This window comes from Rana temporaria, chromosome 7 (assembly GCF_905171775.1).
Source record: "Rana temporaria chromosome 7, aRanTem1.1, whole genome shotgun sequence".
Classification (NCBI taxonomy): Eukaryota; Metazoa; Chordata; class Amphibia; order Anura; family Ranidae; genus Rana; species Rana temporaria.
The window spans coordinates 9,458,050-9,529,859 of NC_053495.1; the positions used below are offsets into that span (position 1 = coordinate 9,458,050).

The 71,810-nt window shown below is 49.6% G+C and overlaps 2 protein-coding genes across 2 annotated transcripts; one reads left to right on the top strand and one right to left on the bottom strand.

Moving 5' to 3' along the window:
• Positions 1-1,637: 1,637 nt before the first annotated feature.
• MRPS25 (mitochondrial ribosomal protein S25) lies at positions 1,638-8,778 on the top strand. Its single transcript, XM_040358852.1, has 4 exons — positions 1,638-1,849; positions 4,585-4,691; positions 7,264-7,351; positions 8,404-8,778. Exons 1-4 carry the CDS (start codon positions 1,716-1,718, stop codon positions 8,594-8,596), a joined length of 522 nt encoding a protein of 173 aa, XP_040214786.1. The 5' UTR covers positions 1,638-1,715; the 3' UTR covers positions 8,597-8,778.
• Positions 8,779-25,880: 17,102 nt separating this feature from the next.
• On the bottom strand, positions 25,881-56,335 carry RBSN (rabenosyn, RAB effector). Its single transcript, XM_040358853.1, has 12 exons — positions 56,222-56,335; positions 52,240-52,468; positions 46,987-47,130; positions 44,267-44,367; positions 42,615-42,660; positions 42,373-42,534; positions 39,949-40,193; positions 37,884-37,954; positions 33,990-34,076; positions 31,396-31,498; positions 29,636-29,740; positions 25,881-28,187 (listed from the first exon to the last, which is right to left on the bottom strand). The coding sequence occupies exons 2-12, from the start codon at positions 52,400-52,402 to the stop codon at positions 27,117-27,119; spliced, it is 2,298 nt and encodes a 765-aa protein (XP_040214787.1). The 5' UTR covers positions 52,403-52,468; positions 56,222-56,335; the 3' UTR covers positions 25,881-27,116.
• Positions 56,336-71,810: the final 15,475 nt, after the last annotated feature.

The following is a 71,810-nucleotide window of genomic DNA, read 5'->3' on the forward strand; positions in this document are numbered from 1 at the left end:
CACCTAGGCGTATATACGCCTGTAGTGCGACGCCGCAGCCGCCCCTGAGACGCCAGAGGGATCATTTAGCATGCACCTCTATGGAGATGGTTCACATCTCCACGCCGAACGCCGTACGCCTGCCGCCTGAAAAAAATTCCCGGACCTTTTTTTCAGGTGGCTTTCGGCGTTCAGCATAGGAGATGTGAACCATCTCCATAGAGGGGGAGAAGGCTGCATTCACAATCGCGGCGTTTTGTCACCGCAAATCGTGGTACAAAATGCCGCTATTTGTCGCCGCAATTCGCGGGACAAAACGCCGCGATTTTGTACGCCGAGGTGTGAATGCAGCCTTAACGGACATAATGTGTGACAAAAAAAGCTGCAACGCTATTTTATTCTCTAGAGCAGTGATGGTGAACCTTGGCACCCCAGATGTTTTGGAACTACATTTCCCATGATGCTCAACTACTCTGAAGAGTGCATGAGCATCATGGGAAATGTAGTTCCAAAACATCTGGGGTGCCAAGGTTCGCCATCACTACTATAGGGCCTCTGCTAAAAAATATATATATATAGGGCTAGATTCAGATAGCCCTGCGTAATTGAGTGCGGGCGTAACGGATCTCCGATCCGTTACGCCGCCGTAAATTAGGGCGCAAGTTCCGTATTCATAAAGAACTTGCGCCCTAAGTTACGGCGGCGTAACGTATGTGGGCCGGCATAAGCCCGCCTAATTCAAATGGGGATGATGTGGGCGTGTTTTATTTAAATTATTGTTGACCACGCGTATTTTACGTTTTTTTTACGAACGGCGCATGCTCGAAATTCCGCCGCAAATCGTCATTTGCTTTTGACGTGAACGTAAATTACGTCCAGCCCTATTCGCGAAGGACTGACGCAAACGACGTAAAAAAAATCAAAATTTGACGCGGGAACGACGTCCATACTTAACATTGCGTACGCCTCATAGAATCAGGAGCAACGTTACGCCGGGAAAAGCCTTACGCAAACGACGTAAAAAAAATTGCGCCGGGCGCACGTACGTTTGTGAATCGGCGTATCCAGGTCATTTGCATATTCTACGCTGAAAATGCCACCTAGCGGGCAGCGTAAATATGCACCCTAAGATGCGACGGCGTAAGAGACTTACGCCAGTCGGATCTTAGCCTAATTTCGGCGTATCTTGCTTTCTGAATACAGAAAAAAGATACGCCGCATAAATTCAAAGCTGCACCGGCGTATCTATAGATACGCCGGCGTAAATTCTTGCTGAATCTAGCCCATATTGTTTAGTAATTTTCTAGCTGGTCTTCAAGTGGATTCAGAGTGTCTGTATAGAGTTCCGCCTTAAATTACTTTTAGAGCATTCTTATTGGGTAGCTTTCAGGCAAGCTGGTAAGTGATTGGTGGGATTGGAGCAGACTCCTCCTCCTGATCGCCTCGCTCCATTGTACAGAGCAGGGACATAAATATAAGGGAGGTGCTGGAACCCCGAGCAACCAATCACAAATCCGCCTCTTCCCTCTCTGATCATTGGAAGAGGAAATGTCACTGTCAGCGCTCTCGTCTCATTGGCCGCTCGGGGTCCCGTTCCAGACACGTGATACATTGTATCCAATGAGCGCTCCGGGGATACAATGTGACTACACATCCCGGCATGCCCCGCGCTCAGCTGTCAGTGGTTGGAGGGCAGTTCCCGGCGTGCAGTGCGGCTCCATGCTGATGTCCTGAAGATGCCGATGAAGGGGAGATTCCCGATCCGCCGGACCCTCCAATATCTGCAGAGCGGCGAGATCGTCTTCCGGGATCCGGTCCGGATCATGACTGTCAACTACAACTCCCTGGGGGAGCCCGGCCTGGGGGCCAGGTGAGAGAGAGATAGGGGCCAGGTGGGAGAGGAGGGGCCACAAGGTGTCAGGTGAGAGAGGAGGGGCCACAGGGGGCCAGGTGAGAGAGAGAGGGGCCAGAAGAAAGGGGGGGCAAGTGAGAGAGAGAGGGGCCAGAAGAAAGGGGGGGGGGCAGGTGAGAGAGAGGAGGGTTAGATGAGACAGAGAGACAGGAGAGGGTCAGGTGTGAGAGAGTATGTCAGATGAGAGAGAAGAGGGGGCCACAGGGGGGTCAGGTAAAAGAAGGGGGGCAGGTGAGAGAGAGGGGGGCCACAGGGGGTCAGGTTAGAGAGAGGGGGGGTCAGATGACCGAGGGGGGCCACAGGGGGTCAGGTGTGAGGGTTCCGGGAGAGAGGAGCCAGGTGTGAGGGCGAGAGGAGGGGTCACAGGGGGCAAGGAGAGAGAGAGAGGAGGGGCCACAGGGGGGTCAGGTAAGAGAGAGGGGTGCCCCAGGGGGTCAGGTAAAGGAGAGGGGCCACAGGGGGTCAGGTAAAGGGGGGTGTGTGAGATGACAAAGGGGGGCCACAGGGGGTCAGGTGACAGAGAGGGGGCCATGGGGGGGGGGGGGGGGTTCAGGTGAGAGGAGGGGGCCACAGGGGGTCAGGTGTGAGGGTGCCAGGAGAGAGGAGCCAGGTGTGAGGGCGAGAGGAGGGGTCACAGGGGGCCAGGAGAGAGAGGAGGGGCCACAGGGGGGTCAGGTGAGAGAGAAGGGTCACAGGGGGTCGGGTAAAGGGGGGGGGTGTTAGATGACAAAGGGGGGCCATGGGGGGGGGGGTTCAGGTGAGAGAGAGGAGGGGGCCACAGGGGGTCAGGTGTGAGGGTGCCAGGAGAGAGGAGCCAGGTGTGAGGGCGAGAGGAGGGGTCACAGGGGGCCAGGAGAGAGAGGAGGGGCCACAGGGGGGTCAGGTGAGAGAGAAGGGTCACAGGGGGTCGGGTAAAGGGGGGGGGTGTTAGATGACAAAGGGGGGCCACAGGGGGTCAGGTGACAGAGAGGGGGCCATGGGGGGGGTCAGGAGAGAGAGAGAGAGAGAGAGAGAGAGAGAGAGAGAGAGAGAGAGAGAGGAGGGGTTAGGTGAAAGAGGGGGTCAGGTGTGAGGGTGCCAGGAGAGAGGGGCCAGGTGTGAGGGCGAGAGGAGGGGGTCACGGGGCCAGGAGAGAGAGAAGGGACAGGCGTGAGAGAGAGGGGCCAGGCAGAGGGGGGGGGGGGTGTCAGGTAGGAGAAGCGGGGGCCAGGTGAGAGGGGGGCCACAGGGGGTCAGGTGAGAGAGAAAGAGAGAGGGGGCCACAGGAGTGCCAGGCGAGAGAGATAGGGGGCCACGGGGGTCAGGTGAGAGAGGGGGCCACAGGGGGGGGTCAGGTGAGAGAGAGTCAGGTGAAGGAGAGGCAGGTGTGAGGGCGAGAGGGGCCACAGGGGGCCAGGTGTGAGGGCGAGAGGGGGAGACATTGGGTGGGTGAAGGTTCAAGGTGAGCCTATCACAGGCCATGTGAGACAGATTGCTCCCAAGGGATCCGTCATGGGGTGACCGGCGGGGTGAACTCGTAAAGCGCGGACAGGTAGGCACAAAGAAAAGAGTGAGGGCAAACATGAGGTCATTATGGGCTTCTGGGACAAATGTGAGGTCATAAGGGGCCAGAGACATCAATGGAGGTCATAAGGTGTAGGGCTGTGGGACGAGCGTGCATTTATATGGGGCCGCTGAATAAACGTGACATCGTATGGGGCTAGCTGCAGAACTAGTGTGATGTCATACAGGTTGTCTGTGATGTCATGTGGGGGCTGTAGGAGGAGTGTGAGATCACATAGGGGGCCAGGGGACAAGAGTCGGGTCAAATAGCGGTGATGGCGAACCTTGGCACCCCAGATGTTTTGGAACTACATTTCCCATGATGCTCAACTACACTGCAGAGTGCATGAGCATCATGGGAAATGTAGTTCCAAAACATCTGGGGTCGCCATCACTGTCATAGGGACACTGAGCGTGAGGTTATATGGGACCTTGGGATGAGTGTGAAGGTCGCGTGGGGTCACCGGGCGAGTGTGAAGGTCGCGTGGGGGTCGCCGGGCGAGTGTGAAGGTGGCGTGGGGGTCGCCGGGCGAGTGTGAAGTGGGCTCCCCGGGCGAGTGGGCTCCCCGGGCGAGTGTGAAGGTGGCATGTGGGCTCCCCGGGCGAGTGTATAGGTGGCGTGTGGGCTCCCCGGGCGAGTGTGAAGGTGGCATGTGGGCTCCCCGGGCGAGTGTATAGGTGGCGTGTGGGCTCCCCGGGCGAGTGTGAAGGTGGCATGTGGGCTCCCCGGGCGAGTGTATAGGTGGCGTGTGGGCTCCCCGGGCGAGTGTATAGGTGGCGTGTGGGCTCCCCGGGCGAGTGTGAAGGTGGCATGTGGGCTCCCCGGGCGAGTGTATAGGTGGCGTGTGGGCTCCCCGGGCGAGTGTGAAGGTCGCGTGGGGTCACCGGGCGAGTGTGAAGGTCATATTGGGATGAAGAGGGGGTGTAAGCTGCATTACTTCAGAGCGAGGACAGCTGTGATCTCTGAGGCCATGTTTGAGTTCCTATGGAAGGCATGGGTGAGTGTAGGTGAGTGTGAACTTGCAGAGGGCGCCCCCTGTAGGTCGTTCTTTGATGTTGCAGCTCCGAAGGCCGTACCAGCTGAGACATTGTAGTCTCATACTGATCACAATTGCAAAGACTCTGATTTTTCTCTTGTCTTTTATTTGCAGAAATTTTGTGTTCTTTAATATTCCTCAAATCCAGTATAAGAATCCCTGGGTTCAGATCGTGACCTTCAAGAACATGACCCCGTCTCCGTTCCTGCGCTTTTATTTAGGTGAGTATAAAATCCACAGTGATGGCTTCTTCATTTTAGGTAATGGTTCTCATCCCGACTGTTGTCTCTGTACACCGAATGCCAACCGGCTTCTTCTCTAAATAGTTAAACAAGTGATCCACAGGTGTGTGAGAGAGCAGGGGTTACAGGGGGACAGAAAGTGAGAGAGCGGGGGCTACAGGGGGACAGAAAGTGAGAGAGGGAAGGGGGACAGGTGAGCAAAGGGGTGGGCTGCAGGAGACAGTTGAGAGGGGGGTGACGCGTGGGTGCAGGGGGGCAAGTGAGAGAGGGGTGGGGCTGCAGGGGGGGGCGGGTGAGAGAGGGGTGGGGCTGCAGGGGGGAGGTGAGCGAGGGGTGGGCTGCAGGGGACAGTTGAGAGGGGGTGACTCTTGGGTGTAGGGGGCAGGTGAGAGAGGGGTGGGGCTGCAGGGGGGTGGGTGAGAGGGGTGGGGTTGCAGGGGGGCAGGTGAGCAAGGAGTGGGCTGCAGGAGACAGTTAAGAGGGGGGATGATGCGTGGGTGTAGGGGGCGGGTGAGAGAGGGGTGGGGCTGCAGAGGGGCAGGTGAGAGGGGTGGAGCTGCAGGGGGCGGACGAGTGAGGGGTGGGCTGCATGAGACAGTTGAGAGGGGGGTGACGCGTGGGTGTAGGGGGGCAAGTGAGAGAGGGGTGGGGCTGCAGGGGGGGGGCGGGTGAGAGAGGGGTGGGGCTGCAGGGGGGAGGTGAGCGAGGGGTGGGCTGCAGGGGACAGTTGAGAGGGGGTGACTCTTGGGTGTAGGGGGCAGGTGAGAGAGGGGTGGGGCTGCAGGGGGGTGGGTGAGAGGGGTGGGGTTGCAGGGGGGCAGGTGAGCAAGGAGTGGGCTGCAGGAGACAGTTAAGAGGGGGGATGATGCGTGGGTGTAGGGGGCGGGTGAGAGAGGGGTGGGGCTGCAGAGGGGCAGGTGAGAGGGGTGGAGCTGCAGGGGGCGGACGAGTGAGGGGTGGGCTGCATGAGACAGTTGAGAGGGGGGTGACGCGTGGGTGTAGGGGGTAGGTGAGAGGGGGGTGGGGCTGCAGGGGGACGGGTGAGCGGGGGGTGGGGCTGCAGGGGGACGGGTGAGCGGGGGGTGGGGCTGCAGGGGGACGGGTGAGCGGGGGGTGGGGCTGCAGGGGGACGGGTGAGCGAGGGGTGGGGCTGCAGGGGGACGGGTGGGTGAGTGAGGGGTGGGCTGTAGGGGGCGGGGGGTGGGGCTACAGGGGGACGGGTGAGGGAGGGGTGGGCTGCAGGGGGGCGGGTGAGGGGAGGGGTGGGCTGTAGGGGGGCAAGTGAGCGGGGGGGGGGGGGCTGCAGGGGGACGGGTGAGGGAGGGGTGGGGCTGCAGGGGGGTGGGTGAGGGAGGGGTGGGGCTGCAGGGGGTGATAGTGGACAGGTGAAAGAGGAAACTACAGGGAGGCAGGTGAGAGAGAGGGGGTTCTACATGGGAAAGGTGAGAGAGAGGGGGCCAATTGAGAGGGGGGGGGGGGCCTCAGATGGCCAGGTAAGAGAGACCGGCCTGGGGCAGGGGCTGACCAAGAATGACAAAGGGGAAAGGTGAGAGAGAATATTGGGTCCAGGTGGGAGAAGATGACCCATGGTGACACGAGGGGGGTGTTGGAGAGAAACTGACCACATGGGTCAGGTGAGAAGGTGATCACTGGGGGGGGGGGGGGGAGAGACTGATCTGGGATGACGGGGGAACGCAGGGCGAGATCAGATTCATAGTGATGCTTCTTCTCCAAAGAGCGATGTTGAGGGCTGTAACCCAAACAACCAATCGGATCGCCTCTTTCTCTGAGTTGGCTTGAAATGGTAACTACTTAAAATTTGATTGGCAGGTTACTGTCCTTTGGAGATTATCATTGCTTTAAAGCAGGGATCCTCAAACTACGGCCCTCCAGCTGTTGCGCAACTACACATCCCATGAGGCACTGTAAAACTCTGACAGTCACAGACAAGACTAGGCATGATGGGAATTGTAGTTCCTGAACAACTGGAGGGCCGTAGTTGGAAAACCCAATGCTTTAAAGGCTCGCTTACACCCCCATGTGCTGCAGTGCATGCGATTTTGTGTGTTAATGTATGTAAAATAAACAGCATGCAATGCACCTTAACACAAAAAAAATAAAATAAATGTGTGCTTTTTTATTTTTTGTGGCAGTGCAGAGGGCGCCATGCGTTGGGCTGGTGAGTTTTTGTGCTGCACTGGGGTGTTATTCACAATAAATGGTGAATCAAAGTATGTTGTGTGCGAGTTATCATAATGGCGTGGCGTGGCGTGGTCGGGCGCTAAACCTATTGAGTTTCCTTTTTTTTTTTTTTAGGCTGCAATTCAGAACAATATAATGAAAACTGCTGCATATCTCCCTGGCCCCTCCCCTCCCCCGTTCCCACTTCCTTCTTCCTATCCCATTTAGTACTGTGAAGGGATGTGCGTGTTTACCGATATTTAGCGTTTGAACGCCCCAGCCTTTGTTTGCTGTTTAAATTTCGGGTCTTGTTGCTTATTTCTTCTTTTTTTTTTTTTTTTTTTTTTTTTTATCTTTTAATCGTGGGCAGACAACGGCGAGCAGATTCTCGTTGACATGGAGGAAAAGAGCCACACGGAAATTGTGCAGCACGTGAAGAAGATCCTGGGGAAGAGCGAGTAAGACTCATAGGAGACAATTTACTTTCTCACCACTAGAGGGCTCCTCACACCGCTCAGCAGCCTGCAGAGACTGGGATTGTATCCTAAACCATTTTTTTTTTTATTGTATATTGCAGTGAAGGATTGGAACTATAATCGATATATTTATTATAGTTCTAATCCTTCACTGCAGTATATATAAAAAAGATTATATATATATATATATAATATATATGAATAACATCCCTTCTAATAGCATGGGCCATGACAGGTCCTCTTTATGGAGAGATCTGGGGTCTATTAGACCCCCAGATCGCTCCTCAGGAAGTGACAAAATCCTAATTTCTTGCTGTTTGTGACGTCACACAATTGGAGGAACAAAATCCGTTCCTCTCACTGTGTCCCAAAAACTGGATGCCACCGAGATCGGTTCGATCAGATGATTTCCCAAGCCGGTAATGGTTTGTAAACCACGAACCGGAGGTGGCAAAATGCTTGTCGCTTCAGGTTTCATAGACCATAGAGATGAACGAGGGAAACTTCCGCTTCTCCCTCATCTCTATGGTCAGCCGGCAGAACCACCAGCTTCAGTCCCGGGCTCCCGATGGAACAGGGAAGGTGGAGAGAGGGGGGGGGGGGGCACCTTCCTCCACATGTAAAAGCGATTCAGCAGCTATTTTGCTGCTCAGATCGCTTTTACATTATTTGAACACTGAGGATTTATATATATATATAAAAAAATTACCGAGGTCATGACTGCAGTTGTAGATGGTAGCGGACATACGGGTACGCCCCTATGGGGCAAGTGGTTTAAAGTAGAGCTATACTCGGCCCTGCTCCAGAGATGTCCCTTGTGTGTGCCAACATCTTCCCACCGGCCTCTTTAAGGTTCAGAATCTGACGACTCTTTTTTCACCCCCCCCCCCCCCCCCCCCCCCCCCCCCCAAAGTGACAGCTGGCTGAACAACCAATCACCAGACACCAGCGCCGTCACATGGTTGGAAGAAGAGTAAGTCGCATTCATTCCTCTTTGGATACACTTTCAATTCTTCTTCTCTTTCCATCTTCAGGGAAGTGCTTAAAGCCGAAGAGAAAGCCAAGATGGTGCTGTCCCACCCGGCCAACTTCGGCCCGAAGAAGTACTACTTGAGGGAGTGCATGTGCGAGGTGGAGGGCCAGGTGCCCTGCCCGGGGCTGGTGCCGCTGCCCAAGGAAATGACGGGAAAATATAAAAGTAAAATGAAAGCGGAGAGCGCGGTGTGAGCCCCTCCCCCAAGCTGCTATGGATGAGTATGTGGAAGCCGGACTATTATTTAATGATCACCCAGCTCCAGAGTGCTCCTTACCCACCAGGACACATTCTTGTATAGTTACATTTTTATTGTCTGCCTGGATTGGTCGAATATTTTTCTATACTCCTGTTAAATTAAAAGTCATCAGTTCTAGTGGTGGTCAATTTTTGGAGTTTTCATTTCAATGGACGTCTTGGAGAGAATAATGATTCGGGTAGATGGGAATTCAGGATCCGAGACCTCTCCTCCAGATTCTGCTCCTCGCCCTTAAAGGGGTTGTAAAGGTTTTGTTTTTTTCCCCCTAAATAGCTTCCTTTTACCTTAGTGCAGTCCTCCTTCACTTACCTCATCCTTTCATTTTGCTTTTAAATGTCCTTATTTCTTCTGAGAAATCCTCACTTCCTGTTCTTCTGTCTGTAACTCCACACAGTAATGCAAGGCTTTCTCCCTGGTGTGGAGTGTCGTGCTCACCCCCTCCCTTGGACTACAGGAGAGTCGGGACTCCCACTAACACACAGCTCCTTTCTCTATCTGCAACGTAGAGAGCGTCCTGACTCTCCTGTAGTCCAAGGGAGGGGGCGAGCACAACACTCCACACCAGGGAGAAAGCCTTGCATTACTGTGTGGAGTTACAGACAGAAGAACAGGAAGTGAGGATTTCTCAGAAGAAATAAGGACATTTAAAAGCAAAATGGAAGGATGAGGTAAGTGAAGGAGGACTGCACTAAGGTAAAGGAAGCTATTTAGGAAAACATATTGTACCTTTACAACCCCTTTTAAGCCTACAGCATCTGGTATTCCCGGGCGGTTTCCCATCCAGGTACTAACCAGGCCCAACCCTGCTTAAAGCCTAAATTTTTTTTTTCTAACATGCCATCCAGCATACTAGCGCGAGCTACAGTATGCCTTTTATTTTATTTTTTTGCGCCGTACTCACTGTTTAATCCCGTAGTTAAGTTTCAGACTAGTAGGCGTTCCTATGCAGAGGGGAACATGATTGACGGCCGGCTATGGCGCGTCACGCTTCCCGGAAATAGCCGAAATAGGACTTGGCTCTTCACGGCGCCTGCACAGTCAGCTCCTAGTCTGTGCGCAAGCGACGTGAAGAGCCGAGTCCTACTCGGGAAGCGTGGTGCGCCATAGCTGGCCGTCAATCATTGTCCCCTCTGCATAGGAACGCCCATTCCCCGCGGGGAGTCTGAAGCGTAACTACGGGACTAAACAGTGAGTACGGCGCATATAAAAATAAAGGCATACTGTAGCTCACGCTAGTATGCTGGATTTCATGGTAGAAACTTGCTTTTTAGGGTGAACCACCGCTTTAACTTCCGAGATCGGGGCGCTTTTAGGGTGATGTGGCTGTAGGTTTACGGCCACATCACCCTAAAACCCCCCCGATCTCGGAGACTAAGCAGGGTAGGGCCTAGTTAGTACCTTTTATTGAAGGGATATGCAATTAGCGGACCTCCAGCTGTTGCAGGACTACATGTCCCATGAGGCATAGCAAGACTCTGACAGCCACAAGCATGACACCCAGAGGCATGATGGGACTTGTAGTTTTGCAACAGCTGGAGGTCTGCTAATTGCATATACCTGATTTATTGTAACCTAAACATATTCACAAGCCCAGATGTGGCGTAGATCGGAAGTGGGAGCAAATACCCGTATTAGACAGGTATCCTGTGGGGGAGGGGAGGGTCCAAATCAGCGAAAGTTCAATTTCTGGGTGGAACTCCGCTTTAAGTGAGTCGGCCGCAGCGTTCCGTGTATCTTCTTCAAGCATCACAAAATGTACTTGAAGGAGACAGATAAGGAAGGCGGGATAAACATTTCCTCCGTGTCGGGCTTCACCTTCCTTCCGGATCCTTCTCTTCGGTTCTTGTCAGTTTCGATGGCAATTAAGGAAGTTTTCAGACGTTACGTTTTTGCGCAGGTGTCGCCCTAATCCTCGATGATTTCCCTCTCCCCGATGTATTTCTCCTTCTTCTTTTGATCAGCAGAGTTTTCCGCTCTCCGTCGGAGCGTTTGATGTGCGAACGAGCGGTAATTACCAGCTCATTTCCATTCGTCTCTCTCTGGCGCGGGGTGATTAGGACGGAGTAGAAAGGGACTCTGGAAAACGGAAGTAGATCAGAGAGAGAGAGATTCTCCGACTCCCACTCTCCTTCTAACTAGGGCAGATATTTTATTCTAACGCACGCCGGGTGGCTTAACCCGTTAACCTGCTCTCTACGCCGCGCAAGAAACCTTTTCAACTGTGTGATGGCGCCGTCAATGCTAGACTTCGAAAGACAAAGCGCGATGTTGTGCGTCGCACCTCCCGGTCCTATAGGGCCGGGGTAATTACTGGACCTCCGACTGAGAAGGAACAAGTCCCAGCAGGTGATGCCGTCCCTTTAAAGACAAACTGTAATAGCTTTCAGTATTTTTTTTATCTTATCTTTTTTTGTACTACGTGTAAAATATTATTTTAAATACCGTATATACTCGAGTATAAGCCGACCCGAATATAAGCCAAGGCAACTAATTTTACCACAAAAAAAATGGGAAATGTATTGACTCAAGTATAATCCTAGGGTGTCCATCTGCATGCCTCACTGTGCCCATGCCTCACTGTGCCCATGTGCATGCCTCACTGTGCCCATGACTAGACTTGCGTTTAACATGTGAGTCTATGGAAGGGGTGCCCGGCTTTGAAAAAATTGGTGCTCCCTGGCCGTAGGTCCCCCAGACAGCAAACTTTGCACACTTGTAGAGGAGAACTACATGTGAGCCAAGTTTCGGGTCCAGGGGACCTAAGGCCGGATGGTACCGGGTCCCCAAAGTTACCTGAGACATTACCGTTTAACATGGGAGTCTATAGAAGGGGTGCCCACTATTCCTTCCACTGACGCCAACCATGGGCCGCTATTCCTTCTACGGACGCCAGTGGTGGGGCACTATTCCTCCCACTGACACCAATGATGGGGTGCTATTCCTCCCACCGACACCAACAATGGCCCACTATTCCTTCCACTCACGCCAACCATGGGCCACTATTCCTTCCACTCACGCCAACCATGGGCCACTATTCCTTCCACTCACGCCAACAATGGCCCACTATTCCTTCCACTCACTCCAACAATGGCCCACTATTCCTTCCACTCACGCCAACCATGGGCCACTATTCCTTCCACTCACGCCAACCATGGGCCACTATTCCTTCCACTGATGCCAGTGGTGAGGCACTATTCCTCCCACTGACGCCAACAATGGCCCACTTTTCCTTCCACTGACGCCAACCATGGGTCACTTTTCCTTCCACGAACGCCAGTGGTGGGGCACTATTATTCCTACTGACACCAATGATGGAAAATTGTTAACTCTCACGGATGCTGGGAAAATTCCTAATGCCATTGTCCACAGTCCGGCCCCCCTAAAGTCTGAAGCACAGCAAACTGCCCCTTTGTTTAGGATGTTTTTGAGACCCCTGGAATAGGTTTAGCGGGGAGGGGGGTGGAGCCGCCAAGGTAGAAGCAAACACCTATTTGCATCCAGTACCATCTCTATGGAGACAATACTGGGTTGCACACTGGGAAATGTAGGCGCCCGGCGCATGCGCAGTAACAGTTAAAAAGCGTCAAAAACGTGAGGTCAAGCCTCATTACCATAAAACACGCCCCCTCCAACACATTTGAATTAGGCGCTAGGCTAGGCTACGCCGCCTTAGATTTGCGCGCCCCTACCTGAATCTACCTATAGGCTTATACTCGAGTCAATAAGTTTTCCCAGTTTTTTGTGGTAAAATGAGGTGCCTCGGCTTGTATACGGGTCGGCTTATACTCGAGTATATACGCTAAATATCCAAGAAGAAAAGTCCGCCTGCAATCAGAAGAAAATTCAAACACTGGTATAGAACCTCCACCAATAAGCCCAGCTTTGTGGGCGAAACGCGTCGTGAGAAGGTCACAAGCTGGGGAACTCTTTGTTCATGATATCTATATGAATAAAGTTGCCAACGTTTGAATTTTCTATAGGGTGCAGCCAGTCTTGTCCTTTGGATTTGCTTAGTCTGTGGGGGGAAAAAATACAATTCTGGTCCAGTTTTTCATTGGAAATAAAAGGATAGACCCAGTTTAGGGTGTAAGAAACTGTTAATAAAAAAAAACAAAAAACGAATGGAAAGTGGAGAAACTAATAAAAATTAAGCTAAAGAATTGATTAACCTGCCGACTGCTCTACAGAACATGGTGAAAACAAGCAGATCGAGGTGCAGATTTATAAAAACATCTAAAATATTTGTTAGAATCAATAATTAAAAAGAAACAAAGTAGCCATTTTGACCTTCATAAAGAGGCCCTGTCTAGTGTTTCCAGAAGATTTATTAGCATTATTTTTCCTGGTAAAATAAAATAGGACGGTTATCAGACTCATTAACATTAGTAGTAGACGTTGGTTTAGTAACATTCCCTTCAGTAATGAAGTTCTGTAGAATATTAGATCTGATCAAACAGGTGAAAAAATAATCCGCAACAAAAGGACATTTCCAACGATACATCTGCAAGCAGTAGATAAAATTCGGCATAAAACAACAATAAACATTTGAGTGTCTTTATACGAAATCTCCATCAAAGTGCTAAATACACAGTTGAAATTGACAAGCGATTCTGTTCAGCCAGGCATGTCATCCATACACTATGACATCACTATTCATAGACTGCAACTTCCTGCCCCGCCCGTTCCCATCTCCAATCTGTTCATTGGACTAGGACAGGGATCCTCAAACTACGGCCCTCCAGCTGTTGTAGAACTACACATCCCATGAGGCATTGTAACACACTGACATTCACAGACATGACTAGGCATGATGGGAATTGTACTTCCTGAACAACTGGAGGGCCGTAGTTTGAAGACCCATGGACTAGGAGGAAGTATAATCCGATTCATCACTGCCTCTTGCTCCAATCACTTCTCTCTTCAGCACCCGGTGCCTGAAATACACCAATCAGCCATAACATTAGGACTACTGACAGGTCAAGTGAATAATGGCGCGTACACACGATCGGAATTTCCGACAACAAAACCCATGTTTTTTTTTTTTTCCCCCCGACGGATGTTGGCTCAAACTTGTCTTGGATACACAGGGTCGCACAAATGTTGCTCGGAAATTCCGATGGTGAAGAACGCGGAGACGTACAACACTACGACGAGCCGAGAAAAATGAAGTACAATGATTGCGAGCATGCGAATTGGTTCCGAGCATGCGCAGCACTTTTGTGCGTTGGAAATGGCTACGGAAATTTCCGACATGAACTTTTGTTGTCGTAAAATTGAGAACCAGCTCTCAAACATTTGTTGTCGGAAATTCCGACAGCAAATGTCCGATGGGGCCTACACACGGTCGGAATATGCGACCAAAAGCTCCCATCGAACATTTATTGTCGGAAATTCCGATCGTGTGTACACGGCCTTACACTGGATTATCTTGTTACAATGGCATCTGAAAGCGGGTGGGGTGGATTAGGCTGCTGCAAGTGAACATGTCGTCCCGGAAGTAGACGCGTTAAAAGAAGGAAAAAGGCTCAATCACAGTTTGTTGTGTATGGGGCCGCGTCGCCGCAGACCGGCCAGGGTGTCCATGCTGGCACGTGAGCATCAGAACTGGACCACGGAGCAATGGAAGAAGGTGGCCTGGTCTGGTGAATCACGTTTGCTTTTACATCATGTGGATGGCCGGGTGTGTGTGTCTACGTGCCTTACCTAGGAAAGCACCAGGATGCACTATGGGAAAGCAGGAAAATGGGCAAGCGTAAAGATTTGAGCGACTTTGACAAGGGCCAAAGTGTAATGTGTAGACAACTAGGTCAGAGCAACTCTAAAAACTGCAGCTCTTGTGGGATGTTCCCGGTCTGCAGTGGTCAGGACTGACCAAAGGTGGTCCAAGGAAAGGAAAACCGGCCAACAGGTAATGCACGTGGGAAGCGAAGGCTGGCACGTTTCGTCAGATCCAACAGAAGAGCTACTGTAGCTTAAAGCGGAGTTCCACCCAAAAATGGAACTTCCGCTTTTCGGATTCCCCCCCCCCCCCCCCCTCCTCCTCTAAGGTGTCACATTTGGCACCTTTCAGGGGGGAAGGGGAGCAGATACCTGTCTAATACAGGTATTTGCTCCCACTTCCAGGCATAGATCGCCGCAGTATCCACTGCTATCTACGCCATGTCTGGCCCCTCCCCCCGTCTTCTGTGAGACACACAGGTCCCACAAGACAGCAGGGACCAGTGAGATTGCGCATGCACAGTAGGGAACCAGGAAGTGAAGCTGCAAGGCTTCACTTCCTGATTCCCTTACCAAAGATGGCGGCGCAATTTGACTTCGGGTGAGGACATCGCGGACGCTCTGGACTGTCCCAACATTAAAAGTCAGCAGCTACAGTATTTGTAGCGGCTGTCTTTTCATTCTTTCAGTGGAACTCCGCTTTAAATAGCTAAAAAAAAGTTGATACTGGTTCTGATGGAAAGGTTTCAGAACACAGTGTATTCGCATTTTGGGGTGTAGGGGGCTGTGTAGCCGCAGACCGGTCTGGATGCCCATGCTGACCCGTGGCCACAGCCAAAAGCATCTACAATGGGCATGTGAGCATCAGAACTGGACCACAGAGCAATTGAAGAAGGTGGCCTGGTCTGATAAATTTAAGAATGTCTTGAAGAACACGAGTTTGAGGTGTTGACTTGCCCTCGAAATTTTGCAAATCTCAATCCAATCGAGCATCTGTGGGATGTGCTTGATGAACAAGTCCAAGCCATGGAGGCCCCACCTCAACCTACAGGACTTATAGGATCTACTACTGACGGCTTGGTGCCAGATACCACAACATACCTTCAGAGGTCTAGTAGAGTCTATGCCTAGACTGGTTGTGGTGGGGGGTAATGTTATCGCTGATCGATGTGATGAGGCCCATACACACTATCAGACTTTTTGACAACAAACCTCCGACGGACCTGTTTGATCGGACAATCCGACCGTGTGTATGCTCCATCGGACAAACTTTTTCGCTTTTTCATCAGACAAATATTCGCTGTGAGAACAGACAAACTTTCCGGCAACAAAATGTCTGATGGAGCAAGTCCACCGGACTAAAGTACAAAAGTACAAACACGCATGCTCAAAACCAATGCTAAAGTGGTGGCGGTAAAAAGCTGAAAAAACACGTAGGGCCAGATTCAGATACATTGGCGCATCTTTAGTGCGGCGTAACGCATCTGATATGCGCTACGCCGACGTAACATAGAGAGGGAAGATCACTATTCACAAAGCACTCGTCGACAACGTTGCGCCGGCGCAACGTAAATAGGCCGGCGTAAGCCCGCCTAATTCAAAGTAGGTGGAAGGTGGGCGTGATGTATTTAAATGAATCGTGACCTCATGTAAATGAAGCGCCGAACGAACGGCGCATGCTCAGTATCACATCAAATTTACTCTCTAACATACGACGGCTCAATGCCTGTGACGTGAACGTAACCTACGCCCAGCCCCATTCACGTGCGACTTACGTAAACAACGTAAAAATCAACCGCTGTTCCGACGTCCATACCTTAATATGACTTACCCCTGCTTTATGAGGGGTAAACCTACGCCGGACGTAAGCCTTACATAAACAGCGTAGCTTAATACGACGGGCGCAAGTACGTTCGTGAATCGGCGTATCTAGGTCATTTGCATATTCGACGGAAGCGCCCCTTGCGGCCAGCGTAAATATGCACCCAAGATACGACGACGTAGGAGACTTACGTCGGTCGGAAGAAGCCATATTTCAGGCATATCTAGTATTGTGAATAAGGCACATCGATACGACAGCGCATCTCTACACTTACGCTGCGTATCTGCAGATACGCCAGCGTAGTAAGTGTTTTCTGAATCTGGCCCGTAGTACGTAAATTACATCACTACGTTCGTGTTTTTTGGCTGAAAACGTTCTGCCGTGTGTATGCATACCAATGTCACGGCCAACGCCCCTTCGGACCAAAATCCACGGTAAAGTCCGTTGGAAGTCTGATCGTGTGTACGAGGGCTTTAGAATGACATCAGTGCGCAATAATAAAGAGACCAATTGGCTTGTTATTGCACAACGATCCCACTCCGAGCCCGATTTCTAGATAGCAGAGGTAATACGGTATGGAAGATTATATGGGCCCTTAGAGATGAAGTTAATGATCCTTAAACAATACAAACACAGCGGAGACCTGCCAAGTCATAGTGAAGGTGAAAGGTTAGCCTTCTCCGCTGGAGTCATCAACAAAAGCAAAAGACTCAACTGGCAATCAAACCCAATCAGGAAGGAGACAAATAGGTGCTTTGGATAGAGTTCTACTTCAAACTGATGCCATACCAGCTATTCAACCACAAGCCCGAGCTCGCTGCTCCGGAAACAGAAAGGCCCGATGGTAACCTTAATTCCACGATAGGCCAGCAGCTTCCAATCCTACCACCACTGAAGGACAAGACTCCTCAAGGTCAACCAAGAAGCTCCACCGGCTAAACATTAACTATGTTAAGTAAACTGCAGGGAAAGAAATATTGAAGGTCAGCGAGGAAACCAGGTGGAGCTAATGAACTTCAAACCTTAGTCTACTCTGGGCAAAACCTGGGCCAGAGACAGGGAAGTGCAAGAAGAAGCTCCATACAGGCTTGAAGTTTGGTTCCTAAAGGGGGAAGAGTAATATTTTTCATGTTTTTAGATATACAGTTGAACCTTGAATTACGAGCGTAATCCGTTCCAGGAGAATACTTGTAATTCAAAGTACAGTGGAACCTCGGATTACGAGTAACGCGGTTAACGAGCGTTTCATAATACGAGCGCTGTATTTAAAAAAAGCCTGACTCGGTTTGCCTCGCTTTACGAGCAGGATTCAAGCCAAAGCGGTGTGCAATACCGCGTTTGGCCTGAGGTGGGGGGGCGTCGGAGCCAAACGGCGCCGTTTGAAAAATCCAGGAAATACTCTGTTCGAGCCTTTTTACGAGTTCAGCCGAGTTGTCCTCAGGCCTTTCCGAGTGTCTCCGATGCTCTCCTCCACCTCTGGCCACATGCGGTATTGCATGACGTTGAAGTCAATGCGGAACAAATTATTTCCGTTTCCATTGAATTCAATGGGGAAACTCGCTTTAATATGCGAGTACTTTGGATTACGAGGATTCTCCTGGAACGGATTATGCTCGTAATCCGAGGTTCCACTGTCCCATTGAAGTCAATGGAAACGGAAATAATTTTCCATGCAAATAGACTCGGCTTACAAAATACGTCAACATCCCAGAAAATGGTGGAGAGTTCATTGTGGGCGTCACCAGTGAGGTGAAGATCACTCACAGACCTAAGAGCAGGCAGGAGACGGGGCAGTGGTACGGATCGGGCAGGACTGCAGGTTGTGAAAGTTGTTGTCACTCTCCTAATGCTATATAGCAGTATGGTGGAGACAAGGTTTGGGAGCAGAAGGGTATGTTCACCATTTTTGCAGTTTTCTAGCAAAGGGGTCTCCAAACGTGGTAAAGAGGGCCACATTGTATATTTAAGAAATATCTGCAGGCCAAAAAACACCTCATTAAAGTTCTCCCTTACATCGGGTATCCATCAGAGGCCTCCCTTATAACAGGGTTCCCATCAGAGACCCCTCTTACACCAGGCTCCCCATCAGAGACCCCTCTTACACCAGGTTTCCCCACCAGAGACCCCTCTTACACCAGGTTTCCCCACCAGAGACCCCTCTTACACCAGGTTTCCCCACCAGAGACCCCTCTTACACCAGGTTTCCCCACCAGAGACCCCTCTTACACCAGGTTTCCCCACCAGAGACCCCTCTTACACCAGGTTCCCCACCAGAGACCCCTCTTACACCAGGTTCCCTATCAGAGACCCCTCTTACACCAGGCTCCCCATCAGAGACCCCTCTTACACCAGGTTCCCCATCAGAGACCCCTCTTACACCAGGCTCCCCATCAGAGACCCCTCTTACACCAGGTTTCCCCACCAGAGACCCTCTTACACCAGGTTCCCCACCAGAGACCTCTCTTACACCAGGCTCCCCATCAGAGACCCCTCTTACACCAGGCTCCCCATCAGAGACCCCTCTTACATGCAGGTCCCCATCACTTACATCAGAAGAAGAGACCATAGGCAGCTATTGTTGACCTTAATCCTCAAACATTGAGGATACACCACTGACCCTAGCTGGGGGCCAGATAACATTTTGTAGCGGGCCGGATGTGGCCCCAGGCCGTAGTTTGGAGACTCCTGTTCTAGCTCATGAAACAGTTGCTATACATAGGTTTCATCTCAATTTTTCGCAGTTTCCGTGGAGTGGCCCTTTAAATGTTAGAACCCCCAGATTCTGGTATCTCGGTTATTGGCGGATAACGGTGAGATGAAATCACCCCGTGACTTCTTATATCTTTCCGAGACGCAAAAGATGAGATCTCCTCAGTGGGAGCCCTTGAACTGCATACCCTCCCGACAATGGAGTCTTACTTCTCCTGCTGCATATTACCCCTTATTATGGTTGCAGCTGGTAGGCGGAGCTTGGAACTCTCAGGGCTAAAATCCCATTGCTGGAAGACTTAAAAAAAAAAACATATATATAAGAACCCGGCGATAATTGTACAAAAGAAAAAGTAAAAACGTCAGTCCCGGGTGCACCGAGCATTTAAAAGGGTTCAAACAATCCTGGTCAGGGCAGCAAAAGCATCAGTAAATAAGGAAAATCACATTAAATCCCATACCTATAATATTATATATACATAATGAACATAAAAGACACACGCTCGCTCTTCGCCCCGAGCCGCTGTTGGCACCAACATTATTGGTCAGACACAGACCGGGCGCCAAACCTGATATTTAAAAGGGAATCTACAGAGATTTTAGATATTTTTACATATGAGAATATATTTTTTGTTATAACCTAATTACATTAATAGATATTATTAATATACGGCAATGGTTTACACACTTTTTAAATTTTCATTCAAAAATCATTCTAGTTATGTGGCGGCCAGATCTTCTTCCACATACAAAACCACAAAAATTCAGACAAAAACCTAAAGTGGTTGTAAACCTCAGACAGGGCCGATCCTAGGCAGGGTGCATTGCACCCAGGCGCCTGCAGAGGTGGGGGCGCCGAACATCTAACAGACCCTCTAACAGAATCCCTCTCTGTGTCCATCACAGAGGCCCCCCTCCAGGTCCCAATAAAGTTCTCTGCTTCTCTTCTTGTATTTTGTTTATTGTTAAGAGATCATGTAAGGATCCCAGGGTAATGAAGACTTCGTGGGAAAGCATCTCTGTGGTTGAGTCATTGCCAAAGAAACATTTGTAAAGGGGAGGAGCTAGTAAAATGACGACGCCCATGTGGGGGCGCCAGAAATATTTCTGCACCCAGGCGGCTGTGACCCTAGGATCGGCCCTGACCTCAGACATGAAATATGGACAAAGCATATCCCTCTATGGTGTGTACCTTGGATTACGAGCATAATACGTTCCAGGGCAATGCTTGTAATCCAATGCACTCGCATATCAAAGCGAGTTTCCCCATAGAAGTCAATGGAAACCAAAATAATTTGTTCTGCATTGACTTTTATGCCATGCAATACCGCATGTGGCCAGAGGTGGGTGGGGGGTGGCGGAAAGAATCTGAAACTTCAGCACCCCGCCTCCATTCTCTGACAGCTCAGACAAGCTTTTTAAATTTAGAGGAGAAAAGGCTGCAGATAAACAGCTACATAAACTTATGTAGGAGGATTTGTGTCATTTCTGTGCATCACCTGAGGCCAGTCACTTCACTGGGTACACGTGGGGGGGTTTACAACCACTTTAAAAATATGTATTCATTAAATCCTGTATAATAATAATTAATTGAAAATACAATATAGTTTCCCTTCAAGTCCCAGCATGCAATGCAAGCCGCCAGGTCATGTCTGAGATGTGTGGTCTGGCTGGATAGGCAGTAAAATGAGGGAACGCGAGATCGCGAGAGCCCATGTTCCCATTTCTGCTCGTCGTGTTGGGAGCCAAACAGCCACTACCACGCCTTCCGCAAAACCAGTCCTCGGAGAAACCCCAGCATGTCATGTTTTCAGGAATTCCCTAGAAGGAAATAGCGGCGGTAATAACCAAACCAGGGCCGGCTTACGCTTGTGGTGGTCCTCTAAAGAGTGATCTGCAGTGAAGGGCCTTTGGCAGGCAGTGAGGAGGCATTATGTTTCCCCCTTAAAGCTGGCGCACCGAGATGGCCGCGACGGGGCGGGGGACTCCATACCGAGATCGACGGGGCGGGGGGACTCCATACCGAGATGGACGCGACGGGGCGGGGGGACTCCATACCGAGACGGCCGCGACGGGACGGGGGGACTCCATACCGAGACGGGACGGGGGCACTCCATACCGAGACGGCCGCGACGGGGCGGGGGGACTCCATACCGAGACGGCCGCGACGGGGCGGGGGGACTCCATACCGAGACGGCCGCGACTGGGCGGGGGGACTCCATACCGAGACGGCCGCGACGGGGCGGGGGGACTCCATACCGAGACGGCCGCGACGGGGCGGGGGGACTCCATACCGAGACGGCCGGGGCGGGGGGACTCCATACCGAGATGGCCGCGACGGGGCGGGGGACTCCATACCGAGATGGCCGCGACGGGGCGGGGGACTCCATACCGAGATGGCCGCGACGGGGCGGGGGACTCCATACCGAGATGGCCGCGACGGGGCGGGGGACTCCATACCGAGATGGCCACGATGGGGCGGGGACCCCATACCGGTGGCCATTGTTTTTGAATAGGATATCCAGTAGGGGCATACTGGTGTGAAAGTCAGATGTCCAACTTTTTGCCATATAGTGCCTATCCCACCGCAGCCAAACTCGGTACAATTTTTGTACTGCGTTTTAGTGGAACTGCAGCCTCTTCTCACATGATCCTGTGCAACCACCCTCTCTAGGGACTACAGAGAAAGGCAGTGAAAGGTGCTCTCAAACGGACAGCCACCTTAGCAGAAAGCCTGAATACATGACCTGTGAGGGTACCCGAGATACACATCGGTGATGCCCTGCTTTACAGTCACCTTTCTCCTATAAATATATCACATACACACCTGAACACAATAATACTGGAGTGTATCATAATACAGCGTTCGGTTTAAAAGAGAACCAGTCAAAGTTGGGTTAATGCAAGAATTTCAACACCAGATATTGGGTTATTTAATTGGGGCCCACATAGGAAAGAAGCATTTGCCTTTTATTGGGCTTCACATACTTTGTCTAAAAGATGGGCTCAGAGAAGAGACTGAAGGGGTCTGGGAATTACTACCAGTTGCCTGCCTGATAACTCCCAGCTCCTGAGTCTGCATTCTGCATCAAATAACAAAGCCTTGTAGTGAAGAGGAATGTAAACAGCGATGGGTCCCTCTTATCTGATGACGTTGTGCACACTCAAGAGCTGGTCGCCAGCGTGTTGATGGCGCAAAGGCCGGTGGCTGATGGGGCAACTGACAGATGGCTGATGGGGCAACTGACAGATCTCAGGCTGATATTACAATCCCTTCTCTCAGCTCCAAAGTTAGAAATCAGACAATCTAAAAAAAGAAGAGCTAAAAGGTGCCAGAAGCCACATCAGAAGAAGACCTGCTGTGTATGAACAAGTGGCAGTCTCAGCCTGAACCCCCCTGCCAGGCCTCACCAGATCCTCATGAATAAGCTCTGGTAGGCGGAACGAAACGCGTTAGGGCCATGGCCAGGGTTCCAGACTGAGACTGCCATTTGTTCACATACAGCAGGTTTTGTTCTGATATGCGGCTCCCGGGGTCTTTAGCTCTTGTCCATCATTGTCCGGCGCATGGGTGGGCTCCTTCCTGGCCAGCACTCAGAGCAGCAGGCACAGGACTACACTTCCTTGCAGCCTGAGGGGCTCACATACATATCATGGGTTCGCAAAGCTAAATAAGAGGCCAAACACTGCATTCATAGAGGTCTGCTCCACTAGTCAATGTTCAGTTTCTTGCATGAGTCGGGTCGTAGCTGGCTCTTGACGTGTGCCAAGAGGTGGCTTCCATGGTTGAGCTCCTTGTGAAAATAGGTTGTTTGGCTGCCAATGGCTTCAGTACATTGTGTCCAGGAACAAGCGCACAGTCACAGCGCCTCCTCCTGATCAGCATACATGCAACTTAGCCCTGAAGCCAAGGGAACCAGCCAAGCAACATGCATTTCCAGAGGGAGAGGTCACCAGTGGCAGCCTACGTGACTCGAGACAGGTTCCCTTTAAAAAGTAAAAAATACTGAAATTATTTCATTTGTGCTTTAGAATTAAACGGCAGCTTAAAAACATAACTTGGTATTGTCAATGGGCCTCATTATTATATGGAGGGACTCCACCTTCAGATAACCATGCGTTCTTCTTCATCCGCAGAAGTAGGTCATTTGCTCCGAGCCGAGGACTGCACCCCGCAATAGATCTGTTCTATATCCAAGGGACTGAAATACTAATACTAAGGGCAGGAACACACTGCAAATGCCTTCTCAGCAGCTTAGACCTGCCAGTCTCAACTAGGGTTCCTCCAAAAGTTTGTAGGAAGTTTCCCCGTAAAGCAGATGATTGGCCTCCCATTTGATGGTGTCTGTATTGTTGGGGCACCAATCCTCCCACTGACACCCACGATGGGTCATTATTACCTTCTGATAACATCCCAATGACACCAAAGGGGCATTATTCCTTTCCTCTGACACCAACGATGGGGCACTTGTCCTCCCACTGATACCAATGATGGGGGACTATTCCTCCCACTGATACCAATGATGGGGGACTATTCCTCCCACTGATACCAATGATGGGGGACTATTCCTCCCACTGATACCAATGATGGGGGACTATTCCTCCCACTGATACCAATGATGGGGGACTATTCCTCCCACTGATACCAATAATGGGGGACTATTCCTCCCACTGACACCAATGATGGGGGACTATTCCTCCCACTGACACCAATGATGGGGGACTATTCCTCCCACTGACACCAATGATGGGGGACTATTCCTCCCACTGACACCAATGATGGGGGGCTATTCCTCCCACTGACACCAATGATGGGGGACTATTCCTCCCACTGACACCAATGATGGGGGGCTATTCCTCCCACTGACACCAATGATGGGGGACTATTCCTCCTACCGATACCAATGATGGGGGACTATTCCTCCCACTGACACAAATGATGGGGGGCTATTCCTCCCACTGATACCAATGATGGGGGACTATTCCTCCCACTGACACCAATGATGGGGGACTATTCCTCCCACTGACACCAATGATGGGGGGCTATTCCTCCCACTGACACCAATGATGGGGCACGATTCCTCCCACTGACACCAATGATGGGGGACTATTCCTCCTACCGATACCAATGATGGGGGACTATTCCTCCCACTGACACAAATGATGCAGAACTAATCCTTCCACTGACACCAATGATGGGGGGGCTATTCCTCCCACTGAGACCAATGATGGGGCACGATTCCTCCCACTAAAACAAGTGACAGGGGACCATTTCTTGGACTGACACCAATGATGGGGGACTATTCCTCCCACTGACACAAATGATGCAGGACTAATCCTTCCACTGACACCAACTATGGGTCACTATTCCTCCCACTGACACCAATGAAGGGTCACTATTCCTCCCATTGACACCAATGAAGGGTCACTATTCCTCCCATTGACACCAATGATGGGTCACTATTCCTCCCATTGACACCAATGATGGGTCACTATTCCTCCCATTGACACCAATGATGGGTCACTATTCCTCCCATTGACACCAATGATGGGTCACTATTCCTCCCATTGACACCAATGATGGGTCACTATTCCTCCCATTGACACCAATGATGGGTCACTATTCCTCCCATTGACACCAATGATGGGTCACTATTCCTCCCATTGACACCAATGATGGGTCACTATTCCTCCCATTGACACCAATGAAGGGTCACTATTCCTCCCATTGACACCAATGATGGGTCACTATTCCTCCCATTGATACCAATGAAGGGTCACTATTCCTCCCATTGACACCAATGATGGGACACTATTCCTCCCACTGACACCAATGATGGGTCACTATTCCTCCCATTGACACCAATGATGGGGAACTATTCCTTCCACTGACACAAATAATGGGTCACTATTCATGCCACTGATACCAATGATGGATTTCTACTCCTTTCATGGACACCAACGACGGGTCATTATTTCCGTCTACTGATACCATTGATTGGGGCGCTTATTTCTCCCACTGGCCCCAATGCTGATTTTTAGAAAGTAGCTTAAAAAATGCATAGGAAGTATAAACTTCCGTGCTACAATCTGAGTGCGTGTGTACCTACTAAGGGCGGCACATACTGTCCTATATAGAATATATATTGTTATCTGAAGGCAGAAATCCCCCCAATTAATTTTTATTAAATTTTTTGACCAATTGCTTATCAGAGGGACAATGACTCTAGGCTGCAATAGTAGCTGAAAAGAAAAAAAAAAATACTAGGAGTGATCAACAACTGTCTCCAATTCATTAGAAGTCTTCCATAAGCTTTGATTGGCGACCGCTCCAGGAATTAGTGTGTAATGTTTTGGTAGCATGACAGGGGGCAGTGTATAAGAAGCTGCCTGGTTGCGTCACCCCAGCTTAGTGTACACCGGGCAGAATAAAGTGTTAGCCCCCCCCCCTGGGAATTGAGGGGCTCAGTAGGTTTGTGCTTAGCATTTTCTTGCTATCTGATGTCTTGATATAATCGGCAACTCACCTCCCAAACCTCAGTAATGGAGCCACCAGTTGCCTTCCTGCTCCTCCGCTAAGGCCTGTAGTGTATTAAGGTTGTAACAGGCTCTGACACTACGAAAATGTGATGCTTTGTTCACCATTCCACACATACATTCTCTCATCAGAGGCTTGTTGAGTTCTGTGAAGATTTGTTCCTATTGACCAAAGCAAGGCCTGCTGCAAAATTGACCTTCCACGACAGCTTGAGGTCTGCAGCCCCCCCCCCCCCCCCCATAGACAGTGGCTTGTTCCCCTCAGGCAATAATATATATACACATATATAAAAGTCTTCACAGGGATATTTGGAATCTTTGCTAGGCTGGTTGACATTCAATGGCCAGTCATTAAAGAGGTTCTCCGAGAAGACTTTTCATTAAGCAGCCTGGCTCTTATAGTGAAACTCACGCCAAAACTTTTTTTTTTTTAATAGCGTAGAAAAAGTTAGAAGCCCCACTTTAGGTTTTTACGGTTGTCTGTATCCCCTTTGGGGGAGATTTACCCTGACTTCCCGTGCTGGTGACTTCTGTCAACAGAACGTTACGAGTAATCGAATGGTCACTGGAAGACAAAACGAGGGAAAACGTCCATCAATTCCTGTTGCACTTCCAGGTCAAGGGCGGGGCGGTGGAGAATAATTAGACCAAAGGGGAACATGGCAAAAAAAAATAAAAAATTAAAAGGCAGAGGTTCTAACCTTTCAGCACTCTGCCAAGTTTTGGTTTTTAGGTCCATTTTGACGTAAATATCCAATTCCAAGCTTTCGAAAGAGAGCAAATCACATCTGTCCAAGGGCCTACTGAGTGCAATGATACCTATATGTCAGATTGGATGTCAAGGACGGCATTGCCCGACAATCAGCTAAGACGATAGCCACCAGGTTGATATTACGGGCCAGATTAACTAAGAAAACACGGTATTGGAAAATATGGTGTGCTATCATGCTTCTTGGTGGCTACCATGCTTCTTGGTGGCCTACCATGCTTCTTGGTGGCCTACCATGCTTCTTGGTGGCCTACCATTCTTCTGGGTAGCTACCATGCTTCTTGGTGGCTACCATGCTTTTGGGTAGCTACCATGCTTCTTGGTGGCCTACCATGCTTCTTGGTGGCTACCATGCTTCTTGGTGGCTACCATGCTTCTTGGTGGCTACCATGCTTCTTGGTGGCTACCATGCTTCTTGGTGGCTACCATGCTAGTCATTCGATGCTGTAGGAAATAATCAAGATGAACTGGCCTTTGACATCACCAGGAGGGGAAGAGGGAAGGGTGGCTGGCCGGCCAGCTTGGCCCGTTGTCAGTCTGCAGGGTTTTTGACTACAAGCCAGACTTTAGATTAGCAGGACAATGGAAAGGTGATCATCTCTTAAAGGAAACGGGGTGGATATTTCCACACTGTCTGCCACCATTACATGAAGTTTTTGTGCAGAGACCCTTTTTTAGAAAACATATTTTCTCTGCAGAACGAAGATGCAGACAAAGGATGCGTCCGATCCATTCCAAGGTTTTATTACAGAGAGAACTCTGTGTACATCTGGTGCCCATCCCACCTCCATGAATTATGCTGGTTGCCAACTTATAATCATATGCATGATGGGCTGGAAAGGATGAAGAACAGTTTATTCTGAAAAGAAAAAAAAAAAAGATGTCTTCTGTCCTGGCTGGTCATTTTGACTGGTCCTTCTGCTTGGCCAAAGTCTTCTTCAGTTCTCTGAGGTTTTCCGTCAAGACCTCCACTTCGTCCAGCCGACCGCTGTGCTTGGCATCAAATATGTAGGCCTTGATATTGTCGATCTGCTGCAGCAGTAGGTCTTCTTCTATCACCTCCTCTTCGTTTGTTCCCAGATCATCAGGCTCATCGAACGGGTTTCCCAGACAAGCCCCATCATCTACCTCAAATGGATTTTTTGAGGCAGGTGCTTGGGGGGACATGCCGGGAGAGTCCTCAAAAGGATTGGTGGAGGCCACAGTTTTCTCAGCTTGTTCCTCCGGCTTTTCCTCCTCATCATCATCCTCATCGAATGGGTTATACTCTCTGGTGCCGTTCTGCTGGATAAGGTCCGAGGAGGAAGCAGGCACTTGTTCGTCGCCATCATCCTCAAAGGGGTTTGTAAGGGCAGGTTTGGTCTCTTCCACCTTTGGCAGAACAGGGGAAATACGGAAGTTGGAAAGAGTTTCTAAAGACCTTTGAGAAATTGACGGAGATGTCTGAATAGGGCTAGTGTCTCGTTTTGGGAGCTGAAGATCCAGGGCTGCCGTTTGCTTGTCCTGCCACCTCGCGGGACGGCTCTGCTCTCGGAAATCCAGCGAGTGAGTCCTGTTGTGCTGGGTCAGCCCCTTGCGTATCTCGCGGCTTTCTTCCCTGACCCTCAGCACCTCCAGCTGCTCTCTCTGCATGTCCTCCTCATCGGCCAGATCCTTGGACATCTGAATGGCTCTCTCAACCTGCTGCTGGTCATATTCATCCTGCAGCTGCCTCAGGTTGTCCTCCAGCATGTTCACCTCATCCACTCTCCCAGCTTCACGCGCCTGACTGACGTAAGAGGTGATGTTTTCAATCTGCTGCAGAAGAGGGTCTGAGGTCTCTCGAATGCGAAGAGCACCCGATGTAGGTAGCCACCCCTCCACCTTCCGAATACGACCCCTCTGCTGCAGCTCCCCGTTCACTATGTCTGTGGGGCGCTGGAAGCCATCTCTTCTCCTCTCATCTCCCTTCTTCTGGGCATCAAGAGCAGCCTGGTGGAAAAAGATATCAAAGACAACTTGAGGGAAGGTAAAGCCAAAGAAAGCCGCAGCAGGCAGTTCCAGCATATCCACAGTAAGGTGGTGCAGACGCTGTTGCATTCCTTTAGTAATTTAAACAGAATAGTAGTGAAGGCTGCCACACCTGTCAGAACTGGCTGGTGAAGCTTTATTTTCGTAAAACAACAAATCTAATATGCATTTGAAGCTCAGCGACTAAAGCCGGCCATAGGCAGTTTAAACGTCGGCCGGTTCAGCAGGAACCAGCAGATACCACCATATCCCTTTCATGACTTATGCTGCGTACACACGATCGGAAATTCCGACAAGAAAAGTTCAATGTGAGCTTTTGGTTGGAAATTCCGACCGTGTGTAGGCTCTATCGAACATTTTATGTTACTTACGTATGCGCTTTCTTTGCTGCGCGAGCTCGGGGTGACGGGGGGCGCTTTAAAATTTTCATATTTTTTATCCTTATTTTTACATTGTGTTTAAAATAAAAAATGTGATCACTTTTATTGCTGTCACAAGGAATGTAAACATCCCTTGTGACAGCAATAGGTGGTGACAGGTACTATTTATGGAGAGATTGGGGGTCTAAAGACCCCAAATCCCTCCTTTGCACTTCAAAGTATTCAGATCGCCGAACACTGTGATTCTGAGTACTGTCATTTTTTTTTAAACCGGAGCCAATGGCAGCCGAGTAAACGGGAAGTGACGTTGCTCCTGTGTTTACATTCAGGAGACTGGAACAAAGCCATTTCCGGCTTTGTGCCAGTCTCTGTCTAGACACTGGCAAGAGGCGGATCGAGGCTCGGGTCTTCCGATAGGACAGGAGGCCCGGTAAGAGCGGCGGGAGGGGGGGAGGTGGGGGATGTCCCCTCTCGATTCCTCCGGGATAACAACCAAACGTCTTTTAGCCGCATCAGTTGTTATATCCGGAAAGCCGACTGCTGGGTCTAAAAAACGGTACCGGGATGATGCCTGCAGCTGCGGGCATCATCCCTGTATAACCCCTTAAAGCCAAGGACGCATTGATGCATACGTTCGGCGGTAAGGGGTTAAATGGGCAGGCTTAAAGTACCGAAGTTGATCTTTAAAGGGGTTGTAAAGGTAACATCCGACTGTACCGCCCCCCCCCCCCCCCCGAACCCCCGTTTTACTTACCTGACCCCTCGAAAGTCCCGCGCGCGTCCATGTGATCCTCTTCGGTTCCCAGCCTGGCCGTTGATTGGCTAGGCTGGACGGATTGATAGCAGCGCAGCCATTGGCTGGCACTGCTGTCAATCACAGCGGATAACGCGGCGCGCCGGGGGGCAGGGACGAGTGAAACAGTCGGCGGTTTGCCTTAAGTGTTCCTTTAAGTGTAAAAGAGAATCTTTCATCGAGAAAGGAGTGTTTGGCAATCCGGCCATTCATGTTTTAGCCATTTGCGCTCTCACCTGTCGCTCTCTCTGTAGTTTCAGCTCATTTTCTTGTTTACGCCTCTCCTTCAGCGCTTCATATTGCTCTTTGGTTGGCAGTGACATCAGACCCAAAAGTTTTTCCTAAAAAAAAAAAAAAAAACAGTAGATTCATCCAAGCCCTTATCTAACTTCTTCTTAACCACTTTACGCTCAGCCTATGGTAAAATGACAGCCGGGCGAGAGCCTTTAATAGGGGCACAGGAAGCACTCAGAAGGCATCTCTGCGACAATCAAAACAAACAGGAAGCGCCACTCTGGGTGCAGCATAACACATCAACAAGTTTATTCACGTAATTAGCAACTGTCTGAATAACCTTGTTAGTGTGTTATGCTGCACCAAGAGTGGCACTCTGTTTTTTTTTTTTTTGATATGACGACCCTGTACTGCACTGGTGAAAAAAATAAAAAATAAATGTTGTTATTTAATATTTCTTCAATTTTCCAAAAAATTGTAATAAAAAAAAATGATGACTTAAAAAAAAAAAACTCACCATGCCTCTTACTAAATACCTTGGACTGTTTACTTTCCAAAAAGGGGTCATTGGGGGGGTATTTGTACTATTCTGGCATTTTTGGGCCTCATCAGGATTGATTGATTTTCATCTCTCTCTCTCTAATATATGTGTGTGTGTGTGTGTGTGTGTGTGTGTGTGTGTGTATATGTATGTATGTGTGTATGTATGTGTGTATATATATATATACACACCGATTTGAGTTAAAGCGGAGTTCCGGCCACAATTTCACTTTTTATATATAAATACCCCTGTAATACACAAGCCCACCAGCAGTGCATCAACTCCTAACCTGGAACAGTATTCTAGTAAAGTTAGTCTGTAAACTAAGGTCAGTTTCGTTAGGTTGTTAAAGTATTTAGACGCTGCTTTATAAAATAGAAATTGACTGGGGCCCTCTTAAGTGTGGGCATCATGAAGCCAGACTGTATGACTTCCTGGATTTCAGCCTTGCAGATCTCGCACATGCTCAGTGCTGCACAAGCAGTGTAATAGGTTTCAGATCAGGTTTCAGCACCTGTACTGTCCAAGTCACATGATTCTTTGAGACTGGGAAATGCACAGACTCCTGGAAAGTTACACCCACTACATTCTCAGGAGTCTGTGCGGTGTAGGTTAGGAAGCTTAAGCACCTAGGTGCAGGAAGTGGGAAGATTAACTATTCTGCCTAGCAACAACACTTTGAAGGCATCTAAAAAAAAAAAAAAATTTCTTAAAGGACTAATGACATTTTTTTAAAACTACCGATGTAATGTTATATTTATGGGTGGAACTCCACTTTAATTTTACCAAAGAAATGCAGCAGAATAGATTTTGGCCTTATGAGAAAGATTATTAGCAACATTTTCTAACAGAAAATGAAGAAAAATTATTTTTTAATAGTTTTTTTGTTTATCACAGCTGAAGGAGAGGGTCAAAGTTCAGGGAGAGTTACTGGATGATCGGCTCTGCCAGGTCACCATTCCACCAAACCCCTTTAGCTGAGCTGTCAGATGGCCCCATGGAGCAGGACTAGCAAGAAGAAGGATCCAGGGACTCCGAGGGAAAAGTAAATTTGTTACTTGAGAACTCTGACCTCTTCACCTACGTATTATGTGGGGAAAGGGAGGGGGGACCAAGTAAGCATCAAAACCATCCGCATTACAAGTGGTGATTCTGCCATAGTTGAAGGTCTATGAATTCCCCTGCAGAGCGCATTTCCCGTAGCCCCGGTGAAGCCGATACCTGTACAAACAGCGTGGCCGAGTACCGCACCATCTTCTGCAGCTGCAAGTTTTTCGGGTGAGGTTTGGGCTCTTCGTTTACTCCCAAGATTAGGATTTTTTTGCTAAAATAAAAAACGGTACAATAAATTATAATTTTTTTTTTAAAAAGACACAAAAAGGATAAATCGCAAGATGAAATCTTCACATTTGTTCTAATTATAAAATCCAGTAATTAATTATTGATTAATTATTGAGGGACTGAACTGTGGGAGCTGTGTGCCAAACAAAAAACATATAGGGCAAAAGAACAAGGGGTAGATTTCAAATAGCCCGGCGTAAATTTCTGCGGGCGTATCTCAGATACGCTACGCCGCCGTAACTTAGTGAGGCAGGTTCTGTATTCAGAAAGAACCTGCGCCCTAAGTTAAGGCGGCGTAGCGTATGTGGTCTGGCGTAAGCCCGCGGAATTCAAATTATCCATGTAGTGGGCGTGTTGTATGGTAATGAAGGCTGACCCCACGTAATTGACGCTTTTGACTAACGGCGCATGCGCCGTCCGTGAAGGTAACCCAGTGCGCATGCTCCAAATTAACCCGCAAAAAGCCAATGCTTTCGATCTGAACGTAAACTACGCACAGCCCTATTCGCGAACGACTTACGCAAACGACGTAATCGACGGAAAATTTGACGCTGGCCCGACGTCCATACTTAACATAGGATACGCCTCATATAGCAGGGGTAACTTTACGCCGGAAAAAGCCTAACGTAAACGACGTAAAAAAAATGCGCCGGGCGGACGTACGTTTCTGAATCGGCGTATCTCCCCAATTTACATATTCCTCGCGAAAATCGACGGAAGCGCCACCTAGCGGCCAGCGTAAATATGCAACTAAGATACGATGGCGTAAGAGACTTACGCCAGTCGGATCTTAGCCAAATTCCAGTGTATCTTGCTTTCTGAATACAGAAAAAAGATACGCCGGAGCATCCTAGAAGTTACGCGGCGTATCAATAGATACGCCAGCGTAACTTCTTTCTGAATCTACCCCTAAGTCTTTAATGTGTATTACCAGCTGACTTTTCAATGAACATGGTTATGCTGGAGTTCTCCTTTAAGGTATCCATAATATACAAAAGCTTAAACTGATACTAAAAAGGAAACAATTTATAACAAACATGTTATACTTACTTGCTCTGTGTTATGGTTTTGCATAGAGAAGCCCGATCCTCCTCTTCTCAGGTCCCCCCCATTAGTGTTCCTGGCCTCTCTCTCCTGCCAAATGCCCCCATAGCAAGCAGCAGACACTGAGCACAGCTTGGCTCAGCACCCCCACTCTCACCTCATTGGCTTGCTGGCTGCGATTGACGGTTGCTCCTGGCTCCTCCCCCCTGCCGAGTGCCCCCATAGCAAGCAGCAGACACTGAGCACAGCTTGGCCCAGCACCCCCACTCTCACCTCATTGGATCGCTGGCTGCGATTGATGGTAGCTCCTGGCTCCTCCCCCCTGCCGAGTGCCCCCATAGCAAGCTGCAGACACTGAGCACAGCTTGGCCCAGAACCCAACTCTCACCTCATTGGCTCGCTGGCTGCGATTGACGGTAGCTCCTGGCTACTCCCCCCCTGCCGAGTGCCACCATAGCAAGCAGCAGACACTGAGCACAGGTTGGCCCAGCACCCCCACTCTCACCTCATTGGCTTGCTGGCTGCGATTGACGGTAGCTCCTGGCTCCTCCCCCCTGCCGAGTGCCCCCATAGCAAGCAGCAGACACTGAGCACAGCTTGGCCCAGCACCCCCACTCTCACCTCATTGGCTCGCTGGCTGCGATTGATGGTAGCTCCTGGCTCCTCTCCCCTGCCGAGTGCCCCCATAGCAGGCAGCAGACACTGAGCACAGCTTGGCCCAGCACCCCCACTCTCACCTCATTGGCTCGCTGGCTGCGATTGATGGTAGCTCCTGGCTCCTCTCCCCCTGCCAAGTGCCTCCATAGCAGGCCGCCTGCTCTGCGAGTCCATTGGCACAGAACAGTGCTCGGCCCACCCACGCTCCCTCCTCACTGGATGTGATAGACAGCAGTGGGAGCCAATTGCTCCCGCTTGCTGTCTTAACTAATGAGAAGGCAGAGACCTGCTGCTCTCATGCACATCGCTGGATCGAGATGGGGCTCAGGTAGGTATCAGTGGGAGCTGCTGCACACAGAAGGTTGTCCCTTGTACATAGGGACACAGCATCGGTCACCTCCCCCAGTCAGTCCCCTCCACACACAGTTAGAATCACTCCCAGTTTACACATTTAACCCCTTCCTCGCCCCCTAGAATTAACCCCTTCACTGCCAGTCACATTTATACAGTAGAATGCATGAAGGTAAAAAAAAAACTTGAGCCTTTACAACCACTTTAAGTGCACCTGAAATCCCCTTATAAAAAAAATGCATCTTCAACCAGAGGTGAGCCCCTACTTTTCTGTGCTTATTTTAAATCCCAACATGCAAAGTAATAATAGCAAACGGGATGACACTTTCTATGCAGCTACATTTAGGTTTCAGCAAAAAAAAAAGCATATTTTTCAATTGAATTCAACGAAAAAAAAAAAAAAAAAAAATCTTGTTTCTCACCTTAAAGCATCTATTAACTCATAGAGCTTCTGCACCTCCACCCTCCGGTTGTTGGCATGGTCCAAATTGTAGGTTGTCTCACCAGCACTGCAGGGTAAAATAAATACAAAACACAAGTCAAAAGTAAATCGTCAGATAATTACCCCTTGTCAGCAACACACAAACAGGAGCGGCAAACGATCACATGGAAAGTGGGCGTGCAAGGCGTGTAGAAGTACAGTAAGACAGCCTCACCAAACGCCCACATTGTTTTTGGAAATTTATAGTTAAGTATCTTAACTAGTTGAGGGTTTTGTTCAATTTATTCTTAAATGGAGAGTGCAAAAAAGAAATAAACTTCCATAACAGCTTCAAAGCAATGCATCATATGAGCCTTGTGCAACATTACCCCATGCCCACCAGCAGTGCGTCAACTCCTAACCTGGAACAGCAAGGCCACCCTCACAGGATTTGCCCACATTGGCCTACTGGTTTCACCATAGACCTGCAGCTCAATTCCAACATTACAGGTCAGTGAGGAGTCTCTTCTGATGGCCTTCAAGGTCAAGACCAAGCAAGAGCAGGTCTGTCACTTGCTCAAAAGGGGGTAAAACTAGAGCTTGTGGGCCTTATGGCGCCTCCTAAGGTGGAGGATGAAGGAACCTCGCTGCAGTAAACACTCCTCAGAGGAAGGCAGTGGAGGTAAGCATCATAAATCTTCCAGGTGATCTAGATCTTCCAGAAAGTACGGACAGTGTTAGGTCTTCCCTGTTCCTGAGGTAGGCTGGGGGTAGAAGTATGGCGGCCGGAGCAGGACTGTGTTGCGTGAATGGACCCAAGGGACAGGGGGGGCCTACAAGGGGCAGTATAGGACTAGAAAGCCCGGCAATATACTACATGGGGTGGTGAAGGACTAGAGGACCCAGCATTACACTACAGGGGGCAGTATAGGACTAGAAAGCCCGGCAATATACTACATGGGGTGGTGAAGGACTAGAGGACCCAGCATTACACTACAGGGGGGGCAGTATGGGCCTAGAAAACACAGAATTACACTACGTGGGCAGTGGAGGTCAAGAGGGCCAGCATTACACTACAGGGGGCAGTATAGGACTAGAAAGCCCATAATTACACTATGGGGGTGGTGAAGGACTAGAGGGCCCAGCATTACCCTACAGGGGGGCAGTATGGGTCTTGAAAATCCATAATTACACTACATGGTGGTGAAGGACTAGAGGGCCCAGCATTACACTACAGGAGGCTGTATAGGACTAGAAAGCCCATAATTACACTACGGGGGTGGTAAAAGATTAGAAGGCTCAGCAATACACTACAGGGGGCAGTATAGGACTAGAAAGCCAATAATTACACTACGGGGGAGGTGAAGGACTAGAGGGCCCAGCATTACATTGGGCAGTAAAGGACTAGAAAACCCAGAATTACACTACAGGGACAGTGGAGGACTAGAGGGCCAGCATTACACTACAGGGGGCAGTATAGGACTAGAAAGCCCATAATTACACTAAGGGGTGGTTAAAAGGACTAGAGAGCCAGCATTACACTACAGGGGGCAGTATAGGACTAGAAAGCCCATAAATTACACTACAGGGTGGTGAAGGACTAGAGGGCCCAGCATTACACTACAGGGGGGCAGTATGGGTCTTGAAACCCCATAATTACACTACAGGGTGGTGAAGGACTAGAGGGCCCAGCATTACACTACAGGAGGCTGTATAGGACCAGAAAACCCAGAATTACACCACGTGGGCGGTGGAGGTCAAGAGGGCCAGCATTACACTACAGGGGGCAGTATACAACTAGAAAACCCAGAATTATGCTACGGGGTGGTGAAGGACTAGAACGCCCAGCATTACATTACAGGGGCAGTATAGGACTAAAAAGCTCATAATTACACTAAGGGGTGGTGAAGCAATAGAGGGGCCCAGCACTACATTGGGCAGTATAAGACTAAAAAAAACAGAATTACACTACAGGGACAGTGGAGGACTAGAGGGCCAGCATTACACTACAGGGGGCAGTATAGGACTAGAAATTACACTACGGGGGTGGTTGAAAGGACTAAAGGGCCCAGCATGCTGCCCTGGGGATGTTTTCCTCCTTCATGTTGGACCCCCGATTGTAGACGTCTCCTCCAGGCTGTAGCAATTATCTAAAGTAGGAGAAAATAACCTGATATTGTGCCGACGGGTCTTTCTGCTGTAGAACTACAACTCTACAGCAGAAAGACCTTGGTTTTCGGGAGTGGAGTGTTCTCCAATCCCAAAACCCACCGTATCCAGCCCACCAGGTTCATTGTTCCTGGGGTAGATTCTGAGCTGGATAGTGCAGGGGGTTTCCTGCAACTTGCACAAAGGCCTTGCAATATTGAGTTTCTGATGAGGCAAAAGAGTCAGAGCATGTTCTTTTCAGTGTTGCCAACCTACCAGATTGAAATTTACTGACGCAGCCAAGTTTTTACTGGCATTTCACAAAAGTTACTAAATACATTTTTTAGGTGCAAATTTCAGTATTTAGGCCACAAACAAGTACGCTAGGCAAATAGTAATGTGATTTAAGGTAGATATTAAGGTCAAAAAACATATTTTTGTTATTTTCGATATAATAAGGGCAAATTATTTAGTCACATCACCCCCTGCCTCCAATCTCCCCCTGCCTCCATCCCCCTCTGCAATGCCACCGCAGCCACCATCACCCCCTGCCTCCAATCTCCATGCGCAGTTCCAAGCCAAACCGATCTCAGCTATTTTTACTGGCACATTTCCGCAACCACGGACATTTACGAACGGGGGGAAAAAGTGCCAGTTTTTACGAACTGTTCGTAAAAATACGGATGGTTGGCAACACTGGTTCTTTTGTTGTGTGGAAGCCTCACCTTCCTTGTTTTAGGTGGGCAGAGCCACATGCTATGTACTGCCCTGGAAGATGATTGGGGGGAAAAAAATTAAAGGTTTGCACGCAGTCCCACTTTAATAATCAATGTACTGCCCCATACTAGTCCCCTTGTATACAAAATGGGGGGGGGGGGGGGGGGGGGAGACAAGGAATTTGCACTGTGAGCAGATTCTTCTTGTCATTTTTTTCTAATGAAGGATATGAAATATAAGCAAACATCTGATTGGTTATAAGTAGGGTTGTCCCGATACCGATACCAGTATCGGTATCGATACCGAGTATTTGCGGGAGTACTTGTACTCCCACAAATACCCCCGATACCTAAATAGAATACTTGATCTGTCCAATCCCGAGCAAGGGGGAGTGTCTATACGCGGCGCAGCGGGGAATACTACAGCTATTCAAATGAAAGCTGTGATATTCCCTGCACGCTGTTTAACCCATGCGGCGGTGGCATCTCGGTATAGGGGGGACATGGCTGCATATAGGGGGGACATGGCTGCATATAGGGGGGGGACATGGCTGCATATAGGGGGGGACATGGCTGCATATAGGGGGGGACATGGCTGCATATAGGGGGGGACATGGCTGCATATAGGGGGGGACATGGCTGCATATAGGGGGGGACATGGCTGCATATAGGGGGGGACATGGCTGCATATAGGGGGGGACATGGCTGCATATAGGGGGGGACATGGCTGCATATAGGGGGGACATGGCTGGAATATGTGGGGGACATTGCTGCATATGTGGGGAGACATGGCTGCATATGTGGGGGGACATGGCTGCATTTGGGGACACATTTAAAAAAAAGTATCGGTATTCGGTATCGGCGAGTACTTGAAAAAAAGTATCGGTACTTGTACTCAGTCCTAAAAAAGTGGTATCGGGACAACCCTAGTTATAAGAGCGACATAGGCACTGTACTCCATCAGGTGCCGTCATCATTCTCAGTACTAAGCTGCTGTGATATCACGAGCCAGAAATATTGCAAAGACTTACTTAATAGACTGGGCCATCCTGATGTATTCAGGGGCCTTCTCATCCACCTTGTCCATGCAGTTTCGAAGTCTCTATGAGGATTTAAGAAAAGAAAAAAGGAAAAATAAACTGGTGTACAACAACCAGACCAATGTGCTGGTAAAAAAAGTAACCTTACATCCCATAATTGTGCCCCCCCCCTGAAAGATCCACCCCTCAGCAGTCCTGCTTTTTTTTTTTTATTCTTACCTTTCCCAGAGAATGTTGGTCACATGATGAGCCAGGTGCACCTCGGTCCTCGGTGATGCAGAGAGCAGAGCAAATGTGATGACATCAGTTCTGTTCTCTGCACCAATACCCTGTAAGTAAGGATGAGCTCTGGCGTGTTCGCATGCTACACGTGCAGAGCCCGCCAGGAAGTGTGCACGGCGCTGTGCTAATCACAGCCAGGGAGACATTGTCCCAATGCTCGGCTGCAAAGATCGGGACAATGTCTCCCTGGCTGTGATTAGCGCAGCGCCGTGCACACTTCCTGGCGGGCTCTGCACGTGTAGCATGCGAACACGCCAGAGCTCATCCTTACCTGTAAGTAGGACGCCATGAAGAAGTCCCCTAAGTGGGGCCTTAAAAAAAAAAAAAAAAAAAAGTCTGCCGAGTTGGGTTTTAAGACACACTTGTGCCTTGCCCATGTACCTTTTCTTTCCTTCCACCCCAATCAGCTGTTAGATGTGAAGAAAATAAAAAATACTTAAAAGTCCCTCGCTCCCTTTCTTTGGGAGGAGGGATTAAAGGGGTTGTAAAGGTACAATTTTTTTCCCTAAAAAGCTTCCTTTACTTTAGTGCAGTCCTCCTTCACTTACTTGGACTACTTGGGCGTGCTCGCCCCCTCCCTTGGACTACGGGAGAGTCAGGACGCTCTCTACGTTGCAGATAGAGAAATGAGCTGTGTGTTAGTGGGCGTCCTGAATCTCCTGTAGTCCAATGGAGGGGGCGAGCACGACACTCCACACCAGGGAGAAATCCCTCCCTTGGACCACAGGAGAGTCAGGACATCCACTAAGGCTGCATTCACACCTGAGCGTAGGTCGTTCGGTCGTTTTTTTTCCGGCGTTTTTTTCTGCCGTTTTGTCGCGCTCATTCATGCTTTTTTGCGCGTTTGCATACAGCGTCGTCCGACGTTTTTGTACTTCGACGTTTTTTATTTTAGCCAATAGAAAAAATGATCATCTTTTCATCACTTGTTGCTATGTTGGTAGATTTTTTTTATCTTCTGCCTGGGTGACATGTTCTATTGATTAAAGCGACAAAACGCCCGTAGCAAGCGCTAGTCGCTTGAATCAAGCGTTTCCATTACTTTCTATGGGAAATAGAAACGCTCAAAAACGCCCAAACTGCCCAATTCGCTCGACAAAAAAGGGTCCGGGACTTGTTTGAGCCTCAGGCGTCAGGCGTTTTGGAGTGGAGATGTGAACCATCTCCATAGGGTATAATGTATTTTTTCCCCTCTAGCGTTTTTGAGCGTCGCACTTCAGGCGACAAAACGCTCAGGTGTGAATGCAGCCTAACACACATCTCCTTTCTCTATCTGCAACGTACAGAGCGTCCTGACTCTCCTGTAGTCCAAGGGAGGGGGCGAGCACGACACTCCACACCAGGGAGAAAGCCTCGCATTACTGTGTGGAGTTACAGACAGAAGAACAGGAAGTGAGGATTTCTCAGAAGAAATAAGGACATTTAAAAGCAAAATGGAAGGATGAGGTAAGTGAAGGAGGACGGCACTAAGGTAAAGGAAGATATTTAGGAAAAAAATAAAATTGTACCTTTACAACCCCTTTAAAGACGATACTGTTGGCTAGTCCTTTTGCCCTCTGTTTGTGATTTTTGGAACAGCTACCACAGTACAGGTCTTCTTAAAGAAGTGAAGGATAAGGATGACGGCACTACAGCTTTCACCTGAAGCGGATCAGCAGTGGCAAATTCGATATGACTTTTTAGACAGGTTCCCTTTAGACTTCTTTTGGTGTTCACAATACTAAAACGATGAACCACACAATGCTCAGTATGGAGGGCACGAGCCGCTTCTCACCTGGTAAAGGCGGACAATGTCTGGCGTGTGCTCTTTCTCGTCCATTTGCATCTCCCGCTTGAGCAGCGTGTCCTTGCAGTGCTGGCAGCAGCGGATCTTGTCGTCGTCTTTTTCCTCCAGGACGGAACTGACGCTGCTGAGACTGCTGATGCTGCCGCGGCGCGAGGCCTGAGCGCTGGTGATAGGGGACAGGTTGGGGCTGCTGTGAGAGGAGGCCGAGTGCTTGCTGGCGCTAGTAAGCTTGTCTGTAGAAGGTAAAGACAGATTAAGATACAATGTTAGAATCAATCTATAGCAGGGGTCTCCAAACATTCTAAACAAAGGGCCGGTTTATTGTCCTTCAGACTCTTGGAGGGCCGGACTTTGGCCAGCGGGAGTGAAAATTTTACTGGCATCAGAGGGAGTAAACATCTGGTATTAGGGGGAGGAATAGTGCCCCATTGCTGGTATCATAGGGAGGAATAGTGCCCCATTGCTGGTATCATAGGGAGGAATAGTGCCCCATTGCTAGTATCATAGGGAGGAAAAGTGCCCCATTTTAGTGTTGTCAGTGGGAGAAATGGTGCTCTATCGTCTGTGTCAGATGGCAGAATAGTGTCTCGTATCAGTGGGAGGGATAGTGCCCCAAGGGCCGGATAAAGCCAAGCGAAGGGCCACCATCTGGCCCTCGGGCTGCAGTTTGGAGACCACTGATCTATAGAATAGGAAACTTGTCGGGGGATTTGGGACTAGGGTTTCACAAATACCCTTTTGTTATCGGCGAATCATGGACCAGTGTGATGTCCATCATAGGACATGGCAGCGCCAATGATGGACGGTCTCACTGGTCCAATGCCAGGATCTCGGGCGGGACGGTGTGACATCCAATAGACTCAGTCACTCAGAGTTAGGCACCGCCACCCCCATGTGACCGGACTTCGTGCTCACTCATCCCCGCTCATGCGCATTGCCGCGCCGCACTTTCTTGGGGCTAATCATTTTTTAATAAATTGCAGAGAATCAGGGGTTTTTGGGGTCACATTCGGGGATCCAGCCCCCCCCCCCAAACAATGCCCCTGGCGAGTACAAGTACCGATACTTTCGGTTAAGTCAGGGCTCGACAAATCCCGGTCGCCAGGGCGACTAGAAATAGGGTCCTGGCGACTTGGCTTGGAAGGTGGGGCAAAAAAAAAAAAAGCTGGAGCCATCTGGTGGTGAGCCGTTGGTATTACAAGTTATTACCACCAGATGTGAGCTGGCGCCATCTGGTGGTGGCCGTTGGTATTACAAGTTAAGCATTACAAGTTAAATAGCAATTCTAATGTAATTTTTCACTATTTTTCACTATTTTCACTGCCATCTTCTTCCCTCTAATTAGAACCCCCAAACATTATATATATTTTTTATCCTAACACCCTAGAGCAAGGGTCTCGAACTGGTGGCCCTCCAGCTGTTGTAAAACTACAAGTCCCATCATGCCTCTGCCTGTGGGAGTCATGCTGGCAACTGTCATTCTTGCAATGCCTCATTGGACTTGTAGTTTTGCAACAGCTGGAGGGCCGCCAGTTTGAGACGCCTGCCCTAGAGAATAAAATAGCGATCGTTGCAATACTTTCTGTCACGCCGTATTTGCGCAGCGGTCTTACAAGCGCACTTTTTTGGGAAAAAATTACACTTTTTTTAATTAAAAAAATAAGACAACAGTAAAGTTATCCCCATTTTTTTTAATACTATGAAAGATAATGTTACGCCGAGTAAATTGATACCTAACATGTCACGCTTCAAAATTATGTCCGCTCGCGGAATGGCGACGTTTAAAAAAATTGTACAGGTTGCATGTTTTGAGTTACAGAGGAGGTCTAGGGCTAGAATTATTGCTCTCGCTCTACCGATCGCGGCGATACCTCACATGTGTGGTTTGAACACCGTTTACATATGCGGGCGCTGCTCACGTATGTGTTCGCTTCTGCGCGCAAGCTCGTCGGGACGGGGCGCGTTTTCTGGCTCCTAACTTTTTTAGCTGGCTCCTAGATTCCAAGCAAATTTGTCAACCCCTGGGTTAAGTACTTGCCGATACCGAGCACCAATACTTTGTGGTGCAATAACAAAATAAATGGTCTCAAATTGCACTGCATAGAATCGAATGCGTTTTGAACAGAAATGCGGTGCGATTCCTGTCTAAATCGCATGCCGTTTGCACACCGCTTCTGTGTGAATCCAGGCTTGTCATAGCGATTTCACACAGGAGCAGTGCAGGAAACAGCATGCAATCTGCACATGAATCACACCGCATTCAAGCTGCTCAAATTGCATGCATTCATTTTGAATGGGCGCAGATCGCACCACAAAGTATCGGTTTGGGGGAACATTTTCACGACTACTCGAGAAAATACTCGGTATGGGTGCATCCCCCTAGTTGGGAACAAATGGATTCGTTCTCCTTACTGGCAAACGGAATGGTGACGAGCTCGGTGCATTTCCTGCACATGATGGAACCACACAGTCGGCAGTGATGGCGTCTGTTGCGCATGGTAAACTTATTGCCGCAATCCGGACAGAAGGGAACATCCTGGTCATTCACCCACGGTACCACGGAACGCTCGATGGCTGGGGAGCAGAAAAAAAGGCACAACTTAAGTCTCACGTTTTGGCTGCAGCCATTGAGATCACTATGGAGGCCGGCCTACCTCTGATCTTGGCAGAGTCCGTGTTCATGCGGTCAAACGATGTGAGCTAGAGGCGGATACAAAAAAAAAAAACACTCTTAGTTCCAGAATAACAATGGCGGACAAACCACAAGAGCCGAGCAGTCACCGCGCCAAACTTTGAGATTTTACAACGGTTGGCATAAACATAAATATTCAAAATGTAGCGCAACCTAACAAAAAATTATATTAACCACTTCATTACTGGGCACTTAAACCCCCTTCCTGCCCAGACCAATTTTCAGCGCTGACGCATTTTGAATGACAATTGCGCGGTCATACAACACTGTGCACAAATTATATTTTTATCATTTTTTTTCCAACAAATAGAGCTTTCTTTTGGTGGTATTTGATCATCTCTGCGATTTTTATTTTTTGTGCTATAAACAAAATAAGATAGAAAAAAAAAAAAAAAAACACAATGGCCCAGATTCAAGAAGCTATTGCGCCCGCGCAACCATAGGTTGCGCGGCGCAATAGCTGTTTTGCTCCCGCGTTGCGAATGCCCCTGATTCAGGAACATCGCTACGCGGACTGCAGCCTAGGATATGACAGACATAAGCCTCCTTATGCCTTCATATCTCAGGCTGCATTCTTGCGTTGGCCGCTAGGGGGCGCGGCCATTGTGATCGGCGTATAGTATGCAAATTGCATACTACCACCGATTCACAAAAGTTGCGCGGGCCCTGCGCACGCAAGGTACGGAGTTTCCGTACGGCGACTTTAGCGTAAGGCTGCTCCTACTCATAGTAGGCGCAGCCAATGCTAAAGTATAGCCGCCCTTCCCGCTCGTGAAATTGAAAATTTAACGTCGTTTACGTAAGTGATTCGTGAATGGCGCTGGACGCCATTCACGTTCACTTAGAAGCAAATGACGTCCTTGCGACGTCATTTGCCGCAATGCACGTCGGGAAAGTTTCCCGACGGAGCATGCGCTGTTCGCTCGGCGCGGGAGCGCGCCTAATTTAAATGATTCCCGCCCCCGGCGGGATCATTTACATTAGGCGCCCTTACGCAGGGCAAATTAGCATAGCGCCCTCGCAATTTACGGAGCTACTGCTCCGTGAATCGCGGGCAAATCGAAATATTTGCGTGGGCGCAGAGCAAAAATCGTTGCCCTTTGCCCACGCAAATATTGCGCGGTTCTACCTGAATCTGGGCCACTATGTTTTACTTTTTGTTATAATAATATCCCAATTTTCTCTTTTTATATATTTTTTTCCTCGGTTTAGGCCGATACGTATTCTTCTACATATTTTTGTTTAAAAAAAAAAAATTGCAATAAGCGTATATTGATTGGTTTGCGCAAAAGTTATAGCGCTTACAAAATAGGGGATAGATTTATGATTTTTTATATTATTTTTTACTAGTAATGGCGGCGATCTGCGAAGAAAAGCAGGAGGTGAAAAAAAAAAAAAAGAAGACACATTTTATTTGGGTACAGCGTTGCATCACCGCGCAATTGTCAGTTAAAGTAAAGCAGTGCCGTATTGCAAAAAATGCCCTGGTCACGAAGAGGGGTAAATCTTCCGGAGGTCAGTGGTTAATACATGACACATATGCAGCCTATCCCATTAAGTGGTGAAATGCCAGAGAAGCACAAGCTGAACTAAACCCCAGGCGGCGAGGCTCACCTTCTCTAAGCGAATGATTAGTTTGTTGACTTCCACCACATAGTGATCTATCCTGGCCGCCCGATGCCTCTTAAAGTCAGAGAGGTGAGTCCGCGCAGCGCCTGCCAGAAAACAGAGATAAACTCAACCATATCTGATAAAAGCATAATAATGCTAAAATACATAGATTAAAACAGAACTCATAAAAGTGTCACCAGATTACAATGACCAACAATTAAGTCAATGTTTAAATAGTGGGGCGTGAAAATGTCAGCAACTCGCCACTGGATCTGCCATAGAGAGGGAACAAGAAACCTCGGCTCACATAGAGATCCGACTGGCACTGCAGGAATGGCGCTTAACTCTCCTCTCCTGAAATACTCTGCTCTGCTGGAGGACTCTGCTCTTTCCTCCATCCAGCTCTCCACAGCTGGAGGACTCTGCTCCTTCCTCTATCCAACTCTCCACTGCTGGAGGACTCTGCTCCTTCCTCTATCCAGCTCTCCACTGCTGGAGGACTCTGCTCCTTCCTCTATCCAGCTCTCCACTGCTGGAGGACTCTGCTCCTTCCTCTATCCAACTCTCCACTGCTGGAGGACTCTGCTCCTTCCTCTATCCAACTCTCCACTGCGGGAGGACTCTGCTCCTTCCTCTATCCAACTCTTCTCTCCTAAAATACTCTGCTCTGCTGGAGGACTCTACTCCTTTCTCTATCCAACTCTCCACTGCTGGAAGACTCTGCCCCTTCCTCTATACAACTCTCCACTGCTGGAGGACTCTGCCCCTACCTCTATACAACTCTCCACTGCTGGAGGACTCCGCTCCTTCCTCTATCCAACTCTCCACTGCTGGAGGACTCTGCTCCTTCCTCTATCCAACTCTCCACTGCTGGAGGACTCTGCTCCTTCCTCTATCCAACTCTCCACTGCTGGAGGACCCTGCTCCTTCCTCTATCCAACTCTCCACTGCTGGATGACTCTGCTCCTTCCTCTATCTAACTCTCCACTGCTGGAGGACTCTGCTCCTTCCTCTATCCAACTCTTTTCTCCTAAAATACTCTGCTCTGCTGGAGGACTCTGCTCCTTTCTCTATCCAACTCTCCACTGCTGGAGGACTCTGCTCCTTCAACTTTCCAACTCTCCACTGCCGGAGGACTCTGCTCCTTCCTCTATCCAACTCTCCACTGCCGGAGGACTCTGCTCCTTCCTCTATCCAACTCACCACAGATGGAGGGCTCTACTTCTTCCTCTATCCAACTCACCACAGCTGGAGGACTCTGCTCCTTCCTCTATCAAACTCTCCACTGCTGGAGGACTCTGCTCCTTCCTCTATCCAACTCTTCTCTCCTAAAATACTTTGCTGGAGGACTCTGCTCCTTCCTCTATCCAACTCTCCACTGCTGGAGGACTCCGCTCCTTCCTCTATCCAACTCTCCACAGCTGGAGGACTCCGCTCCTTCCTCTATCCAACTCTCCACTGCTGGAGGACTCTGCTCCTTCCTCTATTCAGCTCTCCACTGCTGGAGGACTCTGCTCCTTCCTCTATCCAACTCTCCACTGCTGGAGGACTCTGCTCCTTCAACTTTCCAACTCTCCACTGCTGGAGGACTCTGCTCCTTCAACTTTCCAACTCTCCACTGCCGGAGGACTCTGCTCCTTCCTCTATCCAACTCTCCACTGCCGGAGGACTCTGCTCCTTCCTCTATCCAACTCACCACAGATGGAGGGCTCTGCTTCTTCCTCTATCCAACTCACCACAGCTGGAGGACTCTGCTCCTTCCTCTATCCAACTCTCCACTGCTGGAGGACTCTGCTCCTTCCTCTATTCAGCTCTCCACTGCTGGAGGACTCTGCTCCTTCCTCTATCCAACTCTCCACTGCTGGAGGACTCTGCTCCTTCAACTTTCCAACTCTCCACTGCTGGAGGACTCTGCTCCTTCAACTTTCCAACTCTCCACTGCCGGAGGACTCTGCTCCTTCCTCTATCCAACTCTCCACTGCCGGAGGACTCTGCTCCTTCCTCTATCCAACTCACCACAGATGGAGGACTCTGCTCCTTCCTCTATCAAACTCTCCACTGCTGGAGGACTCTGCTCCTTCCTCTATCCAACTCTTCTCTCCTAAAATACTCTGCTGGAGGACTCTGCTCCTTCCTCTATCCAACTCTCCACTGCTGGAGGACTCCGCTCCTTCCTCTATCCAACTCTCCACAGCTGGAGGACTCCGCTCCTTCCTCTATCCAACTCTCCACTGCTGGAGGACTCTGCTCCTTCCTCTATCCAACACTCCACTGCTGCAGGACTCTGCTCCTTCCTCTATCCAGCTCTCCACTGCTGGAGGACTCCGCTCCTTCCTCTATCCAACTCTCCACTGCTGGAGGACTCTGCTCCTTCCTCTATCAAACTCTCCACTGCTGGAGGACTCTGCTCCTTCCTCTATCCAACTCTTCTCTCCTAAAATACTCTGCTGGAGGACTCTGCTCCTTCCTCTATCCAACTCTCCACTGCTGGAGGACTCCGCTCCTTCCTCTATCCAACTCTCCACTGCTGGAGGACTCTGCTCCTTCCTCCATCCAACTCTCCTCTCCTGAAATACTCTGCACTGCTGGAATACTCTGCTCCTTCCTCCAACTAGCACTTCTCTCCTGGAATACACCCTATATGGCTGATCAAATTATTAAGCGGTTTGTGAAAAACACATTCCAATAAAAGCCTAATTGGACGAGTGAAAGCGTCCGCTCACCGATCTCCTGGGGGTCCCACATATGTGGATCCACTCCTCCATAACTGTACGCCTCATATCGGTCCTGGGATCCACCTTCAGCCTTTTCCCCTCCATCTTTCTTCAGAAGCTTGTTCTTTGCCTTCTTGGCGATGTGAACCAAATCTAGGAATATCAGCAGATGAAGGTTTGCAGCAGGAGAATTACAAACAGGAGCTCTCCTTGTAAAATCTTTACTTTTCACATATGCAGAGAGAGAGAAAAGGATACAAACATTCCCAATGTGAATTGTCCGGGTTATCTGTGACACAGAGGCCTGCAATGTCCATGAGATGATTGCACCAACAATCGATACATAGAAAAATGTGAGGAGCACATCACCGATGTAGGGATCGCCAAAGAGAAAAGTGTCCGATGTGTCCGCCACAATGTCGCGGTCACGAAAAAAATCGCTGATAGCCGCCATTAGTAGTAAAAAAAAAATTATTAATAAAAATGCAATAAACTATCCCCTATTTTGTAAACACTATACATTTTCCCCAACCAATCGATAAACGCTTATTGCGATTTTTTTTACCCAAAATATGTAGAAGAATACGTATCAACCTAAACTGAGGAAAAAAAAAAAAAAGTTTTTTTATATATTTTTGGGGGATATTTATTATAGCAAAAAAGTAAAAAATAGATTTTTTTTCAAAATTGTCGCTGTTTTTTTGTTTATAGCGCAAAAAATAAAAACCGCAGAGGTGATCAAATACCACCAAAAGAAAGCTCTATTTGTGGGGAAAAAAGGACGCCAATTTTGTTTGGGAGCCACGCCACACAACCGCGCAATTGTCAGTTAAAGCGACGCAGTGCTGAATTGTAAAAACCCCTTGGGTCATTTAGCAGCATATTGGTCCGGTTCTTAAGTGGTTAACCAGTTTCCCGCTGGTTAGACGGCTACAGCGTGAGCTTACATTGCTAGGAGGGCGTCAATGGACATCCACCCCGTGACCGTGCGCCATGCTCTTCGATCGCGGTGTCCAATGACAGCTGATCACGATGAAAAACGATTATCGGCAATTCTTTCTTCATGCTGACAGCGAGAGGAGAGCCAATAACTGGCTTGTGTGAAAGGGACATTGGCACTGATTATCAGTGCCCACCAGTGCACATCATTGAAAATAGGGGATAGTAATGGCGGCGATCTGCGATTTTTTTTGTCAGGCCTGCGACATATCGGACACTTTTGACACAATTTTGGGACCATTCACATTTATACAGCGATCAGTGCTATAAATATGCACTAATTACTGTATAAATGTGACTGGCAGGGAAGGGGTTAACACTAGGGGATGAGGAAGGGGTTAAATGTATTCCCTGGGTGTGTTCTAACTGTGGAGGGAGGGGACTGACTGGGGGAGGTGACCGATGCTGTGTCCCTATGTACAAGGGACACAGATCGGTCTCCTCTCTCCCAGGCAGGACGTGGAGCTCTGTGTTTACACACACAGATCCACATCCCTGCTGTCACCACCGATCGCGGGTACCCGGCAGACACCGCGGCCGCCAGGCACGCGCATCGGCATCTCAGCGATGCAGTGTTTCCCCGATGTGCGCCCCCAGCGGCACGCGCACGGAATGCACATAAAAGTACGTCCACCCGGCAGTGGAGAGCCGCGCTGTGGACGTCTTTCGTCTGTAGCGCGGCTCTCAAGCGGTTAAATACCACCAAAAGAAAGCTCCATTTGTATGATAAAAAATTATAACAAACTAAAAAAAAAAAAAAAAAAGTGGTTTCTACATTTTTTTTTTGTGTCTTTAGCAAAAAAATAAAAACCCCATTGGTGATTAACCTCTTGCTTACTGGGCACCTAAACCCCCCTCCTGCCCAGACCAATTTTCAGCTTTCGGCGCTCTGAACTATTTGAATGACAATTGCGCGGTCATACAACACTGTAACCAAATGACATTTTTATCATTTTTTTCCCCACAAATAGAACTTTCTTTTGGTGGTTTTGATCACCTCTGTGGTTTTTATTTTTTGTTAAAAAATTTTTAAAAAGATCGAATGTAAAAAAATAAAAATACAAAACTGTTTAATATTTTGTTATAAAATTTTGCAAACAGGTCATTTTTGTCCTTCATTGATGTACGCTGATGAGGCTGCACTGATGGGCACAGTTGGGCGGCACAGATGGGCATTGATAGGTGGCACTCGTGGGCATTGATATGTGGCACTTTTTTGCACTGGTGGGCACTGACAGGTGGCACTGGCAGGCGGTACAGATGGGCGGCACAGATGGGCGGCATCAGTCCTCTTCGGGACTGATGTCCCTTGCTATCAGCTTGAAGAGAAAAAAAAACTATTACCGAGCTTTTGTTTACATCACGTCATCAGCTGTCATTGGCTGACATGGTAATCACACCTGATTTATTCCACAATACTTATTCGAACCTCGAATCCTACACACACCCTCTTGAGAAAGACAGCTATGAGGCTTTACCTGACGACTTTGAGGAAAGCATCAAGCAGTTAGATGAGAAACTCAATGCTTTTGATGGTAAACTTAAGGCCACGCTGGACATAGTGGCACCCTTCACCCAATCGAACTTTAGGCCAAAAATTTACAAATCCAATCGTTGGTACACCCCCAAATTAGCCACCTTCAAAAATAGCTGCCGGAAGCTAGAAAGGAAATGGCAAAAAAATAAAACTAAGGCTAATAAAATTCTCTATAGAATACAGGCCCGTGCTTACTTCCAGTTAGTAAGGAAGCATAAGAGAATAGCCCTAGCATCCCGCATCGAATTAGCGGCCAATAGCCAAGCGGAACTATTTAAAATCAGTAAGGAGCTGTTTAATCCACCACTGGCCTCCCAACAAATTGTCCATTCTCAAGCTCTATGTGACAATCTACTTGAGGCCTTTGTCAACAAAGTTTGTGACATCCAAGCTGGCCTAGGTCCCCCAGTCCTTGTCCCCTCAGCAAACCTTACTATTAAGATCAACCGGCCCAATCACATCATTTCCTTTTGCTCCTTTCAGCCAGTAACGAAAACTCAGCTCTTCAGCTCCATTAAACATCTAAAACCCTCTTATTATGCCGATGACACCTGCCCAGCATGGTTGCTTAAGGATAACATCAACACAATCATCGATGAGATTCTGATCATGGTTAACCTCTCTTTGACAACTGGAGAGTTTCCAGATAACTGGAAACATGCCCTGGTCACACCAATCTTGAAAAAAAGCACGCTGGATGCCAAAGTTATGTCCAACTACCGCCCCATTTCAGGACTATGCTTTCTGGCTAAGCTGGTGGAACATGAGGCTCTTATGCAACTTCAAGCACATTGTGAATTACAAAATCTCTTTCACGATGCTCAATCGGGGTTTAGGCCCAAAAGAGGGATCGAGCTATCCATCCTGGCTACTAGAGAAAGGCTGCTGGAGTCGAGAGACGCGGGGGGGTCGGCGGCCTTGGTACTGCTTGACCTCTCCGCGGCTTTCGATACTGTCAGCCACAAGATCCTCCTGGCTCGGCTGCAGGACGAGTTCTATATTACAGGCGTACCCCTTACTTGGATACGCAATTTCCTGACAGGCAGAACATTCCAAGTAATATTGGGCTCATTTAGGTCAGCGAGGGTGCCCCTTCTCTGCGGAGTCCCTCAGGGCTCGGCAATTTCACCGTGGCTGTTTAATTGCTATGTGAGGCCCGCGGTAGATATAATCTCTTCATGGGGATTGGCCACTCAGGTATACGCTGACGACATACAAATTGTGGCCAGTGATGCTCTCAACCCCACGGCAGCCCACCTTCTTTCCTGCTGCCTCTCATCTATCCAGACATGGATGAAGGACAATCGTTCGGCCCTGAACGTATCCAAAACTGAGGTACTTCTTACAGGTCCAACACAAAGTTTAAACCTGCTTGCAGAGTGGCCCGTATCAATGGGCCCGTGCCCCACTCCATCCAGCCAAGTAAGAAACCTGGGCGTCATATTTGACAATAAACTTTCATGGATTCCACAGGTGAGGAATTGTACCAAGAATGCCCTTTACTATCTTCGGATGCTGCGACGGGTAAAACATCTGCTCTCCCAAACACACAGAAATACACTAGTACAGGCCTTAGTCATCTCACGTCTTGACTTTTGCAATGTGGTATACCTTGGACTCCCTACTAAATGGCTCTCCAAGCTGCAGCTGGTGCAGAACCAGGCAGCTAGGTTGATTACGGGGACCTCAAGATGGGACCATATATCACCCGTTCTCAGACTACTTCATTGGCTCCCATGCGCAAGGAGGATTGAATTCAAGGCTTTGTGTGTTATGTTCAGGGCCTTCAAACAACATGGCCCACTGTTCATTAATAACATGGCCATACATTACCACCCCCCCAGGGCACTGAGATCGGCCGATCAGGACTTTGCTGTCATCCCTCTAGTAAGGTTGATTTCGTTCGGTGGCCGATCTTTCAGAGCCAGAGCCACCTCGCTTTGGAACCTTCTCCCGTTGTCTTTGAGGAAGTACACTGTTCTTATTACCTTCAGAAAGGCTCTAAAAACCTTCCTCTTTGGGGCAAGTTGATTATGACCACGCCTAATTAAACTGACCTGGCCCCTCCTCCCCTCACCCTATGTCCCCCTCACTCCAAACCCCCTTGCTACCGTTTGTTTTTATTGTTGATATTTTATATGGTTTCTCTTTTCTTTTATGTACACGAGCCATCAGTTCGTCTACGAAGTCTTTTCTTTCTTCTCTTGGATTGCTTTTTGGTCCAGAATAGACCAGCGGACCTCCTTCCAGCGCTTAGACACACCCTTCAGGGTGTATGTGGCGCTGTAAAGAAATATTAAAATCAATCAATCAATCAATCAATCAAGGGACCGGGATCGGCCCCTTACTCGGATCTGTGATCATCCGAGTCTCAGTGACTCTGTGATCGGAACGCGCACCCTGTAGGGTGAGGACGTCTATTGACGGCTTCCTGGCAAAGCAGGTCCATGCTGTAGCCGTCATTCGTTGGGCGGCACAGATGGGCGGCATCAGTCCGCCATAAACGATTACCGAGCTTTTGTTTACATCACGTGATCAGCTGTCATTGGCTGACAGCTGATCACATGGTAAGGTACCGGGATCGGCCCCTTACAGCGTGCCGTCATTCGGCTGTACAGTGTAGCATGACCGCGCAATTGTCATTCTAAGTGTGACAGCACTTGGCCTGGGCAGGAGGGGGGGGGGTAAAAGTGCCCAGTATTGAAGCGGTTAAGAACAGCACTCACTTTTTAGCTGCCCTTTGACGTCTCTGTCCTCGATGGAGTGTTCCTCTTCATAGTGGGACTGCAGCTGGTAGAAAGACTGAAGATCCTTCAGGCACAAGGGGCACAGGAAGCCCTCTCTCACCTCTCCCTGTTCGTCGAATGGGGCGTTGTACTGCGAGGCCATGACTGACGCTGTGGCTGGCTGAGGATGGTTCGGAGTGACATCTGGACCCCGGCGCACCTTACAGGGCTGAGGAATAAATAGACAAATTGGATACTTTCATTAGAACCTGAAATCCCATCGAAAATAATTAAATTTCTACATTGCATTGCTCAGCGGTGAGCAGCAGGGAACGAGTCCTCCTCCTTCACAAGGACAAAAAAAAGAATTCTAGAAACTCAAGTCGGACCTCAAAATTGACATCATACTACACATTGCACTGTGAGCCTGGGGGGGTGATTTACTAAAACTGAAGCATGCAGAACCCGGGTGCAGCTGTGCAGAAAAGCCAATCAGCTTCTAACTTCAGATTCTTCAATTACACTTTGGCAATAAAACTCGAAAGCCGATTGGTCGCTCCAATTTTAGTAAATCCCCCCCCCCAATGTCTTGTGTTTAAAGTCACCAACACAGTCCTATAGTCATGCTAGGGACACAAAAGTCTCTATGTATATCTTAATGGGCCGCAGCCAATCAGGAATGAGCACCAGAGACACCATTTTTTTTTCCTGTGACAGTCCGCCTCACCCCCCCCCCCCCTCAGTATTCACTCCGCCCCCCCCCCCCTCAGTATTCACTCTGCCCCTGTCCCCGCTGCACACTCTGCCTGGTGCTCAGTGTACTCTGTACCCACTTGCCCTGTCCTCAGCTTATCCTCTACCCTCTGCCCCATCCTCACTGTATCCGTATCCACTGTACCATCTGCCCCGTCCTCACTGTATGCTGTACCCTCTGCCCCATCCTCACTGTACCCTCTGCCCCATCCTCACTGTACCCTCTGCCCCATCCTCACTGTACCCTCTGCCCCATCCTCACTGTACCCTCTGCCTTGTGCTCAGTGTACTCTGTAACCTCTGCCCCATCCTCACTGTATCCGTATCCACTGTACCATCTGCCCCATCCTCACTGTACCCTCTGCCCCGTCCTCACTGTATGCTGTACCCTCTGCCCCATCCTCACTGTACCCTCTGCCTTGTGCTCAGTGTACCCTCTGCCCCGTCCTCACTGTACCCTCTACCTTGTGCTCAGTGTACTCTGTAACCTCTGCCCCGTCCTCACTGTACCCTCTGCCCCGTCCTCACTGTACCCTCTGCCCCGTCCTCACTGTACCCTCTGCCCCGTCCTCACTGTACCCTCTGCCCCGTCCTCACTGTACCCTCTGCCCCGTCCTCACTGTACTCTGTACCCTCTGCCCCGTCCTCACTGTACCCTCTGCCCCGTCCTCACTGTACCCTCTGCCCCGTCCTCACTGTACCCTCTGCCCCGTCCTCACTGTACCCTCTGCCCCGTCCTCACTGTACCCTCTGCCTTGTGTTCAGTGTACTCTGTACCCTCTGCCCCATCCTCACTGTACCCTCTGCCCCATCCTCACTGTACCCTCTGCCTTGTGTTCAGTGTACTCTGTAACCTCTGCCCCGTCCTCACTGTACCCTCTGCCCCGTCCTCACTGTACCCTCTGCCCCGTCCCCACTGTACCCTCTGCCCCGTCCCCACTGTACCCTCTGCCTTGTGCTCAGTGTACTCTGTAACCTCTGCCCCGTCCTCAATGTACCCTCTACCCTCTGCCCTGTCCTCAGTGCACCCTCTGCCCCGTCCTTAATGTACACTCTGCCTGGTACTCAGAGTACTATATACCCTCTGCCCCGTCCTCAATACACCCTCTACACTCTCCCCCGTCCTCACTGTACCCTCTGTCTGGTACTCAGAGTACTCTGTGCCCTCTGCACCGTCCTCCTCGTATTCTGCATACTCCGGCCGGTCCTCAGTGTACCCTCTGCCCCATCCTCAATGTACACTGTACCCTCTGCATGCTGCTCAGTGTACTCTGTGTACTCTGTGTGCCCTGCACCGTCCTCAGTGTATCCTGTACTCAACTACTACATACTCAGCAAACCTTGTATCCTCTCTGCCATGCTCAGTGTACACTACATCCTCTGCACGTCCTCAGCATATCCTGTACCCGCTACTCCATCCTCAGCATATCCTGTACCCTCCGCACCGGTCTCCGTGTATCCTTTATCCACTAATCTTTCCACAGTGTAGTCTATTATCTTCTGCCCTGTGCTCTATGTATACTGTACTCTCTGCCCTGTACTCCGCATACCTTGTACCTCATTCTCAATGTACCCCCTACACCCTCCATACCGCCCCATCCTCAGTGTACCCCCTACACCCTCCATACCGCCCCATCCTCAGTGTACCCCCTACACCCTCCATACCGCCCCCATCCTCAGAGTACCCCCTACACCCTACATATCGCCCCCATCCTCTGTGTACCCCCTACACCCTCCATACCGCCCCATCCTCATTGTACCCCCTATACCCTCCATACCGCCCCATCCTCAGTGTACCCCCTACACCCTCCATACCGCCCCATCCTCAGTGTACCCCCTACACCCTCCATACCGCCCCATCCTCATTGTACCCCCTACACCCTCCATACCGCTCCCATCCTCAGTGTACCCCCTACACACCGCCCCCATCCTCAGTGTACCCCTTACACCCTCCATACCGCTCCATTCTTAGTGTACCCCCTACACCCTCCATACCGCCCCCATCCTCAGTGTACCCCCTACACCCTCCATACTACTCCATCCTCAGTGTACCCCCTACACCCTCCATACTGCCTCCATCCTCAGTGTACCCCCTACACCCTCCATACCGCTCCCATCCTCAGTGTACCCCCTACACCCTCCATACCGCTCCCATCCTCAGTATACCCCCTACACACTGCCCCATCCTCATTGTACCCCCTACACCCTCCATACCGCTTCCATCCTCAGTGTACCCCCTACACCCTCCATACCGCCCCATCCTCATTGTACCCCCTACACCCTCCATACCGCTTCCATCCTCAGTGTCCCCCCTACACCCTCCATACCACCCCATCCTCAGTGTACCCCCTACACCCTCCATACCGCCCCATCCTCATTGTACCCCCTACACCCTCCATACCGCCCCATCCTCAGTGTACCCCCTACACACCGCCCCCATCCTCAGTGTACCCCCTACACCCTCCATACTACTCCATCCTCAGTGTACCCCCTACACCCTCCATACCGCTCCCATCCTCAGTGTACCCCCTACACCCTCCATACCGCTCCCATCCTCAGTATACCCCCTACACCCTCCATACCACCCCATCCTCAGTGTACCCCCTACACCCTCCATACCGCCCCATCCTCAGTGTACCCCCTACACCCTCCATACCGCCCCATCCTCAGTGTACCCCCTACACCCTCCATACCGCCCCATCCTCAGTATACCCCCTACACACTGCCCCATCCTCAGTGTACCCCCTACACCCTCCATACAGCCCCATCCTCAGTATACCCCCTACACCCTCCATACAGCCCCATCCTCAGTGTACCCCCTACACCCTCCATACCGCCCCCATCCTCAGTGTACCCCCTACACCCTCCATACCGCCCCATCCTCAGTGTACCCCCTACACCCTCCATACCGCTCCCATCCTCAGTGTACCCCCTACACCCTCCATACCGCCCCCATCCTCAGTGTACCCCCTACACCCTCCATACCGCCCCCATCCTCAGTGTACCCCCTCCATGTTGCCCCCATCCTCAGTGTACCCCCTACACCCTCCATGTTGCCCCCTGTCCTTGCTATCTCCCATCCCCATCCTCCATAACCCCCCCTAATTGTTCCCTCTCCCTGCTTCTCAGCCTCCCCACCCCCCCACACTCAGGGCCCCTCTTCCTTTCCACCCTTCTCGGTGCTCCCATTGAAGAAAGCACAGTGTCAGAGCTCCCGGTGCTGTCATACCCCGCTGCCCGGCGTCCCTCCCTCCTCCTCCTTCTCCACCGGCCGCCATGGCTGTCACTCCCGAATCCACAGATCGGCGATCCCGGCCGCCTGACCCAGGCAGAAAGCCAAGCGCCGAGCGGATCGATTGACAGCTCTGGGGAAAGGGGGAGGAGCCAACGGGTAAACTAACATCGGATGGATGAAGGCGAGAGGAAGGGAGGGGCGGGGACAGAGGAGGAAAGGGGCGGGGATGAAGGAGGAGTAAGACGCATGAGCTATTATTAGAGAGGAGGGGCGGAGGAGGAAATGGGCGTTCCCGGAGACTTCTGAAGAACTGGATTACAGGAGAAAAAAACAACATCATACACCATATAAACCATACAGTATGATAATAATACCACTACACTACTAATAATAATAGAAAGAAGAGCAGTAAAAATAATAATAAGAGTTTGTATCAAAAGTAATAATAATAATAATAAAATAATAAGTATAGTAATACAAATATTTTTAATAAGTCTTTTTTGTTCATAAAACTAATACTACTACTGCTAGTAATTCAATAGTTTTTAATATTATTGTGGTTATTATTATCCTTATTATTATTATTATTATTATTATTATTATTATTAGGGACAGTCAGGCTGAGGAGGAAGGCACTAGATGATGCTGGAAGTCCTGCAGCTTCTAATCCACATTGTGAGGAGCTCACAGTGTGCAGTGAAATTTAGAGTAAGCCATTTCAGTACCAGGAGAGAAGCGGCTGCAACTGTGCAAGACTGAGGGAGAGGCCCGGAGTTCACCTTTAAGCCATGACATCTGTGTGAAGCTTTCACAAGGTCACCCCAAACCGCCGATCCCTATCACTGTACTTCCTGAGTATGAGCGCCGCGGCCCGAGGATTATGCAAAATTGTCTCATTTAAATATTAATTTGCACCTTCCTTTTTAAGTTACTCGACAAGAATCAGAATCCACCATCTCCATATTATTGTCGTGTGGATGGCGATAGGCGAAAATAAAGACATCAAAGTCCAAAGTATTAATAGCCAATGAACAACAGCAGTGGGGGGTATAATGGGAATTTCAGGGAAAGCCAAGGACATTCATTTGGGAAGTGGGGGGGGGGGGGTATCTCCGATCTGGTAATGGGAGATTTATATTCGGAAGATAAAAGCATCGAGATACTTTGTATCTATTACAGCACAATCACATTACCGATTCCGTGTCCGCGCGCGTCGGAGCAGGCGTAGATTTTTTTTTTTGCCCGCCTCTCTAAAGGTGACCGTACCAGTGGCGGCTGGTGCTCAAATTTTTTTGGGAGGGGCGCAAACAAACTGAAAAAAAAAAAAAAAACATCAATTGCAGCCACTGTGCCCATCAAACGCAGCTACTGTGCCAAACGCAGCCACTGTACCCATAAATTGCCACCACTGTGCCATCAAGCGCAGCCACTGGTACAAAAAAAATATATGTCCCCGGATTTCATTTTAAAAATCTGGTCACCTTACCCTAGAGCAGGGGGTCTCCAAACTTTTCAAACAAAGGGCCACTTTATTGTCCTTCAGACTTTAGGAGGGGCGGATTGTGGCCAGCAGGGGGCAGAAATTGTCCTGGACCCAGCTCCAGTGAGAATAAATGTGGCCTCAGTGTTGGTGGTCAGTAGGAGGAGGAGTAGGGCCCCTATCAGTAGGAGGAGGAGTAGGGCCCCTATCAGTAGGAGGAGGAGTGGGGCCTCTATCAGTAGGAGGAGGAGTAGGGCCCCTATCAGTAGGAGGAGGAGTAGGACCTCTATCAGTAGGAAGAGGAGTAGGGCCCCTATCAGTAGGAAGAGGAGTATGGCCCCTATCAGTAGGAAGAGGAGTGGGGCCCCTATCAGTAGGAGGAGGAGTAGGGCCTCTATCAATAGGAAGAGTAGTAGGGCCCCTATCAGTAGGAGGAGGAGTAGGGTCCCTATCAGTAGGAGGAGGAGTAGGGCCTCTATCAGTAGGAGGAGGAGTAGGGCCCCTATCAGTAGGAGGAGGAGTAGGGCCTCTATCAGTAGGAGGAGGAGTAGGGCCCCTATCAGTAGGAGGAGGAGTAGGGCCTCTATCAGTAGGAGGAGGAGTAGGGCCCCTATCAGTAGGAGGAGGAGTAGGGCCTCTATCAGTAGGAAGAGTAGTAGGGCCCCTATCAGTAGGAGGAGGAGTAGGGTCCCTATCAGTAGGAGGAGGAGTAGGGCCTCTATCAGTAGGAGGAGGAGTAGGGCCCCTATCAGTAGGAGGAGGAGTAGGGCCTCTATCAGTAGGAGGAGGAGTAGGGCCCCTATCAGTAGGAGGAGGAGTAGGGCCTCTATCAGTAGGAGGAGGAGTAGGGCCCCTATCAGTAGGAGGAGGAGTAGGACCTCTATCAGTAGGAAGAGGAGTAGGGCCTCTATCAGTAGGAGGAGGAGTAGGGCCTCTATCAGTAGGAAGAGGAGTATGGCCCCTATCAGTAGGAAGAGGAGTGGGGCCCCTATCAGTAGGAGGAGGAGTAGGGCCTCTATCAATAGGAAGAGGAGTAGGGCCCCTATCAGTAGGAGGAGGAGTAGGACCTCTATCAGTAGGAAGAGGAGTAGGGCCTCTATCAGTAGGAAGAGGAGTATGGCCCCTATCAGTAGGAAGAGGAGTGGGGCCCCTATCAGTAGGAGGAGGAGTAGGGCCTCTATCAATAGGAAGAGGAGTAGGGCCCCTAACAGTAGGAGGAGGAGTAGGGTCCCTATCAGTAGGAGGAGGAGTAGGGCCTCTATCAGTAGGAGGAGGAGTAGGAGTAGGGCCCCTATCAGTAGGAGGAGGAGTAGGGCCTCTATCAGTAGGAGGAGGAGTAGGGCCCCTATCAGTAGGAGGAGGAGTAGGGCCTCTATCAGTGGGAGGAGGAGTAGGGCCTCTATCAGTAGGAGGAGGAGTAGGGCCTCTATCAGTAGGAAGAGGAGTAGGGCCCCTATCAGTAGGAGGAGGAGTGGGGCCCCTATCAGTAGGAGGAGGAGTGGGGCCCCTATCAGTAGGAGGAGGAGTGGGGCCCCTATCAGTAGGAGGAGGAGTAGGGCCTCTATCAGTAGGAGGAGGAGTAGGACCTCTATCAGTAGGAGGAGGAGTAGGGCCCCTATCAGTAGGAGGAGGAGTGGGGCCTCTATCAGTAGGAGGAGGAGTAGGGCCTCTATCAGTAGGAGGAGGAGTAGGGCCTCTATCAGTAGGAGGAGGAGTGGGGCCTCTATCAGTAGGAGGAGGAGTAGGGCCTCTATCAGTAGGAGGAGGAGTGGGGCCTCTATCAGTAGGAGGAGGAGTAGGGCCTCTATCAGTAGGAGGAGGAGTAGGACCTCTATCAGTAGGAGGAGGAGTAGGGCCTCTATCAGTAGGAGGAGGAGTAGGGCCCCAATCAGTAGGAGGAGGAGTGGGGCCCCTATCAGTAGGAGGAGGAGTAGGGCCTCTATCAGTAGGAGGAGGAGTAGGGCCTCTATCAGTAGGAGGAGGAGTAGGGCCTCTATCAGTAGGAGGAGGAGTAGGGCCTCTATCAGTAGGAGGAGGAGTAGGGCCTCTATCAGTAGGAGGAGGAGTAGGGCCCCTATCAGTAGGAGGAGGAGTAGGACCTCTATCAGTAGGATGAGGAGTAGGGCCTCTATCAGTAGGAGGAGGAGTAGGGCCCCAATCAGTAGGAGGAGGAGTGGGGCCCCTATCAGTAGGAGGAGGAGTAGGGCCTCTATCAGTAGGAGGAGGAGTAGGGCCTCTATCAGTAGGAGGAGGAGTAGGGCCTCTATCAGTAGGAGGAGGAGTAGGGCCTCTATCAGTAGGAGGAGGAGTAGGGCCTCTATCAGTAGGAGGAGGAGTAGGGCCTCTATCAGTAGGAGGAGGAGTAGGGCCCCTATCAGTAGGAGGAGGAGTAGGGCCTCTATCAGTAGGAGGAGGAGTAGGGCCTCTATCAGTAGGAGGAGGAGTAGGGCCTCTATCAGTAGGAGGAGGAGTAGGGCCTCTATCAGTAGGAGGAGGAGTAGGGCCTCTATCAGTAGGAGGAGGAGTAGGGCCCCTATCAGAAGGAGGAGGAGTAGGGCCTCTATCAGTAGGAGAAATAGTATCCCATCATTGATATTAGTAGAAGAAATAGTGCCCCCTTGTTGGTATCAGTGGGAGAAATAGTGCCCCAAGGGCCACATAAAGACTAGCAAAGGGCCACATCTGGCCCTCGGGCCGCAGTTTGGAGACCCCTACCCTAGAGGTTTCTGATTCCCCCCCCACTAATAAGGAAACTTTTGATGCAGCACGACACTTCAGAATTGAATTAACCGACGCGGTTAGGAAAAGGGTTTTCAAAAATGTTGACAGTGAATCCAAAAAAAAAAAGTAATGTATGTAGACTCTCGCATGACACATAATTCTCCTCAGCGGAAAGCCGTATAAAATATTCTGTTATAATTGGGTCACAGGGGGGCGCTCTACTTCTGGAGCCTGATTCTGATTCATTTGACGTCAGTTGGAGGGTTTTGTAGCAGCTGTCGGTGTAGAGCCGCACGTAATGGTCACCCTCAGGACAATATAACTTTAGAAGATCTTTTATACCGTATTTTCCGGCGTATAAGACAACTTTTTAACCCCTGAAATTCTTCTTAAAAGTCGGGGGTCGTCTTCTACGCCGGTAACCTAACATGCAGACCGCGGCCGTCCATTTTTCAAAAGCCGCGCCATCTTCTTCTGCTGTTCCGTGATAGGCGGAACACTCAGCTTCCCAGGAGACACAGAAGCAATTGCGCCTGTGTAACCATAGGTTACACAGCGCAATTGCTTACTTGCCCCGGCGTTACGAATGCTCCTGATTCAGGAACTTCGTAACGCCGACTGCAGCCTAAAATCTGCGTGGCATAAGGCTCTTATGCCACGCATATCTTAGGCTGCATTCTTGCGATGGCCGCTAGGGGGTGCTCCCATTGTGCTCAGTGTATAGTATGCAAATTGCATACTAACACCGATTCACAATGTTGTGCGAGCCCTGCGTACGCAATTTACGTAGTTTCCGTACGGCGTGTTTAGCGTAAGGCTGCCCCATCTAATAGCAGGGGCAGCCAATGCTAAAGTATACCCGTCGTTCCCGCGTCGCGACGTTCGAATTTTACGTAATTTGCGTAAGTGATTCGTGAATGGCGCTGGACGCCATTCACGTTCACTTTGAAGCAAATGACGTCCTTGCGACATCATTTGCCGCAATGACGTCCTTGCGACATCATTTGCCGCAATGCAAGTTTCCCGACGGAGCATGCGCTCTACGCTCGGCGCGGGAGCGCGCCTAATTTAAATGATTCCCGCCCCCCTACGGGATCATTTACATTAGGCGCCCTTACGCAGGACAAGTTTACACAGCGCACACGCAATTTACGGAGCTACTGCTCCGTGAATCGCGGGTAGCGCAGGAAATTTGCGGGGGCGCAGGGCAAAAACTCTGCCCTGCGCCTCCGTAACTAAGGGGCAAATCTACCTGAATCCGGGCCACTGTGTTCAGTGTTCCGCCTATCACGGAGGCCCTCTTGTCCGAGACCGAGGATAGCTTTCAGCTACTGCATGGAGAGTCATATAGGGGGTTTAGTTCTTGTAATTGTCCCCCCTCCCCCCCACAAAACCTAATGTGACAGGGAAGCTGCACGGGACCTCCGACCCCCGCAGCTCTGCCAGTGACGATAATGCTAATGTGCACAGGGTGATTAGGGTGTGCTTAGACACGTCCGGCACACCCCATGCCCGCACCTATGGCACACTTTACATACATTGCAATGACGTGTGTGTTACCACTACTACACACTGCGGTGGAAAAGTGATTTTTGGCACTAAGAATTATTTTTTGTTTTCTTGCTGGAGTCTCTGAAATAAATTGGGGCGGCTTCTGTATTTTCACACTGGGAATGCCCAACCCTCTTATGGAATGTTCCGGGATAATTCCGAGCAGATGTGCAATCCCAGTATATGAACAATGATATGTGGGTTTTGTAGTAGATACAATGGCCCAGATTCACGTAGGAGATACGACGGCATATCTCTGAGTCTGAGGCGTCGTATCTTGGCGCCTGATTCAAAGATACGCCAGAATTTCTCTAAGATACGACCAGCGTAAGTCTCCTACGCCGTCCTATCTTAACTGCATATTTACGCTGGCCGCTAGGGGCGTGTACACTGATTTACGCCTAGAATATGTAAATCAGCTAGATACGCCTATTCACGTACGCCCGGCCGACGCAGTACAGATACGCCGTTTACATTAGGCTTTTTCCGGCGTAAAGTTACCCCTGCTATATGAGGCGCAGCCAATGTTAAGTATGGACGTCGGGCCAGCGTCGAATTTTCCGTCAATTACGTCGTTTGCGTAAGTCGTTCGCGAATAGGGCTGTGCGTCATTTATGTTCACGTCAAAAGCATTGGCATTTTGCGGGTTAATTTGGAGCATGCGCACTGGGATACTTTCACGGACGGCGCATGCGCCGTTCGTAAAAAGCGTAATTTACGTGGGGTCACAATAAATTAACATAAAACACGCCCACATGTTCCACATTTGAATTAGGCGGGCTTACGCCGGCCTATTTACGCTACGCCGCCGCAACTTTGCTTTGTGAATACTGCACTTGCCTGTCAAAGTTGCGGAGGCGTAACGTAAATAGGATACGTTACGCCCGCTCACAAATACGCGCTCCCTACGTGAATCTGGGCCAATATCAGAGGAAGAGCGGGTACAGAAAAGAACCGCCCCTCTTTACCCACTTCAGCCCCGGAAGGTTTACCCCCCCATTTATGGCCAGGCCATTTTTTGCCTGCGTTACTTTAACCACTTAAGACCCGGACCATTATGCAGGTTAAGGACCTTGCCCCTTTTTGCGTTTCGGCACTGCGTCGCTTTAACTGACAATTGCGCGGTCGTGCGACGTGGCTCCCAAACAAAATTGGCGTACTTTTTTTCCAACAAGTAGAGCTTTCTTTTGGTGGTATTTGATCATCTCTACGGTTTTTATTTTTGCGCTATAAACAAAAATAGAGCGTCAATTTTGAAAAAAAATTATATTTTTTACTTTTTGCTATAATAAATATCCCCCAAAAGATATATAAAAAAAAATGTTTTTCCTCAGTTTAGGCCGATACGTATTCTTCTACCTATTTTTGGTAAAAAAAATCGCAATCCCCGTTTTCTGACCTTTCGATAACGGAAAAAAAAGGGGCGTGTCCGCGGATCCCTGACTTCACACCGCACTCCGTTGCTGGAGGCTCCCTAGGGGCAAAGTCACCAAGGGTACAGATGGTAGGCTTGGTGTCACAAGCACGGAACAGACGAACCACGAACTAGGTTACACCCAACACCCTACCACACTGTGATAGTTTGCCCTTGAACATGTGAAGATGTTGCTGTTTATATGCTGTCAATATGATCCATGTGGACATGCTCTTTGTTGTGAATAAATAAAGAATTTTGAAAAAAAAAAAAATCGCAATAAGCGTTTATCGATTGGTTTGCGCAAAATTTATAGCGTTTACAAAATAGGGGATAGTTTTATTGCATTTTTATTAAGAATTTTTTTTTTTACTACTAATGGCGGCGATCAGCGATTTTTTTTCATGACTGCGACATTATGGCGGACACTTCGGACAATTTTGACACATTTTTGGGACAATTGTTATTTTCACAGCAAAAAGTGCTATAAAAATGCACTGATTACTGTGAAAATGACAATTGCAGTTTAGGAGTTAACCACTAGGGGGCGCTGTTGGGGTTAAGTGTGACCTCATGTGTGTTTCTAACTGTAGGGGGGCGGGGCTGGACGTCAGTGATCGTCTTTCCCTATATCAGGGAACAGACGATCGCTGCCACTGTGTAGAACAGGGAAGGTGTGTTTACACTCACCTCTCCCCGTTCTTCAGCTCCGGTGATCGTGCGCGGTCACGGAGCTTCGGACCGGGTCGCGAGCGCGCCGCCGGCGGCGCACTCGCGACCCCACGGCTGGGCTTAAAGAGAAACGTACAGGTACGTGATTGTGCCCAGCCGTGCCATTCTGCCGACGTACTGTATATCGGCGTGAAGGGGTCCTTAAGTGGTTAAAACTGACAATTGCACGGCCGTGCGACGCTGTACGCAAATAAAATTTACTCTTTATTTCCCCCCACAGATAGAGCTTTCTTTTGGTGGTATTCGATCCCCTCTGCGGTTTTTATCACTTGTTCTAAAAACTAAAAAATACAAAAAACATAACAATATCTTTTACTTTGTACTATAAAACACGTCCAAGAAAAAAAAAAATATATATATAAAAAATATAATTTCTTCATCAATTTAGGCCAATGTGTATTCTGCTACATATTTTTGGTTAAAAAAAGACACAATGGCCCAGATTCAGGTAGATCCGCGCAATATTTGCGTGGGCAAAGGGCAAAGATTTTTCTCTGCGCCCACGCAAATATTTCGATTTGCCCGCGATTCACGGAGCAGTAGCTCCGTAAATTGCGCGGGCGCTATGCTAATTAGCCCTGCGTAAGGGCGCCTAATGTAAATGATCCCGCCGGGGGCGGGAATCATTTAAATTAGGCGCGCTCCCGCGCCGAGCGAACAGCGCATGCTCCTGTCGGGAAACTTTCCCGACGTGCATTGCGGCAAATGACGTCGCAAGGACGTCATTTGCTTCTAAGTGAACGTGAATGGCGTCCAGCGCCATTCACGAATCACTTACGTAAACGACGTGAAATTTAAATTTCACGAGCGGGAAGGGCGGCTATACTTTAGCATTGGCTGCTCCTGCTACAGCAGGAGCAACCTTGCGCTAAAGTCGCCGTACGGAAACTCCGTACCTTGCGTGCGCAGGGCCCGCGCAACTTTTGTGAATCGGTGGTAGTATGCAATTTGCATACTATACGCCGATCACAATGGCCGCGCCCCCTAGCGGCCAACGCAAGAATGCAGCCTGAGATATGAAGGCATAAGGAGGCTTATGTCTGTCATATCCTAGGCTGCAGTCGGTGTAACGAGGTTCCTGAATCAGGGGCATTCGCTACGCGGGAGCAAAACAGCTATTGCGCCGCGCAACCTATGGTTGCGCGGGCGCAATAGCTTCTTGAATCTGGGCCCATAAGCGTATATTGATTTTTTTTTTTTTTACTAGCAATGCAAGTTTTTTGCGACTGCGACGTTGCGGCGGACAAATCTGAAACTAAGTGACACTTTTTACAGTGTCAGTGCTAAAAAAAATGCACTGTCACTGTTTGTATAAATCACTTTTTTGTATGTTTAGTGATTGTGTTGGGAGCGCCCTTTATCACAGCATTCATTCTTCATTAGTCGTCACTAATTTCAGGTACAGCAACCCTTCTTTTGGTATCATTAATGTCAGTAGGAGGAATAGTTCCCCATCATTGGTGTCAGTGGGAGGAATAGTGACCTATCATTGGTGTCAGTGGGAGGAATAGTGACCCTTCATTGGTGTCAATGGGAGGAATAGTGCCCCATCATTGGTGTCAGTGGGAGGAATAGTGCCCCATCATTGGTGTCAGTGGGAGGAATAGTGCCCCATCATTGGTGTCAGTGGGAGGAATATTGCACCATCATTGGTGTCAGTGGGAGGAATAGTGCCCCATCATTGGTGTCAGTGGGAGGAATAGTGTCCCATCATTGGTGTCAGTGGGAGGAATAGTGCCCCATCATTGGTGTCAGTGGGAGGAATAGTGACCTATCATTGGTGTCAGTGGGAGGAATAGTGACCTATCATTGGTGTCAGTGGGAGGAATAGTGACCTATCATTGGTGTCAGTGGGAGGAATAGGGACCTATCATTGGTGTCAGTGGGAGGAATAGTGACCTATCATTGGTGTCAGTGGGAGGAATAGGGACCTATCATTGGTGTCAGTGGGAGGAATAGTGACCTATCATTGGTGTCAGTGGGAGGAATAGTGTCCCATCATTGGTGTCAGTGGGAGGAATAGTGTCCCATCATTGGTGTCAGTGGGAGGAATAGTGCCCCATCATTGGTATCAGTGGGAGGAATAGTATCCCATCATTGGTGTCAGTGGGAGGAATAGTGTCCCATCATTGGTGTCAGTGGGAGGAATAGTGACCTATCATTGGTGTCAGTGGGAGGAATAGGGACCTATCATTGGTGTCAGTGGGAGGAATAGTGCCCCATCATTGGTGTCAGTGGGAGGAATAGTGTCCCATCATTGGTGTCAGTGGGAGGAATAGTGCCCCATCATTGGTGTCAGTGGGAGGAATAGTGACCTATCATTGGTGTCAGTGGGAGGAATAGTGACCTATCATTGGTGTCAGTGGGAGGAATAGTGACCTATCATTGGTGTCAGTGGGAGGAATAGGGACCTATCATTGGTGTCAGTGGGAGGAATAGTGACCTATCATTGGTGTCAGTGGGAGGAATAGGGACCTATCATTGGTGTCAGTGGGAGGAATAGTGACCTATCATTGGTGTCAGTGGGAGGAATAGTGTCCCATCATTGGTGTCAGTGGGAGGAATAGTGTCCCATCATTGGTGTCAGTGGGAGGAATAGTGCCCCATCATTGGTATCAGTGGGAGGAATAGTATCCCATCATTGGTGTCAGTGGGAGGAATAGTGTCCCATCATTGGTGTCAGTGGGAGGAATAGTGACCTATCATTGGTGTCAGTGGGAGGAATAGGGACCTATCATTGGTGTCAGTGGGAGGAATAGTGCCCCATCATTGGTATCAGTGGGAGGAATAGTGACCCATCATTGGTGTCAGTGGGAGGAATAGTGTCCCATCATTGGTGTCAGTGAAGGAAATGCCTCCTCCTGCCTGCAGCAGATTGATTTAATGATCATCAAATACCTAATCAGACTCAGGGATATTTTAAAGAAAATAGAAGGATTTTTTATTTTATTTTTTTACCCTAAAATATATATTTTTGTAGAACACAAATTTGGAAATAAATGATTCCCTAACCAGGGCAGCAGAAGCTTCACCCGCAGTGTGATGTGCCCTTCACTCCTGCATTACCGTATCTCACCACCGGGTGGAGACAGAACAATCCATTCTGAGTGGTTTTATTGAACCAATCTTTAGCATTGGTGATACTTTGGTTGGCATCCTCGGTTATACCGCGTCCGTGTTATCCAATCGCCTTTCTCCAGCTCAGATTCAGGCACGGACTGGCCATTGGGACTACCGGGAGTTTCCCGGTGGGCCGGTCAGGTGCAGTCCTCGAGCCTCTCCTCTCTGACAGTGAGTGATCGCGATTTCACTCCTGTCAGGAGGAGCAGCTGCCGTCACTTGCTGGAGTGAGTATTGGCCTTTCTGCTCCCTCCCGCCCTATAGGGGGAGATAGACAGCCGGCAGACTTTCCTTCCTCTCTCCCCTCTCTATCACTTGTCACATGACTGGAGAGAGGAACAATGCTGCCTTCATTCTGGAGAGCTTTGAATGACAATTACACGGTCATGCTACACTGTACCTAAAGGAATTGTTTATCATTTTTTTTTTTTTTTAGACAGATAGAGATTTCTTTGGGTGGTTTTTAATTACCATTGGGGCTTTTATTTTTTGTTAAATAAACAACAACATACTGAAATGTAGTTTTTGTCATAAAATGTTGTAAATAAGTAATTTTTCTCCTTCACTGATGGGCACTGATGAGGCTGCACTGATGGGCACCGATGAGGCTGCACTGATGGGCACTGATAGGCTTCACAGATGGGCACTGATAGGCTGCATGGATTGGCACTGATAGGTACCGATAGACTTAACAGATGAGCACTGATGGGCACTGATAGGCTGCACTGATGGGCACTGATAGGCTGCACTGATGGGCACTGATGAGGCTGCACTGATAGGCTTCACTGATAGGCTGCACTGATGGGCACTGATAGGCTGCATGGATTGGCACTGATAGGTACCAATAGGCTTCACAGATGAGCACTGATGGGCACTGATAGGCTGCACTGCTGGGCACTGATGAGGCTGCACTGATGGGCACAGATGGGCACCGTTGAGGCTGCACTGATAGGCTTCACTGATAGGCTGCACTGATAGGCTGCACAGATGGGCATTGATAGGCACTGGTAGGCTGCACTGATGGGCACTGATATGCTGCACTGATATGCAGCACTCATGGCACTGATGAGGCTGCACTGATATATGGCACTAATGTTCATTGATGAGGCTCCACTGATGGGCACTGATAGGCTTCACTGATTGGCACTGATGAAGCTGCACTGGTGGGAACTTATGAGGCAGCACCGATATGCGGCACTCATGGGCAGTGACGAGGCTGCACTGATGAGGAGGCACTGACTAGGCTGCACTGATGGGCACTGATAGGTGGCACTGATGAGGCTGCACTGATAAGCACTGATAGGCGACACTGATGGGCACTCATAGGCGGCACCGATGAGGCTGCACTGATGGGCACTGATAGGCGACACTGATAGGCGACACTGATGGACACTGATAGGCGACACTGATGGGCACTCATAGGCGGCACTGATAAGGCTGCACTGTTGGGCACTGATAGGTGTTCCAAAGGACGCAACGATCACAGAACGCTGCTGATGCGCACCGGGGGGACGTCATATGTCAGCCTCCTGGCAAAGTGCCACCACGCTGTAGCCGTCATTCATCTATATAGCGTGATCGTGAAGAGGTTAAAGAAGAATCCTTATTGCCTGCTTTGGGTAACACCTCCAGATGAGTGACAGAGAGAGGAGCTCATCACTGCGCCGCTTCTCCTTTCCCCGTCCGGTCACAGGCTGGTGGCAGGTCCAGGATGACCTGGGCTCAGAGGAAGTGGCTTGTCATTTGCAGGTGGAGTTCTGCTTTAAGAAATGTATTCAGAAGCCCTTCCCCTGGACTTGAACCCGCCGAGAATAAATCTGCACCTCTTTAGGTGGATTCAGATAGACTTAGGCTGGCGTATCAGTAGATACGCCGGCCTAAGTCTGAATTTGCGCCCGCGCTAATTTAAGCGTATTCTGGTAACCAAATACGCTTAAATTAGGCTCAGATACGAGCGGCGTAAGTGTCTTACACCGTCGTATCTTAAAGTGTCATTTTTAGGCCGGCCGCTAGGTGGCGCTTCCATTGCGGTCGGCGTAGAATATGTAAATCACTAGATACGCCTATTCACGAACGTACGCCCGGCCGACGCAGTACAGATACGCCGTTTACGTAATGCATTAGCGGCCTAAAGTTATTTCATCAAATAGCTGGACTAGTAATGTTAAGTATGGCCGCCGTTCCCGCGTCGAAATTTGAAAATTTTACGTCGTTTGCGTAAGTCGTCCGTGAATAGGGATTTACGTCATTTACGTCCACGTCGAAACCAATAGGACCGTGCGGCGCACTTAGCCGCAATGCACACTGGGATATGTAGGCGGACGGCGCATGCGGCGTTCCAAAAAAAAGTCAATCACGTCAGGTCAACCAAAATTATCATAAAACACGCCCCCTCAGCCTATTTTGAATTAGGCGCGCTTACGCCCGCCGCATTCACGCTACGCCGCCGTAACTTAGCAGGCAAGTACTTTGTGAATCAGGTACTTGCCTCGCTAACTTACGGCGGCGTAGTGTAAATGCCATACGCTACGCCGCCGCAACTATGCGCCCTCCATCCTGAATCTAGCTACTTGTGTTAAACGGGGATGTCTGCCGAATGCCTCATACCGTTCAGCGCCTCTCCCGCCGCCGCCGCCGCCCTCCCTCCCGACTTTTCTTCGCCCTCATTAGGATTGGAGTTGGGAAGTTAATTAAAACACGAGGGGGGTAGAGCGCCCCCCGGGAGGGCCCCCTCTGGCTTTGATCAGCCCGCAGCTTAGAAGTACCTGATCACCACCCGTCCGCAGACAAAGGCGTTTGAAGATTTCCTCCTCTAATTGCAGAGACTTCCATTAATTGATTGGGCTGCTAATTAGGGGGGAGACATTCGTGACTAATGGTCCCCAGAGGATCCGACCTCTGCTATGGGATGGATGGATTGTCACCATGGAAACACTTACATAGTATATTCAGGGTCTGGATATTTTGGGGGGTCAACAGGTGTTACAAATACATTTAGTTTATTTTTCCCTCTTTACTTATCCAGTTTATCTCTTGTCTTTATAATCCCCCCCCAGGACTCTGCATTCTTTATATCTGGTCTCCCCAGGAGCCTGCGTTCACTATATCTGGTCTCCCCAGGGCTCTGAATTCACTATATCTGGTCTCCATAGGAGACTGCATTTACTATATCTGGTCCCCCCAGAACTCTGCGTTCACTATATTTTGTCCCCCCAGGACTCTGCATTCACTATATCTGGTGTCCCCAGGAGCCTGCATTCACTATATCTGGTCACCCCAGGACTCTGCGTTCACTATATCTGGTCACCCCAGGACTCTGCGTTCACTATATCTGGTCTCCCCAGGACTCTGCGTTCACTATATCTGGTATCCCCAGGAGCCTGCATTCACTATATCTGGTCCCCCCAGGACTCTGCATTTACTATATCTGGTCCCCCCAGGACTCTGCATTTACTATATCTGGTCCCCCCAGGACTCTGCATTCACTATATCTGGTCCCCCCAGGACTCTGCGTTCCATATATCTGGTCTCCCCAGGAGCCTGCATTCACTATATCTGGTCTCTCCAGGAGCCTGCATTCACTATATCTGGTGTCCCCAAGAGCCTGCATTCTCTATATCTGGTCTCCCCAGGGCTCTGCATTCTCTATATCTGGTCTTCCCAGGAGCCTGCATTCACTATATCTGGTCTCCCCAGGAGCCTGCATTCACTATATCTGGTGTCCCCAAGAGCCTGCATTCACTATACCTGGTCTCTCCAAGACTCTGCATATATAAATCCTGTATAATAATAATAATAATAATAATAATAATAATTTACTATATCTGGTCTCCCCAGGAGACTGCAGTCACTATATCTGGTCTCCCCAGGAACCTGCATTTACTATATCTGGTCTCCCCAGGAACCGGTATTCACTATATCTGGTCTCCCCAGGACTCTGCATTCTCTATATCTGGTCTCCCCAAGAGTCTGCATTTACTATATCTGGTCTCCCCAGGACTCTGCATTTACTATATCTGGTCTCCCCAGGGCTCTACATTCACTATATATGGTCTCCCCAGCACTCTGTATTTACTATATCTGGTCTCCCCAGGAGCCTGCATTCTCTATATCTGGTCTCCCCAGGACTCTGCATTTACTATATCTCGTCCCCCCAGGACTCTGAATTCTCTATATCTGGTCTCCCCAGGAGCATGCATTCTCTATATCTGGTCTCCCCAGGACTCTGCAATTACTATATATGGTCTCCTCAGGACTCTGTATTTACTATATCTGGTCTCCCCAGGACTCTGCATTCTCTATATCTGGTCCCCCCAGGACTCTGCATTCTCTATATCTGATCTCCCACAGTACACAGAACATGTAAGTGCAATTAGTTTAGTAAATATAAACTACTAAATTCCTTTTCTCACCAGCAGTATATAGCAGCGGTGGCGGCTGGTGCTGAAGGAATTTGTGGGGGGGGGGGGCATCCAGGTCCGGTCCACACTCACCCTACCTTTGCGGAGCCCTCCAGCGATCATTGCTCCCCTGGTGCCCAGCCTTGCGGCTTCTGTATTGATCGG

Coding starts and splice junctions, on each gene's coding strand:
- MRPS25 (XM_040358852.1), top strand. CDS start 1,716: ATGCCGATGAAGGGGAGATTCCCGATCCGCCGGACCCTCCAATATCTG. Junction 1,850..4,584: donor GAGCCCGGCCTGGGGGCCAG/GTGAGAGAGAGA, acceptor TTTTATTTGCAG/AAATTTTGTGTTCTTTAATA. Junction 4,692..7,263: donor GTTCCTGCGCTTTTATTTAG/GTGAGTATAAAA, acceptor AATCGTGGGCAG/ACAACGGCGAGCAGATTCTC.
- RBSN (XM_040358853.1), bottom strand. CDS start 52,402: ATGGCCTCGCAGTACAACGCCCCATTCGACGAACAGGGAGAGGTGAGA. Junction 42,661..44,266: donor TAATCATTCGCTTAGAGAAG/GTGAGCCTCGCC, acceptor ATCCGCCTCTAG/CTCACATCGTTTGACCGCAT. Junction 40,194..42,372: donor CGTCACCATTCCGTTTGCCA/GTAAGGAGAACG, acceptor TACCTTCTACAG/ACAAGCTTACTAGCGCCAGC.